General features: G+C 38.0%; 2 protein-coding genes across 2 annotated transcripts; both read right to left on the bottom strand.

Moving 5' to 3' along the window:
- Positions 1-9,626: 9,626 nt before the first annotated feature.
- LOC139978711 (G-protein coupled receptor 54-like) lies at positions 9,627-56,767 on the bottom strand. Its single transcript, XM_071989155.1, has 3 exons — positions 56,241-56,767; positions 30,396-30,531; positions 9,627-14,295 (listed from the first exon to the last, which is right to left on the bottom strand). The coding sequence occupies exons 1-3, from the start codon at positions 56,556-56,558 to the stop codon at positions 13,682-13,684; spliced, it is 1,068 nt and encodes a 355-aa protein (XP_071845256.1). The 5' UTR covers positions 56,559-56,767; the 3' UTR covers positions 9,627-13,681.
- Positions 19,981-26,838, bottom strand: LOC139978712 (uncharacterized). The gene is made up of 3 exons (XM_071989156.1): positions 26,463-26,838; positions 24,116-24,563; positions 19,981-22,887 (listed from the first exon to the last, which is right to left on the bottom strand). The coding sequence occupies exons 2-3, from the start codon at positions 24,521-24,523 to the stop codon at positions 22,582-22,584; spliced, it is 714 nt and encodes a 237-aa protein (XP_071845257.1). The 5' UTR covers positions 24,524-24,563; positions 26,463-26,838; the 3' UTR covers positions 19,981-22,581.
- Positions 56,768-61,493: the final 4,726 nt, after the last annotated feature.

The raw sequence follows: 61,493 nt of genomic DNA, 5'->3' as shown, positions 1-61,493 counted from the left end.
TATGCTCAATATTTCAAAAAAAATACGATGGTATTTATCATACTTTCTGGACAGAATAGTTGGCTTTAATATAAATGTGTTCATTGAGACTACGATCAAACTTCTTTCTGATGACCAATTAGTTTATGCAAATAGTCCTGAATAAATATCATGACGACCAAAACGAACAGTGGCATTATGAGCCAGGTCAGGACGAGGGTACAATTATTTCATTGCCCCACCCCCACCCACATACCACACTCTTCGAAGCCTTCAAATTTTTTCTTAAGAATATAATGAGACTGACAATACATAATTCCATATCGCATATTTTTCTTTATACCTTCTTGTATGATGTATTTAAATACCCCTAGTAATACAATCAACCAGTCAAATCTCTCACTGGAGTATACCATTACCCCATAGCAACTATTATAAAGAAAAAATCAGCTCTGTTCCCTCCTTTTGTTCACTTCCTTCAGTAACAATTACTGAAAGCACACAATGTTGCGAGTGGTATGAAAAATAATAATCAATGTAAAAACCTGCACCATAAAATTTTAATTTTGCCAGTTTATTATTTGCTTAAAATCATACTTCAATCTAAGATATCGTGCGGTGCAATGTACAAAGGGCTTTGTTCATGTCAAATAAAAATCTACAGCGTTTAATGTTACATCTAATATCACAGACCCACAAAATGACTGGGAACTTTTGATTGAATTCCTTGATCAAATTGATAAGCCATCTTATGTCAAGGTACTATTTCCTTAGAATTCTTGAATGAACCCAATCCAATTATTAATTGCTAGGCAAGTTTTTCCAACCCTTGCTTCAACACTGTTTACAAGATGTGCGTGGGTGTGTGTGTGTGTAAAACACACCTGGTCGTGTGTGTGTGTGTGACGCCTTGCTTGTAAACAAGATATCTCAATAAGGGAGCTTGCAGCAATCTCATATTTGGTGGGTAGGAAAACCACATTGAGTAGAAAAGCCTTTTTTTTTTGGGGGGGGGGGGGTTCAAATGTCATTTGGGGTCACAAGATATCTCAGGAAGTGAATATTGGACCAATCGCATAGTTAGTAATGTAGTTGTGACACTTTCAGTACAAGAAGCATATTTTTTTGTGGAGGTCAAAGGTCATTGGAATCACCAGAGGCCAAGTTGTGGAAACCTGTTTTATAATCTACCGTGTCTCCCACCGACCAGCCTATTCGATAACATGTGCGTTACTCCTCAAAAGAATAGGAGGCTGTTGGCAATTGGAAATAACCTTATGGGCATCCGTAGAATCCAATCAAGACTCGCGGAAATAAAACCTATAGCCTTCAGCACGTCGCTCCGGAGCACACTTTGGGTACATACATCTGTCGTATTTCGCAATTGTCGAGATTCACTGCCAAATGAACACTTCAGGTTTGGATGTAGCCACGTTGGGAAAATGACCAGGCACCGTTCACGAAACTTAACTGTCACCTAGTTAGATTTTTGACTATGACAAATCTCAATGCGAATTAATTGTGTAAAACGGTATTAGCTTGACAGTGAGTTCACGAGTTGTGTCTGGATCGGCTGTTGCTCTCACGTTGTGTAGTCTCTTCCACCAGTTTCTGCATAGCTTTGCCTTAAAAGTAACGTTCGACTTGCGTCACGTTTATGATTATGGGACAACTTGAACAAACCTGGCTAGGCCTATGGGTAATTTTATGTAGTCTAGGCCAGTAGCGGTGGGGTAAAATTGGGTTCGTTAAAACAACAACGTGAAGAATACCAGTCAGAATACCAATACATTAAGGTGGCAAAACATCTCCTAAATGATTTCTTAAGGCATTTCCCTACATGCCATCAGTCATAATTCGCAAAATATACAACAATTTAAGGAGGTTTGAGACAATTTTGCTGTTATTGCTGCTAGCATTTTTTTTTTGAAGATAGACGCTCTTACAACCTTACATTTTCATTGCGTAAAAGATCGCTTTGATTTAGTGCCTAACATTTTGTTCATAGAAAGTAGTGATGTTGTAGATCTGTACTATGGAGATTTTAACAGCAGTCATATCGGCTAGTGAATTTTGCGTTTTGGCGAGTCAAATAGCGAGTCAAATAGGTCGCCAAATAGCGAGTAGGCCTACAGTTAAAAACATTTGGCACGAAATCATTTAAAACATGATTTCTCATGGTAGAAGTCATGGATACTTTTCATAGGCTACATGGTATATGGATTTGCCATATCGAGTACAAGAATCCTGTTGCTTGTGAGGTCAACTCCTACTTGAGGTCACCAGAGACCAAAATCTATAAACTCTTTTACATGATATCAAATGATGAAAATCGTGGATACTTTCTCATACTATGTTGTGTGGATGCATCACATTTGAGTACAATACCCATATTGTTCTTGATTGAGGTGTGTATTGCCACGTACAGTAGACTGACCTGTGTTTATAATGCGATAGTGTAATTGTACATCGAAATAGTGCCTAAGGCCATTTATATTGTAACTGCTAATTCTGGTTAACAAGCAGAAGTATAGTACAATGAAGTCATCGAAACCTCAGTGCAATTTGCATTCTGGTGAGTCAATATAGGGATGCTGCAGATGTGGGATGAATGTGAGAATGGTGGGCACTAGGTAGTATGATTATATGGGAATACATGAAGAATGTAGAGATGACTGGAATGTTGGGATTGTGTTGATGACGGATATGGTAATGGTGGACACTAGGTAGTATGATTATATGGGAATACATGAACAATGTAGAGATGAATGAAATGATGGGGATGATGCTGATGACGAATATGAGAATGGTGGGCACTAGGTAGCATGAGTATATGGGAATACATGAACAATGTAGAGATGACTGGAATGATGGGGAATGATGCTGATGACGAATATGAGAATGGTAGGCACTAGGTAGTATGATTATATGGGAATACATGAACAATGTAGAGAAGACTGGAATGATGGGGATGATGCTGGTGACGAATATGTAAATGGTGGGCACTAGGTAGTATGATTATATGGGGATACATGAAGAATGTAGAGAAGACTGGAATGATGGGGATGATGCTGGTGACGAATATGAGAATGGTAGGCACTGGGTAGCATGATTATATGGGGATACATGAACAATGTAGAGATGACTGGAATGATGGGAATGATGCTGATGACGAATATGAGAATGGTAGGCACTGGGTAGCATGAGTATATGGGAATACATGAACAATGTAGAGATGACTGGAATGATGGGAATGATGCTGATGACGAATATGAGAATGGTGGACACTAGTTAGCATGATTATATGGGAATACATGAACAATGTAGAGATGACTGGAATGATGGGGATGATGCTGGTGACGAATATGAGAATGGTAGGCACTAGTTAGCATGATTATATGGGAATACATGAACAATGTAGATATGACTGGAATGATGGGAATGATGCTGATGACGAATATGAGAATGGTAGGCACTAGGTAGTATGATTATATGGGGATACATGAACATTGTAGAGATGACTGGAATGATGGGGATGATGCTGATGACGGATATGAGAATGGTGGGCAATAAGTAGCATGATTATATGGGGATACATGAAAATGTAAAGATGAATGGAATGAATGGAATGATGGGGATGATGCTGATGACGGATATGAGAATGGTGGGTACTAGGTAGCATGATTATATGGGAATACATGAACAATGTAGAGATGACTGGAATGATGGGGATGATGCTGGTGACGGATATGGGAATGGTGGGTACTAGGTAGCATGATTATATGGGAATACATGAACAATGTAGAGATGACTGGAATGATGGGGATGATGCTGGTGACGGATATGAGAATGGTGGGCACTAGTTTGCATGATTATATGGGAATACATGAACATTGTAGAGATGACTGGAATGATGGGGATGATGCTGGTGACGGATATGCGAATGGTGGGCACTAAGTAGCATGATTATATGGGGATACATGAAAAATGTAGAGATGAATGGAATGAATGGAATGATGGGGATGATGCTGATGACGGATATGAGAATGGTGGGTACTAGGTATCATGATTATATGGGAATACATGAACATTGTAGAGATGACTGGAATGATGTGGATGATGCTGATGACGGATATGAGAATGGTGGGCACTAGGTAGCATGATTATATGGGAATACATGAACATTGTAGATATGACTGGAATGATGGGGATGATGCTGGTGACGGATATGCGAATGGTGGGCACTAAGTAGCATGATTATATGGGGATACATGAAAAATGTAGAGATGAATGGAATGAATGGAATGATGGGGATGATGCTGATGACGGATATGAGAATGGTGGGTACTAGGTATCATGATTATATGGGAATACATGAACATTGTACAGATGACTGGAATGATGTGGATGTTGCTGATGACGGATATGAGAATGGTGGGCACTAGGTAGCATGATTATATGGGGATACATGAACATTGTAGAGATGACTGGAATGATGCTGGTGACGGATATGGGAATGGTGGGTACTAGGTAGCATGATTATATGGGAATACATGAACAATGTAGAGATGAATAGAATGAATGGAATGATGGGGATGATGCTGATGACGGATATGAGAATGGTGGGTACTAGGTATCATGATTATATGGGAATACATGAACATTGTACAGATGACTGGAATGATGTGGATGATGCTGATGACGGATATGAGAATGGTGGGCACTAGGTAGCATGATTATATGGGGATACATGAACATTGTAGAGATGACTGGAATGATGCTGGTGACGGATATGGGAATGGTGGGTACTAGGTAGCATGATTATATGGGAATACATGAACAATGTAGAGATGACTGGAATGATGGGGATGATGCTGGTGACGGATATGAGAATGGTGGTCACTAAGTAGCATGATTATATGGGGATACATGAAAAATGTAGAGATGAATCGAATGAATGGAATGATGGGGATGATGCTGATGACGGATATGAGAATGGTGGGTACTATGTAGCATGATTATATGGGAATACATGAACAATGTAGAGATGACTGGAATGATGGTGATGATGCTGGTTACGGATATGAGAATGGTGGGCACTAGTTAGCATGATTATATGGGAATACATGAACATTGTAGAGATGACTGGAATGATGGGGATGATGCTGGTGACGGATATGAGAATGGTGGGCACTAGTTAGCATGATTATATGGGAATACATGAAAAGTGTAGAGATGACTGGAATGATGGGGATGATGCTGGTGACGGATATGAGAATGGTGGGCACTAAGTAGCATCATTATATGGGGATACATGAAAATGTAGAGATGAATGGAATGAATGGAATGATGGGGATGATGCTGATGACGGATATGAGAATGGTGGGTACTAGGTAGCATGATTATATGGGAATACATGAACATTGTAGAGATGACTGGAATGATGGGGATGATGCTGGTGACGGATATGGGAATGGTGGGTACTAGGTAGCATGATTATATGGGAATACATGAACAATGTAGAGATGACTGGAATGATGGGGATGATGCTGGTGACGGATATGGGAATGGTGGGCACTAGGTAGCATGATTATATGGGAATACATGAACATTGTAGAGATGACTGGAATGATGGGGATGATGCTGGTGACGGATATGAGAATGGTGGGCACTAAGTAGCATGATTATATGGGGATACATGAAAAATGTAGAGATGAATCGAATGAATGGAATGATGGGGATGATGCTGATGACGGATATGAGAATGGTGGGTACTATGTAGCATGATTATATGGGAATACATGAACAATGTAGAGATGACTGGAATGATGGTGATGATGCTGGTTACGGATATGAGAATGGTGGGCACTAGTTAGCATGATTATATGGGAATACATGAACATTGTAGAGATGACTGGAATGATGGGGATGATGCTGGTGACGGATATGAGAATGGTGGGCACTAGTTAGCATGATTATATGGGAATACATGAACATTGTAGAGATGACTGGAATGATGGGGATGATGCTGGTGACGGATATGAGAATGGTGGGCACTAGGTAGCATGATTATATGGGAATACATGAACAATGTAGAGATGACTGGAATGATGGGGATGATGCTGGTGACGGATATGAGAATGGTGGGCACTAGTTAGCATGATTATATGGGAATACATGAACATTGTAGAGATGACTGGAATGATGGGGATGATGCTGGTGACGGATATGAGAATGGTGGGCACTAAGTAGCATGATTATATGGGGATACATGAAAAATGTAGAGATGAATCGAATGAATGGAATGATGGGGATGATGCTGATGACGGATATGAGAATGGTGGGTACTAGGTAGCATGATTATATGGGAAAACATGAACATTGTAGAGATGACTGGAATGATGGGGATGATGCTGGTGACGGATATGGGAATGGTGGGTACTAGGTAGCATGATTATATGGGAATACATGAACATTGTAGAGATGACTGGAATGATGGGGATGATGCTGATGACGGATATGAGAATGGTGGGCACTAGGTAGCATGATTATATGGGAATACATGAACATTGTAGAGATGACTGGAATGATGGGGATGATGCTGGTGACGGATATGGGAATGGTGGGTACTATGTAGCATGATTATATGGGAATACATGAACAATGTAAAGATGACTGGAATGATGGGGATGATGCTGGTGACGGATATGAGAATGGTGGGCACTAGGTAGCATGATTATATGGGAATACATGAACAATGTAGAGATGACTGGAATGATGGGGATGATGCTGGTGACGGATATGAGAATGGTGGGCACTAGTTAGCATGATTATATGGGAATACATGAACATTGTAGAGATGACTGGAATGATGGGGATGATGCTGGTGACGGATATGAGAATGGTGGGCACTAAGTAGCATGATTATATGGGGATACATGAAAAGTGTAGAGATGACTGGAATGATGGGGATGATGCTGGTGACGGATATGGGAATGGTGGGTACTAGGTAGCATGATTATATGGGAATACATGAACAATGTAAAGATGACTGGAATGATGGGGATGATGCTGATGACGGATATGAGAATGGTGGGCACTAGTTAGCATGATTATATGGGAATACATGAACATTGTAGAGATGACTGGAATGATGGGGATGATGCTGGTGACGGATATGGGAATGGTGGGTACTAGGTAGCATGATTATATGGGAATACATGAACAATGTAGAGATGACTGGAATGATGGGGATGATGCTGGTGACGGATATGAGAATGGTGGGTACTAGGTAGCATGATTATATGGGAATACATGAACAATGTAGAGATGACTGGAATGATGGGGATGATGCTGGTGACGGATATGAGAATGGTGGGCACTAGTTAGCATGATTATATAGGAATACATGAACAATGTAGAGATGACTGGAATGATGGGGATGATGCTGGTGACGGATATGAGAATGGTGGGCACTAGGTAGCATGATTATATGGAAATACATTAACAATGTAGAGATGACTGGATTGATGGGGATGATGCTGATGACGGATATGAGAATGGTCCGCACTAGGTACTCAAGGTTATGCTAATAAATACTTGAAAGTAACTGTACACTCGTTGTAGTGTGATCTGAATAAAGGTCGTAAACACCTTAACAGTCGGTCTGAATAGGATGCTGAACGGAAGAAGCCTAAAGGCTTGTATCTTACATTTCCCTTCGGGTGGTTATCCAATTTGCAGCTTTGTTTACATTTTATTTACATCTTATGTATCTAGCAATTTACATGGCATTACTGTTGCAAGAAAGTAGACTGATTTCTTGACTAAAGATGTCGCAGAACTTGGTCCATTTTCATGAACTATGTGTAGAGAAGATAAAGAGTCATGGTATTTTGTAGAACACCTTTAATGTCCATATTAGAAGTTGTGTCTAGTATGCTTACACGACTGTTCAAAACTGCTTCTTATAAACATTTAATGCAAAGTCAACCAATATATGTTATATGTTATTGTGTTTTCTTGCAAGACCAAGTATTGTGATTAGCTTTCATATATCACGACAGTAAAATCTTTCAATTATATTTGATGACGTCACACTCGATGTAGGATTGTTTGCTTTCATGCTTACAATTGTTAGACTTTCCACTCGACCATATCACTGGTTGTTAACCGAATGACTTTTGGCTGATGAATTGATGTATATTCTTATTTCTATACTGAACAGGGTTCTAGATACCTCCAAGTGTGTAGACCAACGTAGATCGACACTGTCGCAATTCACTAGTGAAAGCAAGTCATATACTTAGCATCTTGATGAAACATTACATTTCCATGAACGACATTTAAAATAGTCACAGTTTGTACCAGTTAACTTAAAGCAAACAGGTGTGATGCCATAGGAACACACTTATAGTAAACTATTTTGCTTTCCTCTATGTTCTCACTTTATTGTTTTATCCTTGGATTGGATAGGATTACAGGGTTCTGCCGCTGCCGGTCGGCGCCGGTCGGGCCCGACCAGCACGCTGAATTACCGACCGTCACAATCTGCCTGAGTGACTTTTCCGACCGGCACTTATTTTCGATAGGAACTCCAAAAAAACAGCTCCATAGCCGGAGGGTCGAACGTACAGAAACAATCTGTTTGAGACTAGGGGAAATCCAGTTCATAACTGTTCAAATTCAAAATATCCAACACATCACAGTGTCATACTTAGTAAAAATTACCAGAGTTCCGCATTCCAGACTAATGACTGTTTCCGTTTCCAACTCCCGATCGTACTTTTGATAGTTTCATTTATATCTATTTTTATCGCGCGAGACACAGGCACTATCCAGCTAGCTAGTACACATACGGCCGTTAACCTTCGTAGCGGGTGAATTTACATCATATTGCATTAGGCACGACCAGCGCACTCCGCCTCGTAGTGACTATACGTGACGGCTACACGAACTAGTCAGCCACGTGCACGGTGCATTGCTATTGCTTTTTAGTATACTTAATAGGCACCACCGGCTGGTCTGTACTCTCGTGCTCCAGATATTTGTCCTAACTTTTTTCATTAATTATGAAAAATTCCAGACATGAGATCTCATTTCAAAGCTGTCTATATGTGGCTCAGAATACTCGGGAAGGGCCGTTTCCGGCCATCTGGGGGGTTTCCAAAACCCAAAATTTTCTTGTACCGGCACTCAATCTACCCTGGGCAGAACCCTGGGCTTAGTACAGAGAAGTGCGTATTCGTGTATCAATGCATCCTAATTTTGAAGAAGAATATTAGATGTTCCCTTGAAAGAAAAAAATAAAACAATTTTGTAAGTATACACGCATCTATGACATCACACCTTCTTGCTTCAAGTTCACTTTACAGAACATGTAAAATAGATTTTCACCATATATTATCCTATAAATGTGTGAGTCGACGGACGCGAGGGAAAAGGGATATTCATGGACCCTTCTTAGGTGAAAGTTGTTTGTATGTCACTTTCTTCTCTAAAATATATTACACTAGTGTAAAGTTCCATATGTTTTCTTACCGCCTTCCTTATAAGGTTGATGATATTTTTTTCTGATGAACATGTCGATTACTTGGCTAACACATATAACGGACAATAGTTAGAAGGCGTGTGGAGGGTGGGGGGGGGGGGGTAAGTCGGTGTTTGAGTTATTGCAGATATAAAAGCAGTTATTTAACAAATGAAGACTCATCAAAATCTTTTTTTTTGACAGTAATATATGCAACAACTATTAGATATTCATTCTGTTTCTTAAAGTTACAAATTGACAATATTCTACTTCCAGTACACATTTAATTGGAGGCATTCCAGTAGAAAGGCATACATCAAGGCTTCCACAGAGATTTTTTGAGTATGTACTGTTAAATACATTTTGAGAAAACTCTCAATTGATATTAACCATTGGTTCTCCTGCTCTACCCGGCACAGTCATATAAGAATTGTTAACAACAACAACAACCAATATATTGACAAACATACGTCACATTATCTTACTACGAAGCATTAACTTGTGTTCAACAGTTTCATTCAGTAACTATTAGGACTGATAAAATGGGAACAGAATGTGTCACTTAGTGGTTTGAAACCATATGCTTCTCTTAGGAGACGAAATCCATATTAACATCAAATAATAACTAGACAAAATCATGATGACCACGATGACGATGAGTCGTTGATGACAATGACGATAATGTTCCATATTTATATATTTGAGAATTAAACGTGCAAACGCGTGCGCGTGCGCATGCCCGTGCCCGTGCTCGTGTATGTGTGTTGTATGTGAGTAGCTCTCAACTTTCCCCTAAAGCACAATTCCGATGAATGTGAATCTCGATGTGTACAGATTTTTTGTGAGTTGTCTATGTGGCACATTACTTCAAAAACACCCCCTCCCCCCCCCCCAAAAAAAAAGTCGTGCTGGAAATTACAACGCAAATTGACTTTGCGGTTCACAAAAAATTGCCTAATTCACATTTAAATGGTCAGAAAGTTTCAAGCGTCCAATGGATGAAATAATGAATTTTAAACTTGGAGAATGTGTGCCCAGGAAGCTGCCACTGCCTGTGTCATTGGCAAAAGCTCCGTTGTCAAATCAGTAGTATTCGTGCGTAAAGAGCTCAGCTACATACTTGTCAGGCAGGCAATGTAGAATGAAGAGCCTGAAAATTATAAAACGTCAAAAGATTCATAATTAAATGATGATAATGATATAAAAGCACACAATGATGATATAAATGTATGCTACCGTATTCATCGCGAGCTCCCTCTGTAGAATGCTCACCGTTATAATTGTGTACTTTTATAATGTTATCGATCATAGTTGTATAATTATTGTGTACTTTAATATTAGCATCGTACCCTTCTGTTAATTATCGTAATACTTTTGGACCATTTGTCATTGCATATTGCTTCAGCATTATCCGCACCACCACTACCAGATAAAAATAAAGTGCCGATCGCGATATTGGCCTCAAATTAATTTAAGGCTCGTATAATGCGGAGGCGACTTCGTACCTCTCTACTGGGTATTTGTGCATTTGAACAGTAACCCGCTTAACATCCTTACACTGATAGCCTAGTACTGAATGGAAAGTTGTTGGCTTGCTGCATCCTAAAGTTCCTTCATAGACAGACCTGCAACATGACAATCAAAAAACGTTAGGTTTCGTGGTCTGCATGACAGAATTTCACACTATATGCTCATTTCTAAGCGACTGAACAGACTTCTTGTCAACAGTTGGATAGAGTTTTGGGGATTTAATTATTGTAAACGGACCTACAAGGTCTGTAGGTAAGCCTAACCATGTGTAACGTGAGTGACTGAATTATATATAGTCGCACTAACCTTGATAGGCTTACGCCTTTAATGATTAACATTGGACCTAGGTGAGATTATACATTCACATTGTAAGACTAAGGGCGATAAGGAGTATCGGCCGGTTGTAGGAATATTAGATCATGGGCTCATCCTTCTTTGAGCATGTCAAAGTCGAAGGCCATTAAAGTCACTTCGTCATTTACCCTTAAAATTGCAAAACTGAAAAGTGTTGACTTATCGTTACAAGGATTGAGATCAGCAAATCCGTGGATTGCTCTCTTGTTGTTCTATTGTAAAATTCTAGTTATAAAATTAGATCCCTCCTGGACGACAACATATCTAAGGCCCCCCCCCCCCACCCCCTACCGGTTGCGCACTTGTCATCGTGTACTTTTATGTCAAGTTTCACTGAATTTGACCCTTTGGGCTCTAACCTTCACCTTTCGTTCTGAAGGTATGCGAGGTTTATGTTTCCTATACATAAAGGGCACCGTCCTATGAAGTTTCTCGAAAATAGGTGTAAATATTCCAAGCATAAAACGAAGCTATACTCGACTATTTACGGTATATTCTAAAATAACTGATTTTGGTAATATTCGAAGTTGTACTCTTGGCGTTCCACACTAAGCAATATTGCTTTCAATTAGATTTTGTTGAACTCTGTATTCAAAGGAACTCTAGCGTTTCCCGTGAAAATGCGACTTATGGTAGACTGACCCGGTGGAGTTTGTCAGTCAAGATAAAAGTGTGCAAGCGAGTGTGCGAGTCCATTCATTTTAATTCAGAGATAATGGAGTTTACAAAGAAACAGTTGCGTCTTCGGTAGCTAAACATGTGTACTAAAATTCTCTTCATATTCTTTCATCTCCTGTAGTACAGTCCTTACATTAAACTTACGAATGTTACAATACACGCAACTAAATACAAAATGACACACTACATGATATATTTATGATACTACTATACTATCAACAAAGTGCACTTCAGATTGTTTCCACCACCAATTCCTTTTAGCATGTAAGGCACGTTAAATGTGTGCTTTCCTGTTTGTAAATTCCAGAAACCTAGATCATATACCATAATTAATTAATCACAAATGTATTTAAAATATACTTATCTTATAAAATTTTGTTCGTTTGTTTCCATATACGTTGCGCAGCGGGGGACAAATGATACGACAAACTCGCGGTAACTGGTTACGTGGCACATAGACGGATCACTATTACACATACTATTTACATGCTTCAGAAGGGTTTTAACACCTTTATTTATTATGTTTTTCGACCTGACCCTTATAGTTTGTAATACACCATCCATCTTGTACTATTTCCTTAAGTCACCTTATTTACAAACTTCAAGACAGATATGATTGGTAAGATTCCCCGAACCTACGGAAGCCACAGAAGGAACAACACATTGACGAATTACCGACATTGCAAAACGGTAAATTTCAGTTTTTTGTGCGTTCTGCACGGTTAATAAATCTACTTTGTGACGTTTTGAGAAGAAGTAGGCCTACTAAGTCTGCAAATCGACAATTTTACGTTTTGACAAGGTAATAAGCATGGTGCCCATTTTCACGCATAATATATTTTCTTGAAAACGGTAATTTTCAGATTATTGGCGTTTGTCACGTGGTAAATAACAAAAGTGCAAAGCGGTATTTTTCAGATTTTGACGTTTATACACTTAACGCATCTCGTCAAAACTGTAAATTTTAAGTGTGTAAGTAGTCAGTGTGATGTTCCCTCTACGCTTCCGTAAAATCCCCCTCCCGGAAACGTAATCGGTGTCACTATCTCATATTAGAGGATTTTAACTCTCACGGGATTGTTTTTGAAATAGCAATATAAAACTAATCAACTAATATGCGTCATGACATGGTGTTACTTTCCTTTGTGGCATTATGAAACCTTTGCAAAGTAAACTTTAAAGCCGTCATGTCAGTGGCTAATTCTGTACTTCTGTACGAGCTGAATAGATGAAAAATTTAGACATCTCGAAACTATATATTAATACGCCTTAATATGTACATCAAACAGAACTTAACTTAACCTTAAGCAGAAATGTTATTGAATTTACAATACCCACCAACCTTTCATTAATGCACGGATAGTGATGTAAAAGGACTTGATCTTGCAAACGATAACGAACTCTGAGATATGACCCCACAAAACAATCAATTTAATAAATTTCACAGAATACTTGTTGTAACGTTCGAACTATTTTCCCGTAATTCATGATTAAGAAGTGATTTTGTGCAGCTTCATTACTGTGAAGGTAAAGGTGTGTACTTTGTTAATCTCATCTGCAGCTATGAGCATGTGCAAAGTGCTTCTGTAATCATGTTGTCCTTTAGCATTTCTAAGTTAAAGACGTAGGTCGTTCCTGCGAAGAATCCCTCGCGATTCTTTGTGTGGAGTGTGTGGATACAGTTTTCATTTCGTTCGATGTTAATACATTGGTCTCGTACGTGTGCCAGTGAGAGCATAGTGATTTATACGCACACTTTTTAAACGCAGTTGTGATGAACGCATAAACGAACGGATTAATCAAGCTATTTGAGTAAGACAATACAAGTATAAAGATAACTAGAGTGTTCGATAATTTCCAATTGGACGTCCAGATATGGTCGTAGTTTGGATCAGTCGCTCTCCACAATCGATGCATATTTGTTGGGAGCCAACAAAGGGCAAAGAGCATGACAACAATAAACACCATCCGGGTTATCCTCCTCTTGCGGTAGTTCGACCTGTGGTGGGCTTCAGCACTTTCAGTGCCACGTGACGTCTTCTGCCATACTTTAAAGAGAATGCCAAGATAGCAACCAAATATAACCAACAGAGGCAACAAGTACGTCGAGGCAACGACAAAGTAGTGATGGACAAGACTCCAAGCCAGAGAATCAACCTTGACTTCACATCGATAGTGGTTGACATCAGTCATTATAAAGACTGGTAACTGCACAAAGATTGAGCCTGGGAAAGATAACATTATAAGAATGAGTTTATGTCACCAGTCATTACTGAAATAACATAGGTGATATGTATATTTAGCGATGGAAAGAAATGCTTATTTGTGGTATACGTAAGAAGAGTACAGGCATGGTACGCAAATCTACTTTTAAGATTTGGCAGCACTGTGTTGCACAAGGTTAAGACAGGTAAAGGGAAGTCACATGGCTGTTGTCATAATGTTCCCTACTGGACATTGATTGAAGACCTAACTTTCCAGGCAAAATGAATAGAGCGAGACATCAATTTGAGAGTAATGAATCTCTATAGTTTATTAAGCGTCTCTCTGATATTAAGGTAAACTTACTTTAGAAATACAAAAGGAAAATCCGAACCAATTAAAGAAATACTACATCTCTATAGCACTAGCTCTTTCTCCTTTGTTCTGGCCAACCTCTGCTCCCCAGCAAGTCTTACCAGGTAAGTTTAAACGACAGTGTCTTTGTGACTATGGGCGGCCATTTGGGAAGAAAATACAACGATGACACAAGAGACAAACAGACAAGAACAAAGATGAAAAGGAACAATAATAAGAATGTAGATAAATGACATGTCTGCGCGAACTAAATTAAAGTACGCCCCCACGATTGAAAGTTTTCCCCATAAATCAAAAGGAACGTTGGGACAAAATCAAAATGAACATTGGGACATAATAAAAACGAACATTGGGACAGAATCAAAACGAACAGCCTCGTCTGCCTCTGCCCCCCCCCCCCCCGGTTAAATATTCACTTGTGGTCACAATAAAAACAGTATGTCGTAACTACATTTCGTAATATAACACGGTCAAGGTATAACCAAAACAGTGGCATCTGTACTTTTTGGATCATAGGTGTTCGTTCGTTTCACGTGGACGTTCGTTTTGATTTCATGCGAAAGTATTTTTGATTATGGTACATCTTCGTTTGTGACGCCTGTTCTTTTTGTTCTGAGCACTTGTTCGTTTCGCGTGTGAGCGTTCGTTTTGATTTCGTGTGAATGTTCTTTTATTTACAATACATCTTCCTTTTTATGGTTGGGATTGATATTTTTGTTCTGACAAGTGGATAAATTTTGACCTCCCGGTGCTCCTTGTTTATCCTTCGGTTGCATGTGTTTGATATGTTTCACTACATGAATTTCTTTTTCTTTTTCTTTCTCTTTTTAAGTGCAGCCTTTCACAATTTTTACATTGGTATTACATATGTTTGTTTCATTTTGCATATTTCTTCTTTTACAATTTTCTTTCTTGTTTATTCGTTTCATCGTTGTATTAGTTCCCCCAAATGGCCGCCCATGTGTTACCATGTAACGCAACATGCATAAAAGCAAGGACAGTGTACACCTAGATCAGAGGTCACTGGAGTATGACTATGGGCAGTTGTGTATTCTCTGCTCATCAAGGAGAACGTCTACGGATGCCTTTAGGTGGTTCTTCCTTACAGCTGTCAACAAGCATTCAACAAGAGAAAGTTCCGATTTACATTCAATATATAAATAGGACACTAAGAGGTATAGGTACAGGCTTAATTTACGCGAACAATACGTTAAGAAGTGCTAGGCAGTAATTATTGATGAATCACATTCCCTGTTGTGAGGGAACTTGCCATATTGCCATCAAAATGACTTAATACATACAGTCATATTAAACCAACCTGACTCTACATTCAGTAAGAATTTTTATTCTAAATTTGTAAAGTCAGCAGTTTAAAACTCGATGAGGGAATCAAAATGGCCTAATTAAATGTATTGTCGTTGTAAGCTGTCCTTTTGGAAATAAATTGCTGCAGTAGGGGCGGGGAGGGGACACCCTCAAACTTAGAAATGTAAACCATTTACGTGTAATGCATGCAGGAAAATGTGAGATGGGCTATCCTAAAATATAATTACATATGACTAGAAAATATATGCATAGATTAATGCTAGCTGGTTATGTTGGAGCAGAACAGAAAAAAATGTATAAAAAACCCTTTTGGAGTTTAATTTCTTGCAATACTTATTTGCAGCTCACAGGAACAATAGATCAATGACATTTATAGGACTCTGTTACTAAGAGAAACGCACTGAATGTTGGGCTCCACAAACGTAGGGAAGAGATTAATGACAAGAGATGTCTTCGTTCCGACATTAACTTAATGCATGTCTTTGATGTCAGGTAGGGTCCCCTTGTGATGGAATCAAACATGCCAAGTCGGTCTCAATATTTGAGCCGAATTCAGCATAGTCTTACACCGATTGACAAAGGAGTAACACAAAAATTAAGAAAGAGGAAAAATCGTTCCCTTTTCCCCAGATTTGGAAAATACTTGGGACCCCGAAAATTGAATTCATCTCTAAATATATATCTGAGCTTTAAAATCGCACAAAGAGAACGAGAACTTATCTGCAACTGAAGTCCTCACACCAGGGTTTGAATACATACCAGCGAACTGTAACTCATATTCTGACATGTGCTTCAAATAAACTCCAGAGATATACAATTCCTCTCTCTCTAACGCGTTTGTACTTGACATGTATTTTAAATTCACTAAGAGAGAACAAGGCTGCAGCTTCCGAGGGCTTTGCCGTCGGGACCCTTTCTAAGGCTATGAGATACATTCTATAGAATTTTTAAGTGTAATCCTCTTTTTGTCATTTTAATATGCTGTAGCTTCCGGGGACATCCCTTGTACCCCCAACCATTAAAAGCGTCCAATCGTCATTACATAACAAATTGCCGCTTTTGTTTCTTTACTTTTGGAACGTTGCTCGGTCAGTTGTTAAAGTCGTTCTACAAAATGCGTTCACAATACCCTTACCAAATGCAAATGTTAAAAGGCTTTTGACTCCACGGATTCTGATTAAGGCTGAAGTTCATCAATGGCAAAAAACAACGCTAATGGAATATATGCTAAATACTGCAAGCATGGGCGCCCGAGAAGGGGCAGGGAACTTTGAGACTTAGTAAAAAGAGAAAGAAATATATCAAAATGGTAGACAGCTTTCAAATAAATTCCATAGAAATTGTGTTCCTCCATGAAATTTAATTTGTTCTTAAACTCACTATCAGAGAACATTAAGTATCTGAAAAGTGAAAATATCAAAGCTAAAGTCCCAAGGACCCCAACCAGGGTCTAGAATACATTCTCTTTGACATGTGTTTTCGTGTGTGACGTTTTACGAGTAAACGCTGCAGCTTATGGGATCATCGTATCCTGGACCCCACAAGGGCCCTGAAATATGTTCAACGGAGTGAATAGGAGGAATTCCTATTTCTTTCATGTATATATGTTATTCAAAATCGCTAGCAGAAGCCAAGAAATATATTTAGTGCTGCAGATTCCTCGGGCTTCGCCGCACCCCTGTACTCCCAGAAAAAGAAAATCGGTCGACTAGAAAAAGAGAAAGCTTGAAAGTGCCATATCCGATCTTCTAGAGGTGCCCAACCGGTTGTACTTGGGTGAATTTGGACTCTCCCTTTGCGGGAAATTTATATTTGCTGCACTACTCCTTACTACGCCACTCTCCCAGCCCAGACACCTGCCAAATAGGGTCAATTTCCACGGTTAACCGGTTAATTATTTTATTGTAAAACGTTTAATTATGTGGAAAGTTAACCGGTTACGAAAGCCAAAGAATGCCCCCCCCCCCCTTTTCTGTTATTTTTTTGTATTCTGTGGACGCCCATGATTGCAAGCTGAACTCAGAATCCAGTAACACTTTCTTCATTTCCGTCAACGTTAACATTTAAAAAGTAACACGTCCCGTGGTTTGGACAGGGCAGATGGAGACGATGTTTGCGAATCATCTACATATAATTTTTAATGACAAATAATTGTTTCGAATATTTTCGAAGAAGTAGAAGAATGTAGCTAAAAAAAAATGTGGACAAAATTCTGATCCTTATGAGACTGCAAATGGCAAATCCTATGAGAATTCACCAGCGATGTTAACCTTGTATCCGTCCAGATATTTACACCATTGTACTGGGAAAAACGGTCAGTAACCAGATATTTCATTAAGAAAAGTACATGAAACAGGTTATTCAAATCGTAGAGATAAACCCGAACCAAATAGGTTGAGGAGGACATTCTTCTTGCGTACAGTACGATTCCCTCCTGGCGTGATAGCGGTCCGTTGAAAAATAAACGCAACATACGTCTCAAAGAAGCAATTTATGTGCTGAAAACATATATACTTATCCAGATCTTTTTTGATACGCAGATCAACTGATCGAACCAACTATTGTAACATGTTATATCATAAGCAATCACTTATTACTAAACACCTTGAAGCTTTAGGGAACCCCACAATCCTTTCACAATGGGCATTGAGTCACGGTTATTGTTACGTTTTTTTCGTTTTTGTTTTCTTCGCTCAACACGTAGGATACTCTATAGGATACGATTTTAATCCTACCATTTTAAATATAGACCTTAGACTCGAATGTCGCACTGCGACCGATATCTGTCACTTCCTAAATACAAATGTACATCGCAAGCCAAATGCTCAATAAATCGAAAAACATGAATTTTCGGTCGAAAAACCATGTGTATCGACCGAGAAACCATGTTTATCGACCGATAAACATAGTTTGTCACCGAAAAACCATAATTATCGGCAGATAAACATGGTTTTATGGTGACAAACTATGTTTATCGAACGATAAACAGGGATGTTCATTAGATATTCCAAGTTTTTTTCTCGATAATCCAAGCTTATCTCTCGAAGAATCCATGTTTATCGGCGATAAACCATGTTTTTCGACAGATAAACAAGGTTTATCGGCGATAAACGCTATTTATCGCCGATAAACATGGTTTTTCGACCGAAATACTATGTTTTTCGCCGAAAATCCAAGTTTATCGGCCATAAACCATGTCTATCGACCGATAAGCATAGTTTTTCGGCGATAAATTATGTTTCATATTTGGCGACTGATGAAAATTTACCGGAACTACTTCCAAAACTCTACATGTTATGTTAGTATATATATATGATAAATCTTTGGTTCCGAAGCCGCATATGGGCGGGCCGCGAATATTTTTTTCCCAAACTAAACTGACACTGAAATTATTTCCTCGATTCTGATTGGCTGATCAAAACCGGAATGGTAGTCTGCGTTTATCAATGAATGTATGTGACACTGTTAGTGTTGATCATATCAATCCTCATGGGCCGCATCATGTCAAAAATACGTGTGTAGGCCTTATACAGGCTAAGTTAAAGTCTGTAGGCCTACGTGTGCCTACATATAGATACAATGTGAGGCTTCCAGTTATTAAGAGCCACTGTAAGGGCGGTAGGGCCTATATTAGTGAATTTGAGATCTCGAACTAATACGAATACGCATATACTGTTAATGCAGGCCTACTAGGTCACCAATGGCGTTGCCAAGGGGGGGGGGGCCAGGGGGGCACGTGCCCCCCTGGAAAACCTAGTGCCCCCCGAGTCCCCCCCCCCATCTGAGATTTGGGTTGGTAAAAAAATATATATATATATATTTTGTTATATTCAACTCCCATCATCTGAGTTGGTTTTTCATAAGGACAAAGAAGCACAGTAATTCGTATTTTCTTCAAATGAGTTGCACACACTGTAAAAAAAAAGAGGTCAGGTTACCCCAAAAAGTGGGTGCAACCAGGCTACCACCAGTTTTTGGGGTAACCAGGTTTCTGCACCCGAAGGGAAACCTTGACGTTTCCTTCAAACTTGGGGTTTTCGTCAAAATTAGATTTCCTCAAGTTAAGTAGTATTGTTTCCTTATGTATTGGGGAAACCTAACGTTTCCTCACATCCAAGGGTTTGTTGGTTTCCTCAAGTTTAGGGGTAACGTATCCTAAGATAGTGAGAAAACCAGAGGTTTCCCTGCTTTGGGGGTAACATACATTCCTTAAAAAGCTGGGGACTATTACACCAGTATCTGAGGTAACTAAAGGTTTCCTCACTTTCTGGTGGTAGCAAAAGTTGCAACCGAGGAAGTGGTGTAACCTACAGGTTACACCAAAATCTGGGGTAAACTACACCAGGATGTACTATCCCAGTGTTGCTGAATAAGTAACAAAGAATATATTTTCAAAAAACAACTGTATTTATTGTCACAACTTCAAAGAACGATTTAAAGAAGCTTTGATGAAAAGAAAAACAGTAGGATTACTATAACAAATAATAAGTATATATGTTTAATAAATACACATGTAATACTGTACATACCCCCCCCCCCCCCACCCCCTTATTTCAATTTGTCGTTCTTAACTATATAGTGCGTTAGGCCTTGAGCATGAAATGTTAGGAACTTATAGTCGAAATATTAATTATACAGTATGCAAGTGAAATATTACATGTTACTACCTGAGCAAGATATGTGAAATAGATTGTAACTTTTAACTAGTCACCAGTTAGAGAAGAGCAATAACAGTATCATTTACTGTGTAAATACCTTACACATGCATGTGTGTAATCCTTTTAAAGACCATTTAAATATTATAAATAGACTGTGGTTTCGGCGTGTGCGTCTGTCCCCTACCCCCCTCCCCTATACATTAAATACTAAATTTGACAGGAGTTACTTGTAATGTAATAAATTGATACAAATAATGAACTTGTAATTACCCCCCCCCCTTGACCAACATTAATTAAAATTATTTATTACATTATTTTGAAAGATCCATTTTTCTCGCCCACAAGAGAATTTTACATCCCAGGATGGATAATTCTGTATATGACCCAAAGTGCCATACAATACATCAATTAAGCTGACCAGTTTAGTCTATTTCTGGTAGACTTGCGGTGAAAGATTAGGATCTTTATTATGAACAATCTAGTTGTCAATAGTTCGTCAAATTTAAAAACAGGTTGAATAATAACTGATTAAGAATATAACAAAGTTTCTGATTTGCAGCAAAAGTAGTCTCGTTACAACAAAAGTAGTCCTAAGTTTTTATTTATATTTAATAATCACTTTGCAGCCCAATATTTCGTCCTATTACATGCAGGACCATTTTGTTTTTCTTAGAACCTTGTCTTGTCAGGAAAACGTGATAATTTTGCATATTACCAAAAATGTTTAATTTAATCACTCACATTAAATGTCTGGTAAGCACAATCACACAAAACGCTGTAAGATTGTGACATAATCCGAGCCCTAACATGTAAAAAGTTGGAACAGCAAGTTTGTTTTGCATGTAAATTATGCAATTAATCCTTAAATTTGGGTAAAATTGCCAGAGTAAGAAATAAATATATTCTACCATAAGCTATCAGATGATGGTCTGTTATAAATTAGTTGCAAAATTGCCGAAACGCAATGTGCCACAAGTATAGTGATAAATCTTTATCAAGTAAAATGTAAATACGTAACACAACTAATTAAGTTAAGGAAAACTGATGAGGAAAATAACATTCTGATTTGCTTAAACCATTATCTTGCTGTAGGCGACATGTTTTTTAAACGCTATATCTATGCCGAATGAGTGCCCCCCATTTGCATTCCTAGCTTAAATTCTAGATTATGGTAGCTGTAGGCTAGAACGACTGTTTTTTCCCCTTTTGGTCGAACCCACGTGGCCGCTCCTGCAGAGCTCTATTGAAGCCAACATGGAGCATGCCCTCTAACAAAATTCAGCATGATTAGGGTTAATCATGGATTCGATAGATATGACATTATACGTATACTCAGGCACATACATGTACAGAATCTGCCATAGATTTGATTTACCTATGGCAACAAATGATAAGGATTGATAAAGCTTTTTTATGCCAACGACGTGCATGCAAACATTTATTAATTTAAATAAAGCCGTCCCAATCAATATAAACTGAACGATTAAAAATGAATATCACAGGTCACCAGGATTCTTATTGTAATGTTCATACAAAACTCATTTGTCACATTAATAAACTTCCACTCTATACTGTAGAATTGTTTAGGAAACATGCTGATTTATTGAAAAGTATTATGTGATGTTATTTGGATAGGAAGACAGTCAATCAACAACCAGGACGCTATAGCACATGTCATATGATACTAAGTTTGCATTTGAGACGTACAGTATCACACAAGAAGGATGATGCTACAGTATAGTACAATAGTAAGGTAGCACACAAGAACTCCAGTCATGATGAAGAAAGACTAACTCACTAATCTCTAATCTTTTCATCAAATGCCCTTACTCTCCTTGGGGTCTTCAGTTTGTCTCTCAATTTCTTGCAGAATTTCTGAATTGCTGCTACAGTATAGTACGACAGTACAGTAGCACACAAGTACTCCAGTCATGATAAAGAAAGACTAACTCACTCTCTAATCTTTTCAACAAATGTCCTTACTCTCCTTGGTGTCTTCAATTTGTCACTCAATTTCATGCAGAATTTCTGAATGAAGGTGTATGTTTCAAGCGTAGTCGTGGTGTAGTGAATGTTGCAGGCGTACAGGAGTCCGAACAAAGAGCTGGCCGCAGAAATAACATTTGCAGTGTCAAATACAATGTGTTTTTCAACAACGATATAACAGCACTTTGGCTTCATTACGTCCCCAATAACTGCAACAAATGGATCCGCATTTTCCGCTGCGTCCACAACATAATCTGGAGATGTCTCTTCCTGCGAATAGAAAAGCAAAACCACAAGTTATAAACACTCAGTGAGTTTGTTTATCAGAGCTGGGGATAGGAAAATGTTAGCAGGATATTTTATTCATTGGCTTCCATGTTCGGTTTTGGGTTGGTTGATTTAAAAAAAAATACTAATTGTAATTGCAGAGGTGTAACTTGTTAATTTGGTACTGATCTCAGCAGCCTTGTGCCCACGTATGTGTGGGTCATACGAGTTATACCATGACCAGTGGTAATGGATTTAAAGTGCATTGAGACTCATGTGTAATGCGCTATATAAAATCATACATTATTATTATTAGCGTTTACAAGCAATGTACATACCCAGTGTAGGTTTTTTTACCTTGACCAAAAACAATAAGGATCATGTACTCACTAGGGGTATTCCACCTACCAAGTATGAGAATAATTAGATCTTGTATTGTTCACTTATGTTTACAAACGGCGTCACCAAAGCTCGAATTAAGGTTTTATTTACTCGCAAAACTTTGCTAGTGGAATACCATTGTCTGCCAGCACAGATGTTTGTTTAACAGCAAATAAACTGTGTCCGAGAACACCCGACATGTGACTAGGCTCTGTACTGGACCATCCTACAAGTTTGTACAGTAAGGAGCCTAGGCAGCCGTCAGTTGTTCTCGGACACGTTTCTTTTTTGACCCTCAAATCTTTTCGTTTGCCTTTGTTGTGTGCACCCGCAAACCGTTTTTTTCCCCTCATTTGCGGGTGCGCATTTGTGTGGTCTTATTTTGAGCCTTGGTCACAGACACACACACAAGCATGACTGCATAGGCTGAGATTCCTTTTGGCTCTGGCAAGGAATCAACAAGTCTTTATAATCTATTTGCTTTTACCAAAATGACATATAAAATCTGAAAATTGCTATAGTGAATTTTGGGACAAAATCGCATGCTGACTCTACGCCTATACTTGGCGATCACCCTCGCGAGTCAGCACGAGTCAGATTTTTTTCTCGGGTATTTGTTGTTTTTTATTGTTTTTTCTTTTTAGGTGGTTCACCGACTTCACCACCCCCCCCCCCTCCCCCCTTCAAATTTTCTGGCAGAAACCTTGCCTAAGATACTATTTTGAATGTTTTGTCCTTAGATTGTAAAAAGCCAACATGAGTGTGTTAGTTCCTTGCAACTTCTCAACAAGTCTAGAAATTAGAGAAGAAACAAATCACCTACGTTGCAATGATTTTGTTGATCACTTACCTCGTAAAGTTTGAAGAAACTCAAGAACACAACTGGAAGGACTAAAAGTGCAGCAACAGTCTTGTCCTCAATTTGCAGGTGCTTCATCACTATTGGCAAAAGTTGTGACTTTAGTTTTACTTCTGATAATATTTTACTTGCAGCCTTGCTTAAAGAGCTTTCAAAGATTTTGTGAAGTTCTGTATCTGTTAGACGTTTGAATTCATTGCCAATTTCGCATGGCGAAAACAATGCAGGGTAATTCTCTTGAACTTCAACAATAAGTGGTTTGGAGTTAATTAATTTACGCCTTTGAGCATAAGTTATTTCCATTCGTTGTTTGATTAGATCAACTTTTGGAGTGTTTTTTTTAAAATTCCTTCTCCATAACCTCTGTATGTTCTTTAAGGGTTTTGTCGTCTTCTCCATCAGGAATGATTAGACTCCAGTTGACCTCTCCTCGTTTTGCCTGATCATACAAAAAGAGAAAACAAAAGGTTTTGAGATATTTGGTAATACTGAACATTGTACTCACTACCATATGGCATAAAACTAAGCTGCCTACACTGTTGAGCTACTGGGTCAGTGAATAACTGGGTCAGTTTTGACAGAGGATAACAAATGAATCTGAATGAGAATGCAAATATAACCAGAAAACCAAGGTTTGTGATTTACTTGCCTCTTTGAAGTGCATAGTTTCAGTCTGGTATGACCATTAATTTATTACTTGTTTCATGCTGCCACATCTAACTAGGCAGAAAACACTGCATTGTTAACTCAGTATCAGGTTTCAGTGTTTGGCACCTGTTGACTTGCTAAAAATATATCCCAATACAGGTTTAAATAAATCAGACATACAGTATGGTTGCCAAGTTTGATATTGACATTTGAAGAATTAAGCTATTATGTAATAATTTTTCTATAATTTAGGAACCAACATCATGGCATATTTGTGTGTTCAAACATTGATCACATATTGGTGTTAAAACAGTACTAATACAGCTACAGTGTGTATTTCCCATATAGTGGTTGAATACTGCAATGCAAATTTAGTTCTAGTTCCAGAACATGACCAACCCCAGATCTCATGTACTTGAATCAATTTATAATTTATGCCTTAATGAAAGTGTTCAATAATTTCACATTAAATAGTAGCAGTCAGAAAATCTAAAAGATTTCAGTTACTTTTACATATTTACCACATTTTAGTTAGTGTGAAATCCTTAAAGGTCTTTTCAAGAAAACAGAATTTTCCCCCCAAAAAATCAGTTCCATTTTTGAATTTATGTATTTTACCAGTATTAGTAATCAAAATGGCTAAAATATTGGTCTTTATCATCAGCAACAAATGTGAAAAATATAGTGGAATACATAAATCACATAAATGTATAATGTTTGTTCAATTAATTGTTATTTATTAATTAGCGGTCAGGTTCTGGGTGGCGGTCAAGTTCTGGGTACTCTACTCTAGGCTCTTACTCAGTAATGCATACCTGTCTCCAGATTAACCTTGAAAACATCAAATTAGATATTCATTAAGTTATAGGCATATCACATGGTTTAGGCTGGGGTGAGCCATGAATTTTTCCAAACAAAAGTTAAGCTAGGCCTAACACTTAACAGTTAGGCTATTAGAATTTTGTCGTTTTTGGAGAAAAAAAACTGACGGCCTCCAAAAAAGATATAGCGGAGATGCTAAACAATTAAAAAAATTATTTGGCCTTACAATGCCTAACTTAGGCCTAGCAGCCTAGTCCTAGTCTTCCCATATGTTTGATAAACCCTAACAAATTACACACAACCTGAACAATGTGATAGGCTAACATATCTCCAACATTATCATTATCAATTAGTAGTATTTAGGCTAGGCTGGCCTAGTTTGCTAGCCTAATGTTGACATTAATACTCCCGAGTATTATTACTTATACTTATATAAGTTATAGGCTAATACTATAGCCTAGGGGGCCTAATTAGCCTAGACCAAGGTCCACATTCCTAAGTTGACCACAAAGTAAATGAGTCGGCCTGGGCTCGGCACCATGTTTTTTTTAAATTTTTACCCTGATTGGAGAATGCACCTGTCTTTACAATTAGGCTAGGCCTAAGCTAACTCAGGCTAGACTAGTAGCAATTATCTCTAGCCTTAGTTAGCTTAGGCATAGCGTGGCTAGCCTAACGTTGACATTAATAGTTTAGTCGATTTGCAATTGATCGCATCTCTCAGTGGCAAGTTTGTGATAACGCGGCTTGCTAAACAAGATATTACACAACCAGTGTATGACACCACATTTCAATGTGTTGACAGTTAAGAATTTTAACTACGATTTCATTTTTTAGGGTAAATTATTAAAGATTCAAATGATCTTACCTTTTCGTGCGAGCTTCTTGTACATCGTAACGTCTATAGTCTACGTACGTTTCGGTACGGTATACGTACGTACGTATGACTTCAACGTGCAGTCTGTTAATTCCCCCGCGCGCAAAGCAAGAAATATTAACAAAGGGGCGGAGCTAGTGTGTTATGTTAGAAGCCGTGTCATTGCTCGAGAATCGTTGTCGTGATGACGTTTCGTGCAGAGAATATAACAATCACCATCATTGGACCTCTCGGTTTCCCTTCATTTGGGTCATCGACAGAAGATATTACCTTAACGCTCTTTCGGGTGTAACACCAAAGTAACCCACACCGGGAAACCAGGATTCCTCACATTTTGGGTGTAAGGTTTCCCATTTTTTTTACAGTGCAGAGACAAGCAGAAATATTATACCTTTATTCTTCTCTCAGGTATTACTCTTCCAAGTTCATTCTATTCCTTTTTTAATGCAGTTGACTCGTTGTCATGCTGCTTGTGTGCATTTTTCATATGGGTGAGAGTGTTTGTCTGCTGTCTGTGTGTGTCTTTTACCTCTCGTGAATTGGATGCCTGTGAAATGCCGAAAATCCGGACCTGCTGTGAGAAGGGAGGGTACTGCGGTATGTTGCCTTGGTCTGAGGTTGACAGGTTAGGAGCTGACGAAATGTGAGAATGTGAGGGTCCACAGGCACCATACTTGCCTATATTTGTGGACCCATATATTAACCCTGTTGTGTAGGGGGTGCAGAGGTCATTTGAGGTCAGATGCTTGTAGGAACAAATGGCGAATGTTCACACCTGCATACTGAGCCATACTGGATGTGTGATCAAACTTTGGATTGCATGGTGAGATCCCTGATAGGAGCCAATAACGATGCTGGAACCTGTTACATCTTAATAGATAATGGGAGAAAACGAGAAGGACAAGAAAGGAGTCGGGGGTCATGCACACATTAATTCAACAAATGTAGGTTCTATTGATAGGGTTAGGCATAATATAGACAGCATGTGGTTCATATCCTCTGCAAAATTCTGCGCGTTGTTAAAATCATTACCTCAAAAATAACAATTTCTGGAGATATCTTCAGATCGAATTTAGCATCAAATGTGGCACCATTTTGCATCTAGCCCATCCTCCGTATGCGAAAATTTTCCAAAGGGGAGGGGGGCACCCCCTCCGCTTAGACCCCTCCCCCAGGACGGCGATCAGTATCCACCTAAGTGCCCCCCATCAAATGCTGGTACCCCCCTGTGCCCCCCCCCGACTGAAAAGTCTGGTGACGCCACTGTAGGTCACCATGTACAAGAACTTCTAATGGTGCCGGTAAACATCTGTGTTTCCGTACGTATAGGTTATAAGGCTATACAACTATAGTTAACAAGTCAAAAGACACAGACATATCGTCAAATGCCATGTTTGTGTACACTCAATGGCTGACACACTCGCTCGCGCGTCTTCATGGCCACTGCATATTCGACTAGGCCTATCATGATTCATTGACTGAATACATTTTGAAGTTATGATTATAAAACTAAAAGTATCGCAACCCCGAATGTACACAAACACCCCGTACATATGTACATCGGCTACATGTATACAATTACAAATGCACTGTGTTTTAGTGTATTGTATACTATACACAGTACAATAGGCTACATTGCATGTATGTGTTGTGTAGAGCGGAGCCAAGCGAGTAAACAAACTATCGAGGACTGCCTATAATGGGCGCAGTAGTTGGGAATAGTTGCTTCACTTTCGTTCATATATACCTACCAAAAGTTCTGGACAGTTGCTAATGTGAATATCTTGAATTTCTTCGTGTTGATCATATTGATATCGACAGATTATGGAGGATCCATGTTGAAAACTAAAGTATATCACGTGCTCGCTGATAACCAATCAAAATCGAGGAAATAATTTCAGTGTCAGTTCAGTTTGGGAAAAAAATATTCGCGGGCGGGCCGTACCCAAACTTCGTTAGGTCCCGGCCCTATCCATAATTAGGAACAACGAAATATGGCCCTCGTTACCGGTGTGAGACTGTTCGTGGTGTGCTCAGGGTTGTTTCTCCTGATAAATTCTGCGTTGGTGCCTTTGCCGAATAGAGAGGAGAGGCTATCAAATTCCCAACCCTCTGTTGACAATTCCATAGAGTAAAAAGGAGTTCCTGTTATGCTCTTTGGCAATTTCCTATGACTTTAAAGGTCTTCTGTATAGACCCCAACTATAGCTTACAGCCGATTATTATTCCGCACTTGTCCATGTGCGGATTGTGCGGGACCGTAGCTATGTTTTTACGCGATAAACATGGTTTATCGGCGATAAACATGGTTTCTCGGCGATAAACCATGTTTCTCGGCGAAAAACCATGTTTATCGGCGATAAACCATGTTTATCGCTCGACATACTATGTTTATCTTTTGAAAAACATGGATTATCGCAGATAAACATGGATTGTCACAGATAAACCATGTTCATCGTTTGAAAACACAGTTTGTAGCCGATAAACCTTGTTTTTCGACTGAAAAATCATGTTTATCGCCGAAAAACCATGTTTATCGCCGAAAAACCATGTTTATCAGCGATAATCCATGTTTTTCAAGCGATAAACATGGATTTTTGCAGATAAACCGTGTTTATCAACCGAAAATCCATGTTTATCGGTCGATAAACATGGTTTTTCGATTGAAAAACATGTTCTACGGTCGATAAACATGGTTTTCCGACCGATTATCCTTTTTTTTAATTTATTGAAGCAATTAGCTTGCCATAAATGTACATTTTATTTTCGTTAACGATCACCAGACTGAGCACGATAGTTGGTTGAACTGTCTGAATGGAATGCTAACAATCGGTAGAATCAGAATTGAATACTAACCGATTGGATTTAGGCAGTGTAATGGAGTAATAGCGATATTTTTCGCACACCAATCTGCAGCTAAAAGACAAGATAAATAATTGGGAAAATGTGCAAAGTCGCTCTAATCGAGTAGCGGTTCAGGTGATGTACTGTATGGCTTAGGACTCGCGTATGCTGTATAGTATCTATCTTCGTAGCTCTTTTGCAGATGTTTATTTTAAATTTGTTGAGATACTACAGCATGCCTAGCTGCTTTATTTATGGTTCTGCGACATATTTTACTTTGTTCATCCCTTACTTTTGGTGAAAAAAAGGTTAAATTTCATAATGCACACGAAACACAATTTTCCAATGTGCAATTACGTAGCACCATGTATCTGCTTAAGTGCCTAACCGTTGTTCATAGAAAGTCTTGATGTTGTAGATCTGTACTATGGACACTTGAACAGCAATCAGAGTGAAATTTGCGTTTTTGCCAGTAGATTTTTAGTCACGGTCGCCAAATAGCGAGAACTTTGAAAAATATATCAGTTTCGAGGCCGAAAAACCTTTAAAACATGATTTTTTCATGGTAGAAATCATGGATACTTTCATACTTGGTATATGGATTTGCCATATTGAGTACAACAATCCTGTTGCTTGTGAGGTCAAATCTCATTTAAGGTCATCATAGGTCAAACTCTAAAAGGCCTTTTACATGATATCGAACAATGGAAATTGTGGATACTTCTCATACTTGGTTTGGGGATGCATCACATTGAGCACACGACCCTTATTGTTTTTCTAGAGGTGTGTATTGCCACGCACAGAAGACTAACATGTGTTTACCTGCATGTCATAGTGTAATTGTGCATTAAAATATTGGTTCGGGCCATTTATATTGTAACAGCTATTTCTGCTTAACAAGGGGAATTCCAATGCAATGAAATAATTGAAACCTCAATGCATGTTGCATTCTGGTTATCTCCTGATATCTGAATGAAATATACTGCTAAAGTGTAAAGACAGTACAAATATGACATTGTTCGTAATACGAGAGTAAACTCCCTTAGTCCATCACACAATACTTGGAACAAAATAGTTTACCTGTCCAAATGTACACGTTGACCAGCAGTGCCTTTCGTGTTGTTCTAGTTCTTCGTGATCGGACGGCGTGAACAATGATGTTGTATCGATCGATAGTCATAACAGTTAAGGTCAATGAAGTCGCCTGTACGCTGACCTACAAATAACAAGAATATAAAACTCGGTAATTGCAGAAAATACACGGAAGAAATGCAATGTGAAAATGCGACGAACGAAGTAACAACAAGGGCATGAAATATACATCTAGTATCATACACTTATAGGGTTGCGGCACCCAAGTCCCTCGGACTCGGGTTACCTTGTCTCAAACTCGAAGTGCCAGGAGTTTATACCGAGTCCATTATTTATTTATTGTTTGTATATCGGCAAGATGACGTGGACCTTTTTAAAGAAAATAATTTGCAAATACAACACTTTTTGATCATTAGTGGAGCATAAAAGTTCAGTATAAGATTTACTCCGCAGAAGCCAATGCATGCACTTTCAGCCAATTATAGTGTCCCCAGTATCCCCTACACCTCTGATAATTTTATCAAGTGGGTCTCGATCCCACTTTGGTTTCGATGATAGTCGTAACCTATGCACGACTTCCAATTATTTATCTTGTCTTTAACTGCAGATTGGTGCGCCACAAAATATCGATATTTCTCCATTAGGCTGTCTAAATCAAAGCCGTCTTTTACGCAATGAAAATATAAGGTTGAAGGAGCATCTACTTTCCATTCGAGTGAAAAGTACGCTGCAGCCTAGTGTGTCACATTCATATTCATGTAGCATTCTCTGCCAATCTGGGCCATTGTAGCATCTGCAAAATGTATGTATGTTCCATGTTTTCATCTTCCATATATGAGATCTTTGAGGAGGAGAGGCCATCAAAAATCTAAGTTAACGTTAAGCTTTAAATTCCTAAAAGTATATTTTTGTACTCTATTATCTAAGTAGCCGAGTTCAAGGGTGAATTCCTTCCTACAGTACTTAGCTTCACTGAACACATCAAACATTTTAGAAAAGAACAAACGATCAAGGCAGGATGTGGGTATGTGGGAGGGTCTGGTTATGGTTACAGAGAAAGAAGGAATTCAGGATTGAGAAATTGAGGAAGAATGCATAGTTCACAGCCTGGACTCGGATTCGAATCTGTCGGACTCGACTACAATCCAATCCTATCACAGACAAGAAATTCGAAAATATATAGACAGAACTCGTAGTGAGATCGCCGTTGTAGACCCAAACACGGGACGTTTCATAAATAGGCTTTCCTTAGGGAATTTGATTAACCAAATTTGTATGGAAAGCAATTTGATGATTGTCAAAAAGACAGCTTATCCATTAAGATTTCTCATCAACATTCTGAGCTCTATGTTCTAAAAGTCTACTGTAGGATTAATACATCTCTTGCTATTTACATGAGCAGGTTTACTGATAGTCTATTGCAAATTTGTCACTGTTGGAATCATCTCATCTTTGTCCTAAAAATTCTCATGCATTTCCAAAAACATTTTTTTTTTAAATAACTTTTTATCTGTCGTTATCGGTAAGACTGGCACCACCTCCTTGCCGGTCGCTAAAAGCAAATACCTTGATATAAAACCAGTTAGTCTACGTATCTCAACGCTCGATTATATAAATAGAGAACACCACAGACTTTAAGGAATACATTTATTACCAACAACATTGCGGAAAATGACATTATTCGAAAGCCACTTTATTGTCATCTTCAGGTTACAAACTAATACTGAACAAGTAATGGTAACATATGGCTAATATCAATAACACAATGTGAATGTACATTAATTTAACAGAGTCAATTCAACAGAGTCAATTCAACAGAGTCAATTCAACAGAGTCAACAAAGGAAGATTAATGTATGTCGTCGAGTTACAAAGACAATTCATAATCATGGACGTTAAATATGAATGTAAGAGACTGACTTCGGTCAGCTTGCGGCTTTGATAAGCCTATGAGGCTTCTTCGCGAGTTCCTGCTTGCAGGAGGATCTAAAAAAAATACATACATACATACATATATATCAAGCTGTTGGTTCGTATTATGTTTTATCCCAGTTAATGTGGAGGCTTTGTTTCATCCTTTTATGTAATTTTTATCAAACGTTCTTCAAGCCATCAAACAATACCCTTGCCAGGACACAATTTATTTTGAATTTGACCATATAATCATATTAATTTGGAGTTTTAGTGTTAACTACGTACTTAAACGTGTAACAAATCACATACCTGTTCCTATTGTGCGACATAACACGACCATCTGCACTGTACCATGGATGTCTCTATGGCAGCAGACCGGACTACAAGTATGGAAATACAAACCGATAAGTTTTTGCATGCTCCAAGGCAATGCTCCAAAGCATTGCAGACCCTATATTGGAGACTACCTGTGATTTTTGCACTATAAAATACCATATCCAGTGCGCGGGGTTCAGGAAAGTTCCCGCCAAAACTAAGTCGTGGATCTGTACAGTACGCAGAAGTCTACCAGCAACATTACAGGCTGCCACTGGACGATTACTACTTGCTCTGGATAAAATTGACCGACTTGAGAAAGAACTCCTTGTAAAGGATTCACGCGAAGTTCTCATTGTTGCAAAGTCGATGCGACTACGTCGGAAACCAGTGATTTGACTCTAGGTATTTCTAACTGCTAGCGCAGTCAAAACCGTACATCCACCGACAGAATTATCACTCATACCCCAAAACGGAACTTGATTATAGGCGATTCGATAACCTAACATAACCTAACCGATACTACTTTTGAGAACACTGAGGTTTAATGCATTAGTGGTGATACAATCTTCACGATCCGGGATGTCATCAACTCCATGGACGGTCCGTTGTATGAAAACATCGTGGTACAAATGACATTTCCATGTCAACCCCAATCGACACGATACTCGGTACTTTTGATGAGGTTGTTACGTCAATCCAGCTTTTATACCAGAGCAATAATATCGTTATCTCCGGACCATGCCTCAGACTAGATCAGCATAGTGTTGAATAAGACCATCTGGATGCCAGCCTTAAAGAACTGACGACTAGATTGGAGCACAGGTATATATATGCACACATCAGCTTCCAAGAAATATGCAGATGGTGAAGTGGACAAGAGCGTGTTCATGGAGGATGTCCAACTGACCCACAAGCGTACTGAACGCCTCATCGACCGACTAACCGCACTCCCATGGCCATGCGGGCCTAGCTCAGAGCCAAGCTACAAGCAGATTTCCAACACACCGCGTCCTAAAAATCTTAAAAACCGTGATCGTTATCGCCGTGACCCCACGGACCTCCGTGACCATCTGGATTACAGAAGGCAGAACCCACACCAATCAAATTGGCGTAAACAAACTGCCAACCATCATTTATACAGACGACATTATGGCAAATGCAAAAGGGGTTGTTATAACTGTGGAGAAAACAACCATAACTCTGAAAGATGTCGCTTTGACCGTCCAATTCAGATGATGTGGACGTTTATGCTTCAATACGTTTATGTTTCAACAACAATCCCATGTATTAGATTCTTGGCCAAGATGAGGGTGCCGCTACATACGAACCCTGTCCTACGAGTACCCCTGACGACACCCATACTGAATCACACAAAGTATTACATAATGACATCTGAATAGTACACACATTGATGAAAGTATGGGTTTTAACAATACATTTAGCAACGTCATGACCACCACGAAAGCCAATAAGGTCATCCAAATAGGTTTCATGAATATTCATCACCAGTACAGGCTATTATATATGATGGTACGAAATATATATATATATATATATATATATATGTATATATATGAAACTAAAATGGATATAAATAGTAATAAAACCAAAGCATGTTGATTGGTTCAAGACAAAGCCTGAAATTTATTTCAAATAACGCATTAAATATTACCGTCGATGATTCTTTAATAGGAAGTGTATGCTGTGAAGAGAGTTGGGCGTAAAATCGACAATGAATTAATTTGGAATGAACAAGTCGATTCTGTTTGCAAGCTCGTTTCTATAGTAGATTGGCTTAACTTCGACGAATAAAACCATTCATAGATACAAATACTTGTATTCTATTTTATAATTGATATATTTACCGACGTTTGAGTATTGTAGTTTAGTATGGGGTATGAGTAATGCCAGAAATTTTCTCAGACTTAGTCGGCTACAGAAGGCTGAAGCAAGAATTATTCTCAATGCAACTTTTGATGATAAATCCTTAGACCTTTTAAAGCTTTACTTTGGTCATCACTCGAAAATGCTTAAAATGTAAAATATTGACAATAGTGTATAGGTCTTTAAATGGTCTGGCTCCACAGTACCTTGTACGAATAATATACAAAGTCACTACCTAAGGTCTGCCACACGAAATAATTTATTCTTATAGGGTGGTAATACCCAGTATCATCAGAAAATATTTTCATATGTTGCTGCCATGGGCGGCGATCCGTACTTCCGAGTGGGGGGGGATATGACCTTGTTGACTATCTAAGCGTAGCGCCACCATGAGTTGGCGCGAAGCGTACAAGAAAATTTTGGGATTTACAAACCCTCTAGATGGCCGGAAACGGCACTTCCCAAGGTTTCCAAGTGGCATATACCCAACTTTAAAATAGGGATATCATGTCCGAAATATCTCATAATCAGGATCCCAAATCCTTTTTTTTTAATTTCGGGTGTTATTTTGGGAAAATTGCCCCTGTCAATCTTGTTTCAGGCGCTACGTTAGAATGTTCGAGAGCTCTTTTATATTATTCGATGAAGAAAATGGCCTCATGCAGGCTATAATAGGCCTATACACATGCAATACACAATAACACATAGTTACATTCCTAGGTACCGATTGCTAGGGCATCCAGGTGAAACGTGTATTAAGCATTACCCTGGTAACATGAGATTCTCAGCTGTTCGAGGGAACATGTACGTGTGTAGGCCTACTATAGGGCCTATATGAATACTATGAGGGTGCATATATGTACTATATCAATATCGTGATAAAGATAAAGACTTTTTATTTGAAAAGATCGCACTGCGTTTATGGTAGGCGAGAAATGAAGCTAAAAAAGAGCCGTACATTCACGATGATGCATAAATGTAGGCATATAAATATACTTATCCCTGGCATTTGGTGGGGGGGATATGGTGTATTACATCCCCTCCACCCATTTTCATGGGGGGATATATCCCCCCTTCCCCCCCAGGATCGCCGCCCATGGTTGCTGCTAAGGAGTGGAACGAGTTATCAAAGGAGTGTAAGATTGCCAATACCTTTCAAAGTTTTATCCAGAACATTAACTAATTTCTTAAGCTTTTAATTTCGTTTCATTGATTGTTCCATGTTACAGTTTATTCCGTTGTCAACTTTGAATGTATTTTTTTCCTTTCAACTGCCATCTTTTTATTCACATTTGTATTCTTATTGTTCTTATTATGATTATTTTAATTTTAATTTTACTTTTAGTTTTTGTATTTTGTGGGAGATTAGCTTTACGCTAACCGAGTATACCCTTTCATGTTCAATAAATAATAAATAAATTGTAGGGCAACCCCTGCAGACTTGTTTTTAAGGATATGCCCAACGTCATCATTCTTTTCTTCTGCGAAAGGAATAAACCTTTTTGGGGTTATGCATGCATGTCAGGTTTAAACTGTGTAGGTTGGTCCTCCCTTGTGAAAAAGTAATATAATTTAGTTTGATTATAGTATCAAGCTAAACCTGGTTTTCCTCTCGTGCTTTGGTTGCAGAGTAGCTCCATCAGTTACTTTTAGTAGGCTAGGTTTATTCACAGTTGAAATTTGGAATTTTCGGACACTGTTTTCTACTTGCCTCACTAATGGCACGCCCAGCTGTAACAAAGGTTATTTTGTATGCAACCATTGACCCACGTGGAACGCGGCTGATTTCTTGGGAGAGAAGTTTTATAAAGTGCGTTAAAGTAAGGGTTGTGTTGGCGTATAGCAGTAAACAGCAGTGTTGGCGTATAGCAGTAAAAGACATTTCCTCATCTTTACAAAGTGTCCGGTCGGATATTTTTACCGGGACATTCTGTCCGGCCGGACATAATATCCCAAATTTCATGTCTTGAATACATATACCAACACACACACACATATATATATATGTATAAACATCTTTTCTCTAACTTTTCCCCACCCTTTCCCACTATATTGCAACCCTACCCCACCATCTCCCACCAATTATCAACATATCCCCACCCATTCACTCTTACCTTTTCAGTACAACCTCATCCTTCCCTTTTCTTTACCATCCCTCATTCCTCTCTTGTCATGCCCTAAAGGACATTCCCATATCCGTCACCAGCATCATCCCCATCATTTCATTCATCTCTACATTGTTTATGTATTCCCATATAATCATGCTACCTAGTGCCCACTATTCTCATATCCGTCATCAGCATCATCCCCATCATTCCAGTCATCTCTACAATGTTCATGTATTCCCATATAATCATGCTACCTAGTGCCCACCATTCCCATATCCGTCACCAGCATCATCTCCATCATTCCAGTCATCTCTACAATGTTCATGTATCCCCATATAATCATGCTACCTAGTGCCCACCATTCTCATATCCGTCATCAGCATCATTCCCACCATTCCAGTCATCTCTACAATGTTCATGTATCCCCATATACTCATGCTACCTAGTGCCCACCATTCTCATATCCGTCACCAGCATCATTCCCATCATTCCAGTCATCTGTACAATGTTCATGTATTCCCATATAATCATGCCAGCTAGTGCCCACCATTCCGATATCCGTCACCAGCATCATCCCCATCATTCAATTCATATCTACATTGTTCATGTATTCCCATATAATCATGCTACCTAGTGCCAACCATTCTCATATCCGTCACCAGCATCATTCCCATCATTCCAGTCATCTCTACAATGTTCATGTATCCCCATATAATCATGCTACCTAGTGCCCACCATTCTCACATCAGCATTATCACCATCATTCCAGTCTTCTCTACATTGTTCATGTATTCCCATATAACCATGCTACTTAGTGCCCAACATTCTCATATTCGTCTTCAGCATCATCCGCATCATTCCAGTCTTCTCTACATTGTTTATGTATTCCCATATAACCATGCTACTTAGTGCCCACCATTCTCATATTCGTCTTCAGCATCATCCCCATCATTCCAGTCATCTCTACATTGTTCATGTATTCCCATATAATCATGCTACCTAGTGCCCACCATTCTCATATCCGTCATCAGCATCATCCCCATCATTCCAGTCATCTCTACATTGTTCATGTATCCCCATATAAACATGCTACCTAGTGCCCACCATTCTCATATCCGTCATCAGCATCATTCCCATCATTCCAGTCATCTCTACATTGTTCATGTATTCCCATATAAACATGCTACTTAGTGCCCACCATTCCCATATCCGTCATAAGCATCATCCCCATCATTCCATTCATCTCTACATTGTTCATTTATTCCCATATAATCATGCTACTTAGTGCCCACCATTCTCATATCCGTCATCAGCATCATTCCCATCATTCCAGTCATCTCTACATCGTTCATGTATCCCCATATAATCATGATCTGTTTTCTGCAGATCAACCCGAAGGGGTTTTGTGTCATTATTGTTTTGAATTTTAATATCGCGAAACTTTGAATAAGCTTAAACCGTCGCCTCTAAGAAATTGTTAATATTAGATTTAAATGATGTTTTCGCTGTATGTTTATAAATGCTCCGTGAATATTGTGAACAATCTCCGTACATGAAAACTTCCCGAACAATAAGCACGTGCAGATAGCGAACCATTTTACACGGTTAATTCGCATTGAGACTGGTCATATATAAAAATCTAACTAGGTGACAGTTAAGTTTCTTTAGCGGCGCCTGGTCATTTCCCCAACGTAACTACATCCAAACCTGAATTTTTGATTTGACACTCAATCTCGACAATTGCGAAATACGACGGAAAACTTCAACAACGGAAGCAAAGATATAATAGCGATTATTCACAACGAGATCTTTCATTCCAATAGCAACGTTGTATGTACAAACTACACACTACACATGGATGTATGCAACGACGTATGCAGGTAGCGACACAGTGAAGCCAGTTTGTTCGGCGGTGAAGGCAGTTTGTTCGAATTTCCAATTGCCAACAGCCTCTCCTAATCTTATGAGGCGAAACGCACATGTTATCTAATAGGCTGGTCGGTGGGAGATACGGTAGATTATAAAACAAGATTTTCACAATTTGATGTCTGATGACTCCAACTGACCTTAACCTTCACAAAAACCAAAGGCTTCTTATACTTAACGTGTCACAACTACATACCAAATATGATATTGGACCAAGTTTCCCATCTTGAGATATCGTTTTCATAATTGGACTCCTAGTGACCCCAAATGACCTTTGACCTTTAAAACCAAATCCATCTTCTACTTAATGTGGTTCTTATACACACGAATTATGAGATTGGTCCAAGCTTCTCTTCTTGACATATCGTGTTTACAAGCAAGGCATCACACACACATACTCATCCGCCTGCATGACTACATAGGTTAAGATTATCATCTAACCAAAAATGAAAATAACCAATCACACTAGCATTGTATGCCAGTTATATGCCAATATGTCAAATTCATTCAGCCGAAAATTCACGGCTTTTTAATTTGGCATTAAGCCAGGTGAAGCGTCACGGTACGCATGCATATGCCAAATGTCTGGCTTGACTGGATAAGTTGCGATGATGCAAGTATCAAAACCAAAAACATGGAAATGATAACATAATTTGTTGCTACCGCTGTGTGTATATGGCACCAAGGCAAGGTACCCATTTACTAAAACGTTCAGCAAAACCCTTGCTTCTTCTTTTGAACAACCAATGCTCTCTCTGGTCAGGAACACCAGGCCCTCTCTGACCAAAAATTCTCTGAGATATGCCTCTCTGCCAAATACAACAAGTAAATGACTACTGAAATGTGAAGTGTATAACACAAAGCATGGAAACACTAAACACTGATGCTATATGTGATAGGCCCCTAATTTGCACAAAGACAATTTAATGTATCGTTTATGCACACAGACAATTTAATGCAAAATAGACCATTTAATGTGTTGTTCAAGTGTGACATCCCATATTATTGTGAAAGATACTTATGAAATGAATTAATTTCAATATTTTCTTTATCACAGGAAGGGAACAAGCTATCAAGACAGGAGTTGAACCAATCAGTTTCTCTTTTATTTATGTTTTATTTTTTTGCTCTTTTTAATCTTTAATAATGTAAATTCAGACATCGGTATACATCTAAACATGCAAAGTGTAAGAATGCATAAATCAAGCTTATGTGTATGTTCCTTTAAAATGTTAATAAGAACATTTTCAAAGAAACATGAGAGGTTTCAACACAACACCATTTGACACCGCTTGTTCATGATGTATATTTTTTACTCTTTATTTATTCAATGCACTATGAATGTAGACTGATAAACAGGCTGCATGCTCATGAAATCTTCATATCTTACATGCTGATACAAGTACGGTTACATACTGAACTTCAAAACATCCCAGTCTTTTTAAGCAGTTGTTTTTTATATTTGCAGGAAAGTTAAGAAACTTTTGTTGTTTGTATTTGAATATGTCTCTCAGAAGAAATAGAAGGTGTACAAGTCATCAAGTCATAACAGTCAGGCAATATTGACATTATGTATACCGCTAATATTGCAGGTCACTATTAGATAATATTATGTATACAGCTAATATTGACCTGATTAATTTCAAACAGCAAAGAACAAGGCTGTGTTCTAACATTTGCAGAATTTTAGATCAGACTAAATTTCAGTAGCTATAGAGTACACTTGTTTCAATGAAACATGTGAAAAGGCTTTTTATCAAATATACTAGTAAGAAGGTTTTGTTAAGATATAGATTATACTAGCAGATGCAATTCAGATTTTAAAAAAAGAAGTCAGCTTTAATACCCTTTTACCGTTAAGTTTATAATAAAGAACTCACTCAAAAACTAATATTTGCACCGTCTACTTCGGAAACCTCTGTTTGTAAACATTAATTGATTAGTTTTACTTAGACAATCTATTATGTCACATGTTTATAGCCAACTTCTCATGCAAAGTCAAACAAAGTATTCAGCTGCTTCTGCTGTACATTAGTTAAATTGTATTGCATGACATTATATGAAGTCTTGTGTTGCATACTCGAATACAGAGGAAATAAATTGTCACATCGATGTTTAATATATAAATAAATATATATATATATATATATATATATATATATATATATATATATATATATATATATATATATATATATATATAGGACAAGTTGTGGGGTATAAGATGATGACGTAAGTCACTCATATACATACTGGTATTAAGGGTATCTTAACCTGTTTTAGTGACTAGTAGTTTCATAATTAAGCATTGGGAAAGACGTTTGGAATTAGCATAACACTTAGTACGTGTACGTCATGCTGTCTACATACAGCGCTAATAAATACATTCACGTTGACACTATACTGTATTAAATGTAGACATACAGTTCATGTTTGGGACTTGTTATGGTCTTCACATCATGAAAATAAAGCCTATATTCGTGGACCCTGTCGCCCCAAGTGGTACATTTCACTTATTTCCCATTATTTTATATGTTGCAAATTGTATCAAATCACTTCCTTTCGACTTGACATAAGTTACTATGTAACGCTAAGCCAAGCGTAAGACCATTTACATGATTTATCAATCTGCGCAACTGTATGACTACGACACTCCTCTTTCCTTTGATGTTTTTTACTTTTCTGACGCTTACTTTTTGTTGAAAATTTCCAGAGAGGTCATTTCTGGAATGTATCTGATGGGGAGAGGATGTCTGTCCACAGTGTCCTGAAGTATCGCGACGGCAGCCAAAGGGGCTGTCGCGTAGAAAGGTACATTTCAAGGGTATGGGTAATTATTATTTCTAACACATCATCGTTTAACAGGCGGCGTGGATGTGATGAAGTAGATGCCAATGGTGGTTGGTAGATATCGTGTGGGGTAGGTGTAGAGGGTAGTTGGTCGATATCAGTTGAGGTAGACGCCAATGGTGGTTGTTCGAAATTTGGTGATCTAGATGTAAATGGTAGTTGATTTCTGGGTAGATTAAAGTTCAGTGTTATTTGGTCTTGGTATATTCCTCCGTAGACCAACATAGTGGTCTCCAGCGCCATCATTATAAAGCTGAGTAAAGTTACTGACAGTCTTGGTAAAATAACAACTATAGACAGTGAGGACCAAGTGAGGAAATTACTACAAATTCTACATTATAAACGTCTGCGGAAGCTTGGAGAGTAATGTGATCCCCGTAAGTGCCACATTGTGCCATGCCGAGGACATATGAGGACCAGTGAAAGGTCAGGGAACTTTTGATAATGCGGGTGATTTACCTGATATTCAAGTATGTCTTCTCTGACAGTTTTAGCCGATATGTACTAACCAATACCACGAATGCATTCGCATATCACAGAAAACAGACAGTTGCTGGCACCTGGAGGGTTGTGCGAGAGAACTGACAGTTGCTGACACATGGAGGGTTGTGCGAGGGAACTGACAGTTGCTGGCACCTGAAGGGTTGTACGAGAGAACTGACAGTTGCTGGCACATGGAGGGTTGTGCGAGAGAACTGGAAGTTGCTGGCACCTGGAGGGTTGTGCGAGAGAACTGATAGTTGCTGGCACCTGGAGGGTTGTGCGAGAGAACTGACAGTTGCTGGCACCTGGAGGGTTGTGCGAGAGAACTGGCAATTGCTGGCACATGGAGGGTTGTGAGAGAGCTGACAGTTGCCGTCACCTGGAGGGTTTTGGGAAATAACGAAGAGTTTAGGCCATCCAAAAGGAATCCTTCTTCTCGTTCTTGTATGGTGCTCTTCTGAAACTGTTGATATCCAACCTCTTCATTGGAATGCCTATTTCCTCTTTCACCTTCTTTCTTCATTGTTGAACTAGTTACGTTACTGACAGAAAACCACGTCTCTACTTTCTATTTCCCGGAAATGGGGCGAGTAAACCTGATTTTATACCTAGTTTGGTTATCGCAACGCCTTACCACCTGACCTTATATTACATGCCATTTCTTACATACTTGACTTCGAAAATAATCGTAACCTTTGTAGTAATGCAGGCGGATGAGTGTGGGTGGGTATGTGTGTGACGCCTCGCTGGTAAATACGATATCTCAAGAAGGTAAGCTTGGACCAATCTCATGTCTGGTGTGTACTAATATTACATTACGTTGAAGAAGCCTCTTGTATTTAAAGGAGGTCAAAGATCATTTGGGGTCACCAGGGGTCAAATTATGAAAAACCTTGTAAAAACGATATCTCAAGAAGAAAAGCTTGGACCACTCTCATATTTTGTATGTAGTTGTGACACATTGAGTTCGAGATCCATGTTGTGTTTTATAGAGGTCAGTTGGAGTCACCAGGGATGAAATTGTGAAAATCTTGAGTGACTTATTCCAGAGAACACCTGACTTTTTCATTGTGAGGAAGTCGTACATAATATTTTTGCAGTGACCAGCGAAATCGATACACATGGTTAAAAATAGTTATTTTTTTCAGGGAATTAGCATGTATGCTTATAGGCCTATACTGAAAACGTTTGTACGATTGATGTCTTTCCTTCAGTCTATGTTAGATAGTGGTGTGTGGCGCTCCGTTTATGCCAGCATACGATACAATCTAAGAAATTATTTCGTCTCATAAAACGACGCCTAACTTCTGACGCTGTACAAAAATATTACAATTAAGCTTCTCCGAACACATTTCAACAAAAACAAAGACAAAAATCACCGCTCACATAAAATCCACGTAGGCCAAGTCATATCCAATTACAAATAGCAACAGGCGTGGGGTATTATTATGTCGGCGCAGATTTCCATATTTGAAAACCTGAGTTTTTACCTGGGAATAGCATGTTCTTAGTAACATTTCTTCGTTAAAAGCGCAAAAATGGGGAGAAAAATGCTTCAACTTTCTGTTGAAAAATAAAACAAAAGGATGTTGTGATAGGTGGAATATATCGAATGTGTACTACCATTGGTAAGGCTAACTCACCTAGCTAATGCTGGATCGTATCAGGGTTCGTACTTCCGGTATCTCAACAAGGTAATCAATTTTGGTGAACGTCATAAAAGTATACGCATGTAATGGGGGTGGGGGTTGCATGACATTTTAAATCGCGAAGCAAAAGACAGCTGTCCTCACCTTGAAGTTGCCTATTATGGCGATTCTATATTCAACAAAACCCCGTTAAACGTACCGTGTACATTCTCCAATCCTTTGGGCCATCCCACAGTGGATTAAAGGATTTGATTTAAGGAGCCGAAAAGAACTGGCACATTTTCTCTATCTTTCCCCCTCTATTTTTAACTGGTTTTAAATGTTTCCTTGAGGGAAGGGTGTCTCACATAGGCTACGTACTGTCCACCTGTTGACCTTAACCTCATCCCCCCTTAGCGCCGGTCTAAGCCCATCATTTACCACCTCTCCCTTAACGCCAACGAATGCAAACCATTTCCTCGTTAATACATCTGCCATCTCTCATTTGACGGTAACAAGCCATTTCTTCGTGAAACCATCCGTATCTTAATTCCAGTTGTACCACCAACACACAATACCAACACTTTAGTTACACCATTTGTATTTATGTTAATTCCAGTTAATTTTCAGAGAATACATTGCGGTTGTCTTGGTGTTCACAGATTATTACATTTTGCGTTATTACTCTTATACTCTTACTAGATATTTCTCGTTCATTTTTTTTACTCAATTTTGCGTTAAAAATTGATTACGTAACTCGCTAAAGGATTATAACATTTTCCGTCAATAGTTATTAGATTTTCCGTCAAAAGGTCTTACATTTTGCGTCAAAAGTTATTACATATCTGGTTAAGTTTGCATTTTGCGTCAATTATTACATTTTGCGGCTTAACACATGTGCACGTGAAAAGGCAGTAGCTCTTACATCGTTAACTTATGTCAAGTCAAAAGGAACTCATATAAAACAAGACCATGTCAGCAGAAATGATATACAAACGGGTAACTGAACACATTTGTTGCTTGCTTGCTGCTTAAACCGGTAATAATGCAATAGTTCGAAAAGGTACACAAATAAGGGAGTTATTTTCTAAAACAGTACTCCTTATTTGTCAATTATATATATATATATATATATATATATATATATATATATATATATATATATATATATATATATATATATACGTACACATGCAAGCTTCGCTGTATATATTCTATGCTAGTTAATGCTTCCATTTACTTACACAGTAGGTCAATGCGACGCCTGTCTGTAATAGACAACATTTCATACAACTATTGCTTAATTTGGCACCGCTATCATATTAACAATTATGTAACCGCACCTGTTTAACCCATCATCTGTATACTTTGATAATGATATTGTCATTTCCTAATACTATCACCAATATCCGCAACAGTCACCACATTCAGTTTCGTATTATTATATATTTAAAGGAGCTGACATCACATCGGTGAGATATGGAGATCATACATGATGGTCCCTTTGCGTTAAATAGAAAATTGTCTAGTATAGATATCCATTCTGTAATTAGAGCGATTAGACTATACGTTAATATGGTGTGGTACGTTATTTGACAATCAGGAAATCGCAATGGCTTTTACCATATGTAGCAATTCGTGGGAAAGCTATTGTGTTTCATTTCATCTAAGCCATCATTTCTGCGATAAATTCAACGTGCTAAGTTCGTTAGATCAACTTCTTTTCTCCCTTTAACACTGATATTCTCATTAAAGTAACACCACACTAATGTGGTGAAAATTGGACAAATTCTTCTTTTGCGGTCTTTCCTTTTTCTGAAGTCCGGGAAAATGCATCAACTAAAGTTAAGTTGTCTAGACGTTGTAGACCTAGACTTCATACTATATAGGCCCATGGCTAGGTCTAGTCTATAATGTGCATTATTTTACCATTCGATGCAACTATGGGGTAGTTGAGCCCAAATGCTTCCCTGACAGGTTATTATAGACTAGTACTGAGTAAAGGTAATACAGCACAGGCCTACACATTTATACTAACTTTAGTATAACGTTTAATATAACCTATGTAGGACAGGAGACGCTTGCATAGCCACTTACCACTAATGTCAAATTGGAGGGCCTCTTTTTTTCGCCTGTTGCGAAGCCTTATCTGAAATAACCGTTCTCCCATTAATGTATTTCAGCTTCCCATTAGCCACTAATATGAAAGACTGACTCTGCCTTATCAGTACTCTCGTGGATATATTTTCTTTTTAGATATCGATGATTTGCTGAACATTTTCAGCAAATTTCTCAATATTGAGTTGTGACACGGAATGTCCAAGTCATACGGAAGTGCATCACATTTGATAATTATACAGATGCAGTCCATTATATGCATGTTTTACTATTTTTAACGCTGTGTCTCTAGCATTGGCATGGGGATACTTTGTCATTGGATATGAGACTGTTCAGTGATGTCCTCCTTCTTTTAAGCATATTGTGCGGGAGACATTATATATCAGCAGGCCTACTGTTAGAGGTTCGGGAGACCAATATACTGAAAATCCAGGATAAACTGTCCTATGGACAATATGTACAGAGACGAAATATACTGCATCACCGTCAACACCGTCGGGTAATCACCCAAACTTAAATGGAGACAACATAAATCTTTGTAAATTAATTACGGTATTCAGAATATAAGTACTAAACTCTCAGAATAACAAAGAAAAAATAAACGGTAAAGAACCCAACCGGAAGGAATAAAACGGGATAATCCCCCATTCCCGATGACCGCCTCAAAGCTGACAACCACTCAATGTCGGTGATTTCCTCATATTGCATAATAACCACCAGCCCAAAACTAGTAAGAGTAACTAACGCGCCTACATCTACATAAGCAACAACAATTCATATGAATGTATGCGTAACATATACAACCTCCTGTTACACATGGTTAGGCTGACCTTCAAACTTTAGTCTTGCAATTAAATGGCTCTATCTAACTTAGATCTCTGTTGATCACAACTACATGAATATACCCAAACTGAGATGAACATGTTAAACTGATATAAGTATAATATAAAAATAATAATGCTACCAAAGTTTATGTGAGTTTGTCGAAGCAGAAAGTAATATGAAAAGTATCATATTAGATATATAGATAAATAAATACATACATATATAAGTATGTTCAATGTGATATATAAATATATATATATATATATATATATATATATATATATATATATAGATACATACATAATTATATTTGATATTTGGCTGAAAGTTTTATTATTAATGTTATTATTACTATGGAGCTCTGGAGTGCCAGCAGTTCCATATACCGAACCAGGAATGGTGCATCGAAACGTACATGAGTATATCAAGATGGAAGTGGGTACGTGGTTACCATAGCAACACTGTTCAACGGACTGCGATTCCATCTACTTCCGACAACTGGAAGACCTTGCCTGCCCGGCTACAAATATAAACAGGTCATAATGAGAAGGGAATGTAGTCTGACTAAAGGGGGTTCCCGGGAAAAGGTACTCTTGAGGTATATTGCATTGATGTTGGACTATGAGTATCCTACGGAGATGTCCAGTATTATATGGCATGTTGATTTCTATATCAGCATATTGTGGCATGATATTACTATAACGAGTTGCATATGAGTGTGTCATATTTTGATACTGGCATGCCGAAGACCAAAAAGAAGAATATGCACATTAGTTTTGAACATATTGGCGCTCTACTTTTGATTAATGTGAAATGAACGTTAATACTATAACAAGCGGGCAATCCAGGGATTTGCATACCGGTACATCAACAAACAACCATCAGGTTACAATGTGTATGCCGAGTAATATCAACAAATATGGTTACCATGCTCAATGAACTCAAAAGTATAAGTTTAGTCTCAATACTTGTAAAAAGCTCCTTAATTATTCCACCAACCAACGACCTTCAAATTTGTTAGGAAAGATGCCCCGTGATAGGGTTTTATATGACTTTAAGACATTCAAATGAAATGTCAGGTGTCAAAGTTTGAATGAAGCGAAAAGTTTCTTCTTCTATTAATGCAATTGGAAAGAGCAGTATTCACAGTGTAATGGGAATGCCAATACTCAGTAAGTGGTCACTATTTATAGTAACTGCGGTCACAAATATCTGGTCAAAGGTTAAGTTTATAATTGTAATGCAATTTGTATACAAACCTACTCGGATGGGCCAAATCTGGAAGAATGGTGCTCATGCTGGCAACTTGTGACTCGCAGACCTTCAGAATGAAAGGTTAAATGTCAGAAGTCAAAGTTCAAACTATGCAAAAAGCAATGTCTGCTATAACTTCAAGGGGGACATTGAATTGACAATGTAACTGAGGTTATAGATCAAATATGTAAATTTAGTACTTATGTATGTAAACTTCTACATCTCTCGATCGATATTATTCAAAGTTGGTAGAAAGGTATTTCATTATAGGTACTTATTGGGTCTTAAAGACCTTCAAATTGAAGCCCAGAGGTAAATGTTTGAAATAAAGCGAAAGTTGACTATTAATACAAGGGAACATGTTGACTAGGTGTGCAAGCTTCATAGGTTGAGTATTATCAAATTACTCAGTTACAATGGCGACTGAAGTCTAAGCAAAATGGGTATAAAATAATCGGCTTTATACACAAATTTGTCCTTATCCATTGACCTTTTGGTCTGGCAATTTGCGAGAATTCGGCCTTGCCCTTTAAAAGTTGTGACCCATTTTCATTGAAATGAAACATTTGATCTTTGATAACGTGACCTGGACATCAGTTACCTTTGTAATCTGCAGTTTTTATTACACTTAAAATTCGCAATATATCTGCGAAGGTTGCAGATTAAGTGTTTCCTTGGAATTATTGACACATTACTTCACATTTGATCGTTTTGACCTCTGACCTTTACACTTCACGTTCTGAAAGTCTGCGAGATACAAGTTATCACCATGGGGCACCTTCCTACCAAGGTTGAAGAATATGATCTACGCCATTAAGGAGGAGTTTTTGACACAAAATAAATGTGCAGATGTAACAAACACCAACGCCAATGGTCACGCGATCAAATGAGAACAAAAGGTCAAACCTGGCCAAATCTGTATGAAGAAGTGTTTCGAGAAATACTATTATTAGTCCTAAACCATAAGGCCGGTGGACTTAAAACGTGTTGTGCATACTTGCTTGGGCCTGAGATGTAGAACCTCGGTGACTTATGAAATCATAGGTCAAGATCAAAGTTGAACGGTCTAATAACCAAGAAAACAGCATTTGGCCATGACGTGCATACCAAAAGTAAAATTTCTTTAGCCCCAAAACACTTGCAGGATACATGACATTGAATTGTACATTGCATGAAGTAGTTAGAATGCCAAAGGTCAAATGGTCACATGGTCATGGTGAAAGGCTCAAACTTTGGCCAAATTTGTGTGCTTAACCAAATTGCCGAAGAAAGATCGCAAACGTGTTTTAAATGTTAAAGGGATATTCCCGTGGCTAAATCTTCAGTGGTCAAATTTAAGTTTAATACAATATATGTTCCTATTTTGCAATTATGAAATTGCCATAGCTTACAATGTCTATACCCATATCAGAACTAATGAATGTTTGAATGACTATATTGTTTACATGAATGTCCAGAGGTAAGCACGTTCAAAGCTCATATAATTAATTCTTGGTGGTTTGAAGATCGATGTGCCTCCAGAGTGATGACGTCATAGTGGTCATGTGCTCACTTTTTGGGCTAAGATCTGCAACTTCATGGATTGCCTAAATTGTTACTGATAGTGATAGTCTTCCCTTCAAAGAAACGAGAGTGCTTAAGAATTCTAGAAATGGAGAAACCATTAGGACTTTCCTTTAAACAACCGTCATTTCTCTGTTCCCATGTGTTCCCATAGGGTAGAGAATAATGATAATGCTAATAAACAGTTAAACATAAACAATCAGAAAACTTGTCATGTTTCATTATTGCTACATCAACGATAGTATGAGACTTGCCAGACATTCAAACCGATTGCTAATTATATTTGAGATGCTGTCCACTTTTAAATCAATTGCACTTACTCCGGGGAGAGTGTGTACATGCACATACGGACGCTGCATTCTCTGCTCATTCCCTTTAGCAACGAAAAATTAACGCTTTCCGTCAAAATATTCAAACTATCTACACATTTTCCTTTATTGTTGGGAATTACTTGAAGAAGAAACTTTCTTAAATACATAATGTAGAAATAACATATGTCTTATCATTATAGAGGTAAAACATGAAATGAATAAATAATGTAAAAAACATATTTCTCATCAGTATATTGGTAAACCATAAAATTAATAAAAAATGTAGAAAAAACATGTCTCATCATTACAGAGGTGAAACATGAAATTAATATATAATGTAGAAAAAAACATGTCCCATCATTATAAAGGTAAAACATGAAGAAAACACATCACGGGTCTGTGGTTTTAAAATAAATCAATTGAATACAAGGTAGACAAGATTGATAAACTATGTATCATGAGTATCGATTTATTATATTATACTTCGATGGATTTAGAAGAAGACATGTAGAACAAAGAGAAGAAAAAAATCATGAGAAATAGAACTTAAAGCAAGTATATCGATACGATTTATAATATTGAGGGTTTATGCTTCACTAGGGTAAAGGATATGAAGAATACGCATCGTTCTTTATGTTACATAGAGTATGGCGGATATATTTTATAACGGCGATCATCATGCCTAATGCGATATAGGTATGTAGAGTACAGTCTAATGATTCATGTGATATAGAGAAGATAGGAAACATATCATGCCTCTTGCTACTTAGACTATATATAGAAGAAATATTATTACGAGATTTGCTTATTTATTTAGAGAAAGTATATTCATGCTTTCGTGGTGTATAACATGGTAAAACAACTCATTATTCATGTGATGCTACTGTATAGCTTTGTTGTGTGGACATTTGGATTTAGAATTATAAAAAGACAAGAAACGATATTATTTGTATAATTTTATCTCAAACCGTCATTAGGAGGGCAGTGTCTTAGCTGATAGTTGCGACAGTAATTTGTAGAAAACAATCATCTATGAAAGTCATATGTGTGTCACGAAATAAAAGTATCGCCTTTCAGGAACTGGACACGCCATGTAGTCATGAGCGTCGTACATCAACACACAATGCTGTCAAACCTGTGCCATATCGGATTCAAGAATTAAAACAGGGACGTGTGTTATTTATTAACCAGGAGGGCAAGTAAGATTTAATATTATGTTAGAGCAGGTTGGACGTGGGATATGTGTGTTTTTCTGAACAGTTTGTGAACGCAACCATCTTAAGTAATCTTGATGACTTGGTATCTTCTTGGTGACCCGTTAAGTAAGTCACCAAACGATATCCTATTAAGTAAAATATAAAGAGATATTTCTGAACTGTTCTATATGAAGTTTTTCTTTATAATACAAAATGTGCAAGTTTGTGTACTTGTAAGTACATTTCTAATATTTCGTTCCAAATGTATATCACCACAAATTTATTATTATTTTGTCGATATGATGTTGATATATTAATATCAATATTCAGAAAACATTTGTACCTGACCGAAGCAATATAGCGCGCATGCTCATGAGGAGTTACACAATCACCCGTGGTTACGTATATGTAAACCCACCACAACCACGAGGTGTGCAAGGTAAATGTGAACGTTGCCTAAGAACTAATAATTATAAAGTCGGACCATGCAATAGGAATCAATATCAATATATAGGAAATTTTATAAATACATTGTACATAGCATCAAAATTCACGTGATCTTACCTAATGGATATATTATTAACATTTGTATTCATCACAAAGGGAGACTTTCTTCAAATCGGCTTTCTAACAACACAAATGTTCCTCCGTACTCTCCCATCAACAGCCGGAGATGAAGTTCCGTTGACGCCGAGTAAATGTTTTTGATAACACCAGACCAGAAACCATCACCAAATTTCAAGTACCACTTCACCTTTCTGTCGATCGGATTCTAGTTAAAAGCGATCCAATTATGCCACGAGTACGTGAGCAAAATCTATCAGCTCTACGTAGCCTTAAAATGCTACTTAGAATACAATGGAGATGACACTTAACATTAAATGTCCACTGTAGTCATTCCATAATACAATAACATTAACATATACCTTTTATACTACAATAGGTTGAAAAGCTGTGAGGCTGAGGGTCATCCATTGCATAAATCATATAGGTACAAGCATTTCATCTCATATTACCTACATTGGGAAACTATACAGCGGCGTAGCAAGCAATCAGACTTGAGCGGCAGAAAATTGGTGGCAATATCGGTTATTTTGTTTCTCGAAATATGTACTTTCTATACCGAAATTTCGACTAAGTATATCGACCAAAGTTCTGAGAATTCTGACATTCTATTGAAATTTCGACGGTTTATCTTCAAATATCAACAACATACTCGAAAGTACCAAATTGTATATCTAATTATCGATTTTTTTTTTGGGGGGGGTATCAAAGTTTTGACTTATTATTTCCAAAGTATCTCCAACGGCCATCTAGCTTATCTAATAATATCAACTTTTTCTAAAAATTGTGTTTACTACTTCCTGGGCATTGCGCATGTTTTTAAACAAGATGTCGATGGTTTTTCGATTGGTGGAGATGTTTTAGTTCGGAAAAGTACAATTTCTTTATCTCAAACTATTTATGTATATTTTGGCTGTTATTGAAATGATGGCTTTCATTAGCATATCTCAACATCCCCCTAACAAGTATCATTGTGCCGTCGACATTTTATTACCTGGCACTCTGTTTGTCAATGCAAAAAAAATCAGCTGAATGATTGGTTATCCCCTATAGACATAACTTCATTATTTAGTAGTGAGTGAGGGGAAACATATTAGGCATCAACTAATAATGTTACCAACTTTTCTGATTTCAGTATAATGCTCATTAATCTCATTTGATTGACAAAATCTCTTACAGAAATACAAAATTTGTAATCTGCCTGTACACCAGAAATCGAAATAGAAATATTAGCCAAATCATACCATATCCAGGGGCGTATCCAGGGGGGGCGTTGGGGGCGCGCGCCCCCCGGGTAAGAAAAAGAGGAGAGAAAAAAAGAGAAGGAAAAAGGGAAAAGAGGGGGAAAAGGAGGAGGAGGAGGGGAAGGAAGGGAAAAGAAAAAGAAGAAAGAGAGAAAAAGGAGAAAAGGAGGGAGTAAAAGAAAAAAAAACGCTAAGGGAAGAGAAAGGGGAACAGTGACAAAATTACAGCGCTGATTCCTATTATATGCGCCTCACCCTCCCCTTACACCGACAACTCCATTTTTGACGTTCCATTTTTCCTCTCTCACTAATGTATCTATATATATACTATGTATGGTCTATCATAACGCGTGTGTGTGTACGGACGCCTTAAACATTTGTGCTATGAAACCAACTGTGGCTGGTCTCGAACTCGACCGAGTCGTCGGGGAACATGACGCATTTCGGGAATGGGACGAACGGCCCCCCCCCCCGAGTATATTTTTTTATTATGATATCGCTAGTAATTTCAAAATAGAAAATGCTTAGATGCAACTCACAAGGCATGGGAAGTGTCATTTCCAGCGATCTGGGAGGCATTTTCGGCCAAAATTTTCTTGTACGCTTCGCGCCAACCCATGGTCCTGGGAAGTGCCATTTCCAGCGATCTGGGAGGCAGTTTCGGCCAAAATTTTCTTGTACGCTTCGCGCCAACACGTGGTGGCGCTACGCTTAGATAGTTTGCCTACAGGCTTCGCCCCTCCCTTGGCAAATTAGTCGCTACGCGCCTGTTCGAATTTGTAAAGCAAACAGCAGATATGACATCATATCAGTGAGCATGAAAATGGCGGTTCCAGGATGAACAGTCTCAAAACTGTCGATGTGTGTAGTCATAGGAACCCAATTTGATTTGGGGGCTGTAACGACTTGCCCGAAAAATATAACCTAATTTTCCGCGCGCTCCGCCCGCGTCCAACATGTTAAAGTCAATATCATATAAGCAAGCATCGGTTATTACATCGCATGCCATCGTGTACCGTACGGTCTGTGGAAATTGCGCAGTATACCGCGGGATGCTAATGTAAACAACAAAATGTCTTATGTAGATGTAGTAAAAGCATGGAGGTCAAATTATGTCAAATTCTTTGTTTTACCATCTGTTTTTACCTCCATGCTTTTACATTAGTAATGGTCTGTTTTTTACCTCCATGGTAATGGCGAATTAGTTGGCCAAGCTTAGAACTTTATTTTAATTATCAAGGAGATTCATTTCCTTTAGCTACATCATTGCAATTTTTCTTTCAGTAGGAGCCCCCCCCCCCCCCGCCGCCTCCTACGCCTATGTGTGTAGTGTTCGGTTTCGGAAATATCTGCTATTTTTTTCATTTCCTTCAACCAAGTTTTATAATAGCCGTTATAAGAGGGTTTAATATTTGTACACCAATAAATTATTTTCGAAAATTTCCTGACCAAAATTCTTAATCATACTTCCCACTACTGGTGCAATTTTGACCGGTCTGTTAGGGGTTAAAGGAGGTTTTTCTATATTGGTTGTCCATAGATGACATTTTTTGCAACATTATGGGTATTTTTTTAAATGAATTTATAATTCGGAACAAATAATGGGTTCAAAACCTTGAAAAGTGGGGCTGTCGGGTATTGTGGGCCGCGACGTAGAATCACCTACAAAAGCAATGATTCACAGGACATGCGATGAGGTCGAACATGTGTGACTGGTGAAAATCTTCAAAAAGGTTATGGATGGGAAAAAAACTATTGGGAAATACTTGGTTCTCAGGCAAAAGTATACATCTGGTTGGTCATTTTCAAGCCCGAGAAGTGCCATTTCCGGTGATCTAGGGGGTATCAAAACCAGAAATTTTCTTGTACGCTGCGCGCCAACCGATGGTGGCGCTCCGCTTAGATAGTAATTCGCGCCCCCCGGGTTAGAAAATCCTGGATACGCCACTGATATCTAGTTATATCACATCCAAACTTCCATAACTATAGAAAAAAAAAGAACCGACTTTTAATCCACCATGATTATAACTAAAAAAAACAAACCTAAATGACAAATATAGTGAAATGGAAAATCTTAAATGAGGAGACTCTTCCAATCGACATAAGGTTTCACAAAGACCACATTAGAAATGGTTTTTAATATAAAAACAACAACAAAACTAACAACGATGTAACTAACAATGACTGGGAACTAGCGTCTTCCATTTAGATGAGAATGACAGAGCTTTCGAGCAATACTTGTATAAAAATATCAGTGCAAACTAGAGTTTAAATCTTGTTCCTTTCACAAATCCTACAGAAATATGTTTGCAAGTAATACCTTTCAATTGTTTCTTAATAGCACATTGGCATTTGGCAAAATAAGTCTTACAAGCTGTCAACCAATCACGATACAACAAAACACAGATTATAATATGTCAGTTTAACTCCTAGTATAAAGTATCTTATAAAGTCTCAGTGCTACTTCAACCCCCCTCCCCCCCAAAAAAACAAAGATAAAACAATAAATCGGTTGCCTTTGTTTTAAATTCATACGTTTGTTTCGCGATGCGAATGTAGCAGCCCCAGACTTTGCTTCTATTCATTCCGAGAAATTTTTTATTTTACTGAAAGAGATATTTCAACTGTTTTTTGTTTACATCGTTATATAGTATTGAGAAACTGAAAAAAATCTTGCTGCAAGGTTGTCATCATCATCATATCATATCCAACATTGGATTGGCCTTTAATGATGTAATATTCTACAATACAACTTATAAACACAGAGAAAATATTGTGATTACCTAGTAACAGTAGAACTGATATAATGTTTAGCAGATTATAAGTTTGTTTCAAGCTTATATACCAATGTAGCCTTAAAGATCTACGGACACCTTTGAACAACATTGTCCTAATCACTCCAATATGCAATACAAATCATGAAAATAGCTGCAACTCCCATCAAAATCCATAAAAGACTGATAATTTTGCAAGTATTTTCTTAATTCTAGTTTTATTTATGAATAAACATTAGCTAAGTATGCTCATTGATGATGTAAAGGTAGTGACTGCCTGATTTTCTGTTATGTGATGCCTTTTGTCTTACAACCTTTGTTTCAAGGACACTGAACACAGGTTTGTGGCCTCATGCGATTGTTTGAAATATTTGATTGTCTATTGTTATTAGTATATTTGCCAATTAGCTGACAGAGGCGTAATTTCCCGTCTTTAGCTATCACTTCTTGTTGGTTTAACTTTAATGCAATTTTAGTTTGCATTTACAATGTTCTTTTTATTCGCTTTCATCACCATGGGTGTATTGTTTACACTTATTTATGACAATTGCGAGAAGGTTAAAGGGAATGTTGGGAAGGAGGTTGCAATAAAAACCGATGTTATTCATACCTACGCATATATAACGGCCGAAAACTGTTAAATAATATAATGCATGTAGGCAACGACTGGATCACGAAAGGGATACGACAAATTATTCTTAAGCTTTCGAGCATAATTAGCATTTCTTCAGTGCATGATCACCGAAAAAGACAAAAGTTGTCATATGTTTTGTTGTAAAAATGAAAAATGATAAGAATTGTAAAAAAAAGTATATATGTCCTTTTATATTTAAGCAAAACTGAGACAAGAAAAGGGTATTTTAGGGATACTCACATGCGTGATGAATTCGATTATTTTACAGGCGAATTGACTGAGCTGTATGATGTGAAATGTCACTGCAACCGGAGTTACGCACACAAGAAGAAAGATGATGTCGGCAGCTGCCAGGTTTGCTACGTAGTAGTTGGTAGCAGTGTGCATTTCGCGATGCTTGCAAATGATATACAAGACAAGCGTATTTCCTGCTATGCCGATAAGTACCACGAGCAAGAGTATGACTCTCCATGTTGTCAGCAGGACCCTTAGAAAATCCTCAATGTGTGCATCCCATTCCTCATTCGATAATGTAGTTGTTATGTCTTCAGAGTCCATGGTCAAAAGGATTCTAACCAAAAATAACAAATCGCTGCCTTCACAATGCACTTTACGCCTAGCCCTCTCTGAGATGTTGTTTTAAACCTTATTCATTATCGTCAGTGTATTTGATAATGAAATGCATATGCTGCATTGTTTGCGTATCTAAGCAATACAAATCCCAGCTTGCTTTTAATATCTTTCGGAATGAGTACAAGTGTGCAGCCGTCCGTCACGTGAAGTGAGCGTGTACGAGAAAGAGTTGGTGTATTAATAGGCTGCAGCTCAGCAAGTCGAGAACTGTTATCCCATTTTATTACTTACTCGTCGCTACGGCATCACGATTACCATTATTCTCCTCTTCTCTGGAGATATTTTGTCGTCATTAGTAAACATGACAAACACGACCAATAGTAATGATTTCGTCTAAACTGTTGATTTTTGTAGTTGACTCTTTTCATTGTGAAGTAGGTATATGGGTAATAACATATGTATACATGTTCCTTTATTGATTATCTTCGTGTACGAAATGAAGTGATAGTAATTTTTATTACAGTTGTTACGATTAAAATAAAATAATCGAATGCCAGTTTACTTTAGGTCTCTAATAAAGTATAAAATAATATATGCTGTGCCTGTTTGGTATCATTTTCTAGTTGCCTGTGATAAACAAAGAATCAGAGCATTCTTGAAGTATTGTGCTAAGATTTTCAGGTTGGATTATGAGAGTATGGTTGATCAGGTCAATGGTGGAGCTAGGCGTGAATTTATCAGACTAAGTAGGAATATTCAAAGAGAAGAAAATCTTCCGCTTCATGCAGAACTGAAATCAATGTGTCGACACACTAGCTATAATCTCAGGAATCGTGCATTGACACCAACATATAGAGTGCAAGTTTTCAGAAACTTGTTTGTATACAGAGCATCTATTTTTATTCAACATGACACTTTAAATGACTTGATTTGATGTAATTTGTATAGTTTCCACAATTTTTATTCCCTAATTGGGTTACTGTTTTCCTAACTTTTATACATTTTATGAATGCACATAACATTTTATTTACTATACTCACCATTTTCCTATTTATGAACTGTATTTTATGCAATTTATACTGGAATAAACGAAACGAAAGAGTAAACGTTATTAACTACGACTTGAATGAGCATTTCAGAAATTAGGCATATTTTAAAAGTGAATATCTTGAAAACTGGAATGGCTAAGTCATTTTTTTAAATAAAAAGTATGTACGTTATCAAGCCTTCTTATTATATTATTCGAACAGTTGATATAACAATTGATTATTAAGTTATAGAGTTAACAACTTATTAAGTTAGAGTTATTAAGTAAGAGTTAAGTTGTTTCCAGCATTCAATGGTTCGGCTTATAGGATAAATATGCCACTCTTGAAAAAGAAACAAGAAAAGTAATATGAATATTAAAATACATTTCATTATCAGGGCCAAATGTCGTGCCCTTCCCGTAACAAAATTCCACATTGAGACAGACGGTAGAACACGGCGGCATTCGAGTTCACATCTGAGTGACTTTAACCAACCCCAAAATATCTAGAGTTGGGTAGACGGATTCAAGCTCCCCCAACTGGCAGACAGAATATCAACAAAAAACATCTTAAGTACAATACATAGACATATAACATGTTTATGCGGTATGAGTATATACAGTCGGGAATTCAAATAAAGCACAATATAGCACAACTTTGCATCTGAGAAGCATACACTTTACAAAATGGTTTAAACGGGAGAGGACACACCTCCCTCTTAGACCGTCCCCTACATCTTATCCTCCCCACTAGAAGAACGGTGGTTTCCCCAATGGGGTACGCCCTATATCGTGACGTGAAAAATAGTCATAAATACAGACGTTAATTAAATCAAATAGTTCTTAAAAACGGGGACCAAAAAATTGACTTTGCCTCCTCTGTACACCACGAAGGCTGGTTACGCGCCTAAATGTAGGTAACAGTATAGTTACACTGAGTGTCCGAACTTCGTTGATGGTCAAAAGCTCTGTTCCTGCCTCTTTTGAGAGCATTCATTCTGACAGAAAACTTTTTGAGGTCGCTTGAATAATAATATAGCTTACCCAGTTTAATGAGAGAAAATTGCATGGCGTGGGAAGTTAGCAAAAGCTACTAGGAGAGGTTGGCGGTGCTTGGGGAGATTTCTATGGTGCGCCTAGTGTGCCGTAAGTCCTGAAATCAACAGATGTCGAATTAAATTGACATATGTCGGTTTGTCGTGCCCTCATTGAACTACCAGTGTCACATGTTGTTTTCTAGCGCTCTGATTGGAAAAAAATCGACATATGTCAAATTAAATTGACATATGTCGGTTTCTCGTGCTCTGTAAAGTGCTTGAATATACGGTGGTTCTCACACAGTAGTTAATATCATCTGTATTCTTTAAGTGGAGACACCAGTCTTACCAAGCAGGGTAATACTAGTATAAGCTTATACCAATAACCTGATACACCAGGACTTATGAACGTTATCAAACGAATCGTAGGGAGCAAAACGTCACAGGGGCATAACACTGACGACTTACAAATACGAAAATCAAATATATACAATTTAATTACCGTTTTGTCAAGACAAACGAAGTCTGAAGTAGGGGCAACAAACTTTAAAAATAGTCGTTGTATGAGTGTTTTAGAAGAGTGTTACTTATATAAGAACCGTAACTGTACAATTGACCTTTGACCTCACTTACCTTGATATCCACATATTTCGACTGAACATGTCATAGCCTGTTGTAAGTCAATTCAATGTTCCCCTTGGAATTATAGTTCCTATCACTGGGCATGTTTCTACAAGTTTGTAGAAAATCGGTATTGAGTTGTTCGAGATATCGCGATGTCATGGGAATGTAAGATCTTTACCAAAGTAAATATTTCTATTTATAACATTTCTAAAATATTGCACTCATCGTTAGGTGACACGATGTTCCCGATGAATAAGCTTAAATAACCTAGTCTTTATCCTTGCGGGTTTTCACCACTAATCCATAATTGTTTTCATCTTTAAATCTATGACATATGGACTTTTGAACACTTATTAAATTGCTATGAATTTGATAATGGAAGGTGTGAATGTATATGTCTAGTTTGATCTCACGTTCGTACGCCCTTGCAGGTTGAACACACCGTACATTAATAAGTCCAAGCCCTTCAAAGTTGCACTGGTCATCTTCCAACGAACTTGCGAACATATACCCCATGACGTGTATTAATAATCATAGCTAACTTAACATGAAGTGAGGCAACGAATGGAAGTGAAAATACTTGCAGATGGTGTGGCTATGGAACTGTGATAATCACAATGACTTAGGTGAACGAGCATGTATAACTTGTAGTTGTGTCAAGCTTTTGCTCATCAGCAAACTTATTCACAGTTTCATCTATTGTCTTCATTGATAACTTACTCCTATCCAACTGCGCCATTTAGTTACTTAGATCGGATAATCATCACCGATCCTCAAACAGCAGCAGACATTTTATCACTAAACCTCCAAACTTGCATTTTTACATCCTGGAGTATGTAATTCATTAACACTTCTCATTGTCAGGGAATGGCAAATATGATAACAATTATAATTATAAAAATTACTATAACCTATAGGAATACAATTAAAATACAGGCCAGTACTGAAAACGTCTAGTATAGCATGTGTTGCTTCATTAATTAAACCAATTTGGAATAACATGACTGTTATAATAATGATCATAACTCTCCATATTCCTTCCAAGTTATTTTGATAAGCGTAGTTACCAACCAACGGTTCTCTTATAAAGACAGTGTTGTAGGTCTCGAGAACACTTCATTGATTCTGTTATGAAGACAGTGTAGTAGGTCTCGAGAACACTTCATTGATTCTGTTATGAAGACAGTGTAGTAGGTCTCGAGAACACTTCATTGATTCTGTTATAAAGACAGTGTTGTAGGTCTCGAGAACACTTCATTGGTTCTCTTATAAAGACAGTGCTGTAGGTCTCGAGAACATTTCATTGATTCTCTTATAAAGACAGGGTTGTAGATCTCGAGAACACTTCATTGGTTCTCTTATAAAGACAGTGTTGTAGGTATCGAGAACACTTCATTGATTCTCTTATTACGACAATGTTGTTGGTCTCGAGAACACTTCATTGATTCTCTTATAAAGACAGTATTTCAGGTCTTGAGAACACTTCATTGGTTCTCTTATAAAGACAGTGTTGTAGGTCTCGAGAACACTTCATTGATTCTGTTATGAAGACAGTGTAGTAGGTCTCGAGAACACTTCATTGATTCTGTTATAAAGACAGTGTTGTAGGTCTCGAGAACACTTCATTGATTCTCTAATAAAGACAGTGTTGTAGGTCTCAAGAACACTTCATTGGTTCTCTTATAAAGACAGTGCTGTAGGTCTCGAGAACATTTCATTGATTCTCTTATAAAGACAGGGTTGTAGATCTCGAGAACACTTCATTGGTTCTCTTATAAAGACAGTGTTGTAGGTATCGAGAACACTTCATTGGTTCTCTTATAAAGACAGGGTTGTAGATCTCGAGAACACTTCATTGGTTCTCTTATAAAGACAGTGTTGTAGGTATCGAGAACACTTCATTGGTTCTCTTATAAAGACAGTGTTGTTGGTCTAGAGAACACTTCATTGATTCTCTTATTACGACAATGTTGTTGGTTTCGAGAACACTTCATTGATTCTCTTATAAAGACAGGGTTGTAGATCTCGAGAACACTTCATTGATTCTCTTATAAAGACAGTGTTGTAGGTCTCGAGAACACTTTATTGATTCTCTTATAAAGACCGTGTCGTAGGTCTCGAAAACATTTCATTGATTCTCTTATAAAGACAGTGTTGTAGGTCTCGAGAACACTTCATTGATTCTCTTATAAAGACAGTGTTGTAGGTCTCGAGAACACTTCATTGATTCTC

Source organism: Apostichopus japonicus, chromosome 13, assembly GCF_037975245.1.
Source record: "Apostichopus japonicus isolate 1M-3 chromosome 13, ASM3797524v1, whole genome shotgun sequence".
Classification (NCBI taxonomy): Eukaryota; Metazoa; Echinodermata; class Holothuroidea; order Aspidochirotida; family Stichopodidae; genus Apostichopus; species Apostichopus japonicus.
Note: the sequence above shows the minus strand (reverse complement) of the source record. Positions and strands in the feature narration are given on the sequence as shown.

Coding starts and splice junctions, on each gene's coding strand:
- LOC139978712 (XM_071989156.1), bottom strand. CDS start 24,523: ATGGAGAAGACGACAAAACCCTTAAAGAACATACAGAGGTTATGGAGA. Junction 22,888..24,115: donor GTTTCTTCAAACTTTACGAG/GTAAGTGATCAA, acceptor TTCTATTCGCAG/GAAGAGACATCTCCAGATTA.
- LOC139978711 (XM_071989155.1), bottom strand. CDS start 56,558: ATGGACTCTGAAGACATAACAACTACATTATCGAATGAGGAATGGGAT. Junction 30,532..56,240: donor TAATCGAATTCATCACGCAT/GTGAGTATCCCT, acceptor TGTTATTTGTAG/GTCAGCGTACAGGCGACTTC. Junction 14,296..30,395: donor CAACGTGTACATTTGGACAG/GTAAACTATTTT, acceptor TATCTTTCCCAG/GCTCAATCTTTGTGCAGTTA.